This window comes from Adiantum capillus-veneris, chromosome 17 (assembly GCF_014529385.1).
Source record: "Adiantum capillus-veneris isolate H3 chromosome 17, ASM1452938v2, whole genome shotgun sequence".
NCBI classification, from domain to species: domain Eukaryota; kingdom Viridiplantae; phylum Streptophyta; class Polypodiopsida; order Polypodiales; family Pteridaceae; genus Adiantum; species Adiantum capillus-veneris.
This window is the reverse complement of record NC_140947.1, coordinates 52,947,437-53,019,525: the sequence shown is the minus strand read 5'-3', so window position 1 is coordinate 53,019,525 and position 72,089 is coordinate 52,947,437.

The window sequence follows — 72,089 nt, the reverse complement described above, 5'->3', positions numbered from 1 at the left end:
ATCTTCACAATGTGAAATGAATAAACAAAAGAGATGACATTTCTATCATGAATGCTTAAAAATAGGCCTAAAATAAATCCCATGAGTGTCACGGATTCTCCTATTGTAGAGTTTATTGCCCTCCCCTATGCCTTGTGAGCAAGGAGGCTCTAGGAGGGGAAATGCTCGGGGAAATGTGTAGGGGCATCCCTAGGTTGAGTTGGCAAGATGTGGGGGCATGGTGGGAATGTGTTAGCACAAGAAAGTGATGACCCTACGTTGGGGCTCCTACCTGCCCAACCTCTATTGCCATTGCAGCTCCATGCTTGATGTCACCTTTTTTGAGCTATCCCCACCTCTATAGTCATTGTGGCACCTTGTCGAATGTCACCTTTTTTTGCGCTAGGTGGTGGGCACCTTTACTGTTCTTGTGGTAAGGATAAAATGGTGCTCCTCACCTTGGTGTTGGAAAGGATCTTCTTGCAGATTCCAATTGTAGTTTGATCCCATGCTCACTTCTATCATCACAAACTCCCATTATATACAGACTTGAAGTTGGGGTTGATGTGGGTATGTGAGGGGGGAGATTCAAGGGTTGATATAGCCTAATGACGACCAACTCCTGGCAAAGCTCTTTGTGGATGGCTCTCTGTTCTTCTTGAAATCGTGCCCTTTTGAGATTGTGCAAACATGTTCCCTAGCCTCGTGTGAAGTGTAATATTGAGAAGTCAAGACTGACTTTCAAAAAATGACTCATTGGACCCATCTGTATGGAAATGAGAGATTGTGGCAAAATGAAAGATATTTTGACACTTGGGAGCTCCCCTAGGATTTTTGACATATTGCACAGAAAATATGCCAATGTGTGGGTAAGGTGCAAGATGCAAAAGTGGGACTATGTGTTGCTTCCCTTCCCAAGCAGGGTTAAGCTAATCAATTTTTCCATGCTTCCATATATGGCCTTCACTGAATTGCTCCTCAAGATAGAAAAATTCTTGAAACCAACAAAAAATATTTTGTGAAAAAATAGCACCAAAGACTCAATGCCCTAGTAGTGGGCCAAAGGGGAGTCTCTCGCTAGGCCAATAAAACAAGGTGGTATCGAGATACTTAACCTCAATGTTCATACAAAATCCTAGCATGGAAAATTTGTGGTTTCAATTACAAAGCAAGACTAAGCATGGGTGATTTTTGTGGGACAGGTGTCTAACCTCACTCCTATCTTATTGCAGACATAGCAAGAACCACAAAGATAATTGTCAACCCATGGGACAAAGCTGACTCCTCTAGTGCATAGAGGCTACAAGAGGTTGTCAATCTCTTGGAAAACAACAAAAAACTTGCATCTAACTCAGGCTACACTTAAATGACAGAAATCACCAAAAGCTAATCGCTCATCGACAAACAAATCACATTTGTTACAGCATCAAACGACATCCAATCATCAGGAAACTTCTAGGACATGTTTATAAGACCTAAACACACATGCTTATGGTCTCAAATATCACTTTAGGTCCAGTGAAAAAATCATGATTATTAACAGAACAGTGAGTTTTTGACCTAGTCGTTTTTGACCAGAATGCATCTAAATGCTTAGAAATGATGCCCCAATACCCCACCTATACTTAGTTTTTTATTTTAAAGCTTAAATTCCTACTTATGATGAAATTAGCCGTGGGTCGGCGACGCCAAAAGCGAAGAAATACCGTGAAATGCTTACGTCAATGCGTAGAGCTCTTACCTGTGGTTGCAACGCAGCAGACACAACTACAATGTGACAACTGGGGAGGGAGTAGGAAGCACGAGAAGGAGAAAAGTGAGCGTCGTTAGCTCACGTTGTGTTTCTATTATCCAAAACTTATGAAAAAATTACAAAAATTGGCTTTTATACCTTAGCCAAGGTTTTTGGTGGTCAAAACTAATAATCTGGGAGCTCTAACTAAAGACAAGTGGATACAATCTGGAAGCTTGTAGCCCCGGCTTATCAATTATGAAGTTTATCTGGAAAGTAGGAGTTACAATATTCTCGAATCATCAAAATAAAAATTGTTTTTAAAATGAAAGCTCCGAAAAATGGTATCCGAGTTAGCTTGCTGCTAACATTCCCCCCTTCTCGATTGTGTCGTACCTTGACACAGCTTCATGGGCTGAAGTAATCTTCGGGTTGACGGCTGGCAAGGCGGTCTTTAAGCGCGTGGAGTGCCTTCTCATATTTGAGTCTTCTTTCTTTGTCAGGAACTTGCAAGAACTGCATGGTGACCCTGTTTTTGAGCTCAATGGCTGAGTAGCCAACAAATCTGGAGGTTAGGTTGCTTATTCACTGGCCCAAATATCTTCATTCGCCAAGTGAAGAACCCTGTATAAAATGCTTCCTGAAACGCCAACATATTGCTAGATGGCAAGAACATGCATCGGGCGTAGAAGCCATAAAAGGACTTCTTCGAAAGGTTGGCTGCTTAGGTCGTAGCAAAGACCCCGATTACCTTCAAGGAATGATGTCCTTGGTGCTCCTGCTTGCTCTGGCTCATGAAAAAACACCATATTGGAGAGTTTGATACTTTAGAGCTAATTTGGGAATCACCAAAGTCTTGAAGATTTGTCCATATGGACAAATCTCAAATTGTTTTTTAAGACCAAAGCATTCCACAAGGTACTCCTTGAAATGTCTTACGGGCCCTGCTCTCAAAACTTTGGCTAATATTTGGCCATGTGGTCAAATCTTAAGATTGTTCTAAAAATGAGAATTGGAAAATTCCCAAATTCACTAATAAAGTGTTAAAAGCTTCAATACATGTGAGCAGCATTGGGAAAATTTGGTAGAGCATGGTAGATGAGAGGTCAAGGAGACTTTTGAAGAAAGCCATGGCACCCATTAGGGTTTTCACCATGTATTCCTTTGTCGGTGTTCCCTGTTTTGGAGCTGGCAATCTTGGATAGTTCAGCCATGTAGGCCGCTTCTTAGTCAATGCTTCATGTGCTTGCCATGTCCTTACCCGTGGTACATGACAAAAGGTTGGGTCTTTCTGAAGGGTTGCAGTTGCTCTTGTCAACAGAATTAGATATCTGGGATTCTTGCTCAACCAACTCTTTCTCCACTTGGGGTGGACGTCCTCTATGCCTTCTGTCTGCATATCTTTGTATAATCTTTCCTTGACCTGTAGTAGCTCTACCTTGATCAAAGGATATGGAAAAGATTGTTGATGCCATTGTGCATTGATTTGGTTGGGAGTGAGTTGAGTGACGTTGACTGAATAGAGAACCCTCAACTCTCAATCCATCGCTGCTTTCCATTCTGCATCTGTCTCTTGGGAAATCTGCACCTTGAGTGCATCTTCTTCAGCTTTAGATAGTTGGACCATGGGCACTTGCTCAACATCTGTGAGTGGTTCTCGAAAGTATTCCTCTCCTCGTAGCCCTTCTTCCGGTTGTGTTTCCATCTCAAAAAAAGAGACTGATGGAATTTGGTTGCTCTGAGATACCAGCTTCTTCTTGTGTCTCTGGCTGTCCCTCTTGCAGCAGCAGCTGATTGACTCTCTTTAGCTCGGCTATCTCCTTGAGCAGTTGTTCTTCTCTTTGTACCCGCATCAGCGCAAGGTCTCTTCTTTGGGATTGCTCTAGCTTTAGCTCGTGTTCAAGATTTTCTTTTTCTTTTCCAAAGCTTTATATACTTCATCTGTACCTTTGATCGAGGAAACTGCAGGATTTTTCCTTATCTGTCTCAAGAAAGCTGCCTGATCATTGATCCTTTGCTCTGAATATTGTAGAGGAGCGTTTGCTGCATTGAGCTGCACTTGGATCTTTTGTACTGATAGAGTTGTGGTTAAGAGTTCATTTGTTACCTCTATGAACTGTTGGTCTTTGATCTTGCAGGCATTTGTTAACTTGGTGAGAAGTTCCCCTAGATCCTTCATTTCTTTTTGTTGCTTCTCTTCGGCTAGCTGGTGTTGTTCAGCTTCGGCTCTCAGCTCTTGGATTTGTCTCTGTAGATCTGAGATGACATTCATTCTGTCATCTAATTCTTCTTGTAGAGCATTGATGACCATCTCTAGCTCTCTAGCCTTAGCACTGCGGCTAAGTGCTAGTGTTTGCATTTCTCGATCATCACCTGCATCTGCTTGGCATATTCATTCACCTATATGATGACTTCATCATTTTTCTGCCAATCTTCAGGCTCCATAGGATGTCTGGATGTTTCAGCTGTTTCAACTTTTAGCTCTTTGGTTGGTTCTGTGGTAGTTGCTTGCGATTGCGGTGGGGGTTCTACCTCTCCTTGAGGATATGCGATTACCTTTGCTGCTTCGGTTGCTTGAGGTCTTATGGTTGCATCTGTGGTTTCCTATTGGGTGGTTGTAGAAGGTGTGCCTCTCTTTGTTCAATTGGCGTTGGTTGTTCAAAACTGGTTGTTGCCGGTTGTTCAAAACTTGCTGCTTCCCACGGTTCAGGCTCTTTGTCTTTGACTTCCTCGCCCTCATTGAGTCTAACCGTTGGTGAAGGGGGGGGGGGGCTTGGCATCGGGTGGTCTGCCTATTTTTTAGTGGGTGAGGTAGGTTGTGGAGACATTCCTTCTTGTTCATGATGTGTATCGCTTTCTTCGTAGCCTCCGTTTGTTTTTGTTGCTCTGCTGGATCTTCTCTTGCTTTTCTTTCAGCTTCTTGAACTTCTTTTAACTTGAGGGCTTCTGTCTCTGTATACATGCGCTCAAGGAAGTGTGTGGGGTCCTCTGCTTCTTTCCTTGCAGGGTTCTTAGTTCTGGGACCCCTTATCTCTTTGGTAACCCACCTTTCTGGTCCTCACCTGTAGCTTGGCGGCTTCTTTCGTAAGTTTGTTTTTGTCTTTCAAACCTCGCCTTTTTCTACTGAGGTTCCTCTTGGTTTGCAGCTACTGCTTTCTTCTTCATTTCTTCAATCCTGGCTTGCCTTTCCTTGTTGTCTGGGGTCTCACTGCTATGAGCTTCATGGGAGCTTTCAACAGATTCTTTATCAGATTTATAAATTGTCTTTGATGACCGTGTGGTTCCGGGAGAAGGCTGTGCAGACATAATCCATGTGTTTTGATATGGGGCACGCAAAAAATTGTCATCCATGCCAATAGCATGGTATGATATTCTTGTTAGTATCTCAGGCGCGCCGAGATAGGTGATCTTACCTTCTTTCTGGGTGCCCTTTAGCATTGTTAGCACATACTGCGCATGATCAATCGGTTACCTTGTTGTCGACTTCAACACTTGGGCGAATGTAGTCGCAACTTCATGATTTGGTGTGGTGTACCGTGACAATCTCTTTGCTAGAAAATGGAAGTGCTGGTGGTACATACGTGCTAGTTCTTCTACTTGCCTTTGGATGAGGTCGGCAAAAGTTGCAGCAAGAGTCTCCTTGGTGAAGGTGCCTGTTGTCTTTCTGTCTTGGGCCCTCATTGTCATCCCTTCAGTTGGAAACTTCAGTGCCTCGACCACAATTTCCTTTGTGATAACCACTTTGACTTTCTACCCTTGTTGGTTAGTAATTTGGATTGATCCATCCTCTTTAATTGTAGACAACAGCTCATAGGCTTTTTGGAAATCTATGCCACATGGTTCTTGGTTTTAGAATTCCCTAAGGCCCAGCCTTCTATTTGCTTCCTTTGTATCTAGCTTTGCAGAGACATCATAGATCTCTTTTGGTAGCAGTTGCAGCTCTACTTGGTGTCCTTCTTCACTCTTGAACCTGCCTGTGAAAATTGTTGTATTGTTTTCCTCAAGCTGTTCTCTGGACAAGTATGTTTCCTTGGCCTTCTTTACTGAACTTGGTTCCAGTTGGTAGGGTGGCAGCTCTTGCAGCTTCTCTTTTTGGGACACCCTCTTTTTGGCCTTCTTTGCAGCTTGGATTGCTCTTGTTAAGTGAATATAGTGCCAAAGTTAGAAAATTTCTGCAATTTTCGCTCTGAAATGCCCATGAGTCTGAATTGCTGACAAATTGAGTCCAATTTGGTTCAAATCAATTTTGAAACATGCATACATGCATAAAAACATGTAAAGATCAAAATCATAAAGTTCAAGCAAAAATTTTCAACAAACGTAAATAATCACAATTATTTACAACTGAGGAATTTTTCCAACTTTTTGCATTTTTGGCATGATAGGCTTGAAATATATAGCAAATAGATACTCTGAATGAAGTGTGGGCTTATTTGAGTGCACATGGTGGAAATGGTGCCAGATTTAGGCTTTCAGTCTCTGAAAGAATAGATATAAAGGGATTTTGAGATTTATCCAAATTTTCTCAAACTTTGTCAATGGGCTTGGGACATCATGTGCTTTGGTCCCATAAGGTCAAAGTTACAATTTTCTCCCATTTTGGCAAGAAAGTAAATAATCACGATTATCAAATTTTCATCAAAATGAACATTTTTTTGGTGTGACTTGGTTCTAGGCATGATGTAGACTCTCTGTATGAGAGATGATTTGGATCAAAAAATGTGACAGAGAACTCAAAATTTGGATTGGAAGGACTTCTTTGTGTTTTTTTTTTAACAATTTTCCAAGTTATCATTCATCATTTTGGCTCATACTTGAAATGTGGCATGTAATAGGTGTGTACAAATGACAGGTGAAGTGAAGGTACCATTTTCAAGCCAAAAAAGTGCAAAAGTAAATAATCGCAATTATTTACAGCAGGTCAATTTTTTTTTGCTAAACTTGACAATTTTTAACCTAAACATATTCAATACACCTACAACAAGTTCTAAAGTGAATTTGGTAGAGTTTTGTCTTGTCGGCATCACTTTGTGCTTTGTCTACTCTGAATTCACCGCTTTTTGTGACCACATGGCCTGTGGAGTTTGTTAATCACTTCTGAATCTATGGAATTGTCCACTACATAGTCCTGAAGCTACCCATCTAGTTTTGACCCATTTGGAGTCAGATTGGCTTCATATGTCAAATTTGATGCTTTATAGCCTTCGAGTTGTTTTTTTCTTTTTGAGAGCTTGCCTTGACTATTTTCATGAAACCAACCATATACATTGTGTATAGACCCAGTCTATAAGTTGTCTGTGGAGTTAGAATCCAACTCTGGCATCTGCCAAAAACCTAGCTTTTCTACTTGGGACCCCCCTCGACCCCTATCAAATGGCCATCTGGTGATATAGAAGTGTTCTATTATATAGGGGTATGCTACAATTCAAGTCTCGTCCAATTTGGTTGAGCTCACAAGCCGCTATGGTCAATTTTTGGTCATAGGACTTCGTGCACTGCTCGGATTCTAGGGTTTTTTCCTTGGGCCTAGACTAGCTATCGGCCATAAAGAATGAATCATTGATAAGTATTGAACTTACCCGTCCTATCTTGTGTGAGACGGCGTTGTAAGCGGGCAACTGTGGACTCTGAAAATTTTTGCACGAAGAAGGTCGAAAGCTCTCTCTCCAAGGGCAACAAGTGGAAATGAAGTGATTTAAGACTACTTTGGATATCTATACTCGGACTTCCAGAATCATTTTTCTCCAAATTCCCCTGTTAGTCCTACTAGGCCGTGAAATCTATATTAGACTCAATAAATTTCTCAATCGGATTCCGGTAGCTCATTCTGCAAGAATTTACGAAAGTAGGCCTTAGAAGCCTAATTTAGACTTCCCGCTTCCATCTGTCGATTCGGCTGAAATTTTTTATGCCTGTCTGCCTTGTCCTTCTGATCATCAGTGTATCTTCCGTTTTTCCATCTGAGCTCATTTGCTATTTATTATTAATTTTTGACATGTTTATTGAAAAAATCAAAGAAAATAGCAAAATACGCTAGAAAAGAAAAGTAAAAATCCAATAATTAAGAAAATCCATTGAAAAACACAGCTTTATTGTTTTTTTGGTGGATTTCTCCATTTTTAAGTCCCAATATCAAGAAAAATGATGAAAAATAACCATGATTTTTCATAGTATATACACGATTTACACTCATTGGGAAGATGTTATCAGTTAAATTTTCCCTGTTGATGATTTGTAAGGGCATTATTAGGTAATTTTGCAAAAAATCACACGTTAATATCAAAATTTTTCCTCTCTCTTCAAACATTGCCCTTTATTACTTAGTTCCCTTCCACCCCTCCTAGATGTCGTACTCCGGGACGACTGTGTGCATGGGTTGAACAATCGTGTCTATGCATAGCCTTGGTTGGCTCTACCATGCTTTGGAGATCAATGCCGTTAAAACCATTATGCTGTGCAAGACTTGGGTCTTGAGTAATTAACTCAAGGGTTTTTGATGTCGAGGTTTTATTTTGCTATCTTCTAAAGAGAAAATCTTGTAGCTTGTGTGCTCTTTGCTTGATTGTACCATCAGGATACTTTGGCACGCTAATTTCTTGAGCTGTCGGTATCACTAATGATTGTTGTCGAGCTTTTACCCACCATTGGTAACTTGGTTTGTCTTGGTCAGAATGTTGTGGTTGAGTCTTTTGAGACTTAACTCTCCATTGCTTGATCGGTTTTACAGTTTGCGGAGAAGATAAGTGCTGCTTTTTCTTTCAAATCCATTTCATGTTAGGTTCCTTGTTCGGAGATAATCTTCTTTGTGTTTTGAACTTTGGAACCGTCTTTGGTAAACTAGATGATGTTTTGGGCACCCAAATTTGAATCGGCTTGTCCTTAAGCTATGCTTTTGGTACCCAGATATGCCTGACTCCTTGCATGCTACTTGTAGCATTTGCTTGTCTATAGGATGGAGAATATTGATTGCTTTGTGGTTTGCTTTGCTTGTAACCTCCTTTCCATTCCTCCTTGCTTTGGTGCAATTGGAACAATGAGTTGTCAGCCTTTAGGTGATAGCTTGAGCTGATTGGTATCCTAATCTGGTACTGCCTTGTACATCTGCATCCATGAGATTCCAATAAGCATTGTTTCATTCATGTGTTCATTTGGTAAGCATACAAACTGATGAGGGCATGTACATCCTTGTACTATCACATTTAAGTTGACTACCCCCAATGTCGGTGTTGGGTTCTTGTTGCATCCTTTAATAGTCGCTATTCCTGCTGTCAAAGATTGACTTGTTTCTTTCTTGTACGTGGAATAAGTGATTGGATTTACTCAAGCTCCTGTATCGACCAATGCATTTGTGCTATGATTGTTTAACTGTACTTTGATGTGAAGGTCCATTCCATCTAACCATTCATTATCTGTTGACACTGCATCTAATTTTTGTAATTCCCATAGTCGGTCATCTAGTTCCAGAGTGTTGATGGGAATAAATATTTGATTTTTGAGAGCAGCTTTCCTTTTGAGTACTTGAAGCCGAGCTTCCTCTTGGGCTTCATCAGTAACTTGCTGTCGTTTTATCTTTCTTTGCTTTGCTGCATGCATCTTTTCTAGCAATCCATTGGTTAGTGGCAGATTGTACTTCTTTAAACGACATCCACTAATCCAATTAGCCATTGGTTCACCATCTAGGGTGGACAACTTAACTACCCCACTTGGGGATACATCTTCAATGATAAATACTCCGTTTTCCTTTTTCTTAAACTTGAGAATGTGTTGCTTAAGGGAATAGACTAAAACTAGGTCCCCTTTTTTGACGTTTTTTGTAATTAGATGGGAATCAAAAAACTATTTTTGTTTCCGCTTTTGTGCGTATATGTGAGCTACAACAGTTAGCCTTTGATCATCAATCTTTGTAAATCTTCAAGCCTTTTTGACAATTCATGTCCAGTCCACTCAAGATCCTTAGCTACCCTTAGAGTCGGCAATAGAAATTCTATTGGCAGTATGACATCAAGACCATAAACAAGGTTAAAGGGTGTAGCATTTAAAGCTGTTTTGAATGAAACTCTACAAGCCCATAGAGCAGCATGGAGATTCATTTTCCAATTTGTCCTCCCTAAACTAACCACTTCAGTCAATAACGAGTTAAGAATTTTATTCGTATTCTCAGCTTGTCCATTTGCTTATGGGTGATAGGGAGCCGATTTGTTATGGATGAGCATAAATTCATTAAGCAGATACTCAATTACCTTATTGAGGAAATGAGTTCCCCTATCACTGACAATATCTATTGGCAGTTCATATCTTGTGAACACATACTCATACAAGAATATGGTGTTAGGAAATAAGACGTAGCTAAATAGATAATTGAGTAGATTACTTAATGGAGAGAGATAGATTTATATACACGAGATTATAGAGTAGAGAGAGAGAGAGAGAGAGAGAGTACACACGATACGTGGTTCACCCAATGTGGGCTACATCCACGGGAAAGCAGCCACTCAATGGCTTTAGTACTTCAAAACAAGAAGTAGTTTACAAAGGGATTATACCCTTAATGGAGCTCCCGCCTTGCTTCACTCTCACCACCTCACACTCACCTTGTTGCATCAACTTCACACACTATGAAATGTGTGTAGAAATGGCCTCCTTTTATAGGCCAAAAGGGCTGCCCTCTCTTATGAGAGACAGCCATGTGTAGCCGCCCTTGTGCGAATAAGTTTAAATCGGACCCTCCAATCCGCCCATGTGTGGCCGCCCTTGAGAAGACAAGTCCGCTTTTGAATTCGGCCACCGGCCACCGGCCATTGACTTCCGACCACCGGCAACCGGCCATTGACTACTGGCCACCGGCCAACTGACCGTTTGTTTTCCGATCACTTTCCGGCCGCCGTCCGGCCATAATATTCAGGCCTTTAAAGTTGCCCTTGATTCTTGTCCGTGAAAATTTTGGTTTCCGGTGAGTGATTTTCCTTCACGCACGATGGCTTCTCCTCATAATGGGGGCCTTATAGATGTGCGCTTTTACCACAGAAAATTACAAGGGTAAATCACGCTCCATACTTAACAATCTCCCACTTGGAGAGTGATCTCCAAACCAAACCTGTGACTGCTTTCCATTCTGGCTTCTTATCCTTGAATGCCGATTGAAGATGAGCAAAAGCTCAACTTCTCCTTGTTGACCACCTTTGTAAACATGTCTGCAGGATTTTCACTTGTATGCACCTTTCCTAGCTTTAGTTGTCCCTCTTCCAAAAGAGTGCGTATGAAGTGATATCTCACCTCAATGTGCTTTGTCCTTGAATGAAAGGCTGAGTTCTTCGTAAGATGGATAGCGCTTTGGCTATCACTGTACAAGACACAATTGTCTTGTTTGAATCCAAGCTCTTCTAAGGATCTATGAAGCCACATAATTTCTTTGCTTGCCTCCTTCATTGCTACATACTCTGCTTCTGTGGTAGAAAGTGAAACCACTTTTTGCAGCTTTGAAGCCCAGCTTATTGTTGTGCCTCCAACCGTGAACACATAGCCAGTAGTGCTCCTTCGAGTATCTTTGTCACCTGCCATATCTGCATCAGCATACCCTTCTAGAAAAATATTAGTTCCTCCAAAATACAAAGCATTTGTTGTTGTCCCTTTTAGATACCTAAGTATCCACTTCACAGCTTGCCAATGCTCTTTACTTGGGTTGTCCATGAACCTACTCACAACTCCCACTGCATGTGCAATGTCTGGCCTTGTCCAGACCATAGCATACATTAGAGAACCTACCGCTGCAGCATATGGAACTTTAGACATATAGGCTATCTCCTCTTGTGTCTTTGGACACATATCCTTCGTTAGTTTAAAATGAACAGCCAAAGGTGTAGAAACTGATTTTGCATTTTGCATTGCAAACCTTTCTAGTACCTTCTTGATGTAATCTTCTTGAGATAGCTTTATTGTCTTCTTCGTCCTGTCCCTTGATATTTTCATACCAAGTATCCTCTTTGCAGCACCTAAATCTTTCATTGAAAAAGATTTGGACAGCTCCTCTTTTATGTCTTTGATGTCCTGCATGTTAGCACTTGCAATCAACATGTCATCAACATACAACATTAGAATGATGAATTTACCATCTCCCAAATTCTCCATGTAGACGCAGTGATCCGAGTTGCATCTTGTGAATCCATGATCCAACATCCATCGATCAAACTTCAAGTACCATTGTCTTGATGCTTGCTTTAAACATACAAGCTCTTCTTTAATCTGCAAACCATTTTCTCCTTACCTTTTACTTCATACCCCTTTGGTTGAAGCATGTAGATTTCCTCCTCTAAGTCACCATGAGGGAATGCCGTATTTACATCCATTTGCTCGAGATTTAGATCATGAGCAGCCACAAGGCTTAAGACAAGCCTAATTGAGTTCATTTTTACAATAGGAGAAAATATTTCATTGAAGTCAATACCTTTCTTTTGAGAAAAACCTTTTACCACAAGCCTAGACTTGTACCTTTTCTTCCCACCTTCTTCTTCCTTTAGCTTGTACACCCATTTGTTTTGAAGTGCCCGCTTACATTTAGGCAGCTCAACCAACTCACATGTTTGGTTGCGATGTAGTGAGTCCATCTCCACTTGCATGCTCTTCGTCCATTCTTCTTTGGATTCATGTTGCATAGCTTCTTCATCTGATTCCGGCTCTCCAGAATCTGAGATCAAGAGATGGTTGAAGGAAGGAACAAACCTTTCTGGAGGTCTACTTGCTCTTGTAGATCTTCGGGGAATAGGTTGAGGCTCCTCATTTGGTTGACGTTGTTGCACATTGTCACCGTTTGCAGTCCTTGAGTCTTCACCGTCCTCAAGCTCCATGTACTCATCACCTATTTCTTTTGTTTGTTTTCTTTCCAAGTAATCTTTGTACATATTTTGTTCGTTAAAAATTACATCCCTACTCCTTAAGATTTTACCATCTTCAGGATTCCATAGGCGATACCCAAAGTCTCCTTCTCCATAGCCAATGAAGAAACACTTTTTGGACTTTGCATCTAACTTTGATCTTAGGCTTCTATCTACGTGCATGAAAGCCTCACACCCAAACACTTTGAGAAATGCATAATTCACCGGTTTACCTGTCCATACCTCTTCTGGAACTCCCCCATCCAATGCCGTTGAGGGTGACCGATTGATTAAGTACATAGACGTACTTACAGCTTCTGCCCAAAGCTCAAGCGGTAGGCCTGCATGTAGCCGCATGCTTCGTGCTCATTCCATGATTTTCCTGTTCATCCTTTCCGAAATCCCATTTTGTTGAGGTGTCCTTGGGGTTGTCCTTTGCCTCCGAATGCCATTGCTAGCACAAAAGCTTTCAAAAGCTTGGCTGCAATATTCGCCTCCATTGTCGGATCTGATGCATTTAACCTTGGTACCTGTTTCATTCTCCACAAAGGCTTTCCACCTTTGAAATATGGAAAATACATCGGATTTATTCTTCATGACATAAACCCATGTTTTTCTAGTCGCATCGTCTATGAAGGTTACATAGTACAATGAGCCACCAAGTGATGGTGTACTTGCAGGACCCCAAACATCAGAATGAACCAACTCAAGTTTTTTATTTTTTCTTTCATTTCCTGATTTTTGAAATTTTACCCTTTTTTGTTTACCATAAACACAATCTTCAGAGAACTCTAAATCCACTTCTTTCAAACCTGGTAGAAGCTTCTTTGTTTGAAGGATTTGCATTCCTTTGGCACTCATATGCCCAAGTCGGTAGTGCCACACCGCACTGTCAACTTCTGTAGTTGCTGCACAAGTTGAAGGTTGCGTGCTAATAGTACACAAGTAAAGTGTACCGACTTTTTCACCCTTGGCAACCACCAAAGATCCCTTTGAGATCTTCCACCGTTTGTTTCCGAATGCAATGTTGTGACCTTCATCATCCAATTGTCCTGTAGAGATCAAATTTTTGCGAAGAGAAGGAACATGCCTAACATCTTTAAGCTTCCATTCATTTCCGTTAGCAGTTTTGACAGAAACTGTACCTTTGTCGACAATCTCACAAGCTTCATCATCTCCCAAGTACACATACCCAAAATTACCTTTGGTGTAGTCTTGGAAATGTTGCTTGTGTGGTGTCGCATGGAATGAAGCCCCGGAATCTACTCTCCAGGAATTAGACACATTGTCTAATGAGAGAATTAGAGCATCTTGCTCTACTTTACCTGCCACATTGGCCTCCGATGTTGGCTTGTTGTCTCGAGACTCTGTCTCCTTCTTCTTCTTGGACCAGCAATCCTTCTTGACGTGGCCCTTCGTGACTTTGTGCGTGACTTGCTCCGCCTTGAGCGATCACGACCCTTTTGGTTTTTGAACCTCTCCTTAAGCCTTCCTCTTGTTTCCACTAATAGTGCAGCACTTGATGATTCTCCTGTGCTTCTCCTTCGCATTTCCTCGCTTAGGAGAACACCCACAACATCATCAAACTTAAGAGTATTTGTGCCATAGATAGAATTACTTACAGCCATCACAAGGATGTTCCAACTATCCGGTAGAGATGATAGTATAAGGAGAGCTCGCACTTCGTCATCGAAATTGATTTTCACTGATCGAAGTTGACTTATGTTTGTGTTAACGTCATTTAGGTGTTCTGCAACTGAACCATTCTCTGCCATCTTTAGATTGAACAAGTGCTTCATAAGAAATACCTTATTTGATGCCGATGGTTTCTCGTAGAAGTCGTCAAGTGACTTCATCAAGTCCTCTGTGGTCTTCATCTCCGAAACATTGAAGGCCACCGTTGACACCAAGCTTAACCGGATTGTTTCCAGTGCCTTTCGATCAAGGACAATCCATGCTTCATCTGCCATTGTTGCGAGCTTCTTCGCAAGACCGCCTAGTGGCAAATAGAGGTCCTTCTGGTAGAGATAGTCTTCAATCTGCATCTTCCAATGTTGGTAGTTTTTGCCGTTGAACTTCTCAATCTTGAGCTTCCCTTCCTCCGCCATAACTCCCACTCAATTTAAGGAATCCTTTCCTTGAGATAATTTAGCTACTAGCAAACCTTGCTCTGATACCAGTTGTTAGGAAATAAGACGTAGCTAAATAGATAATTGAGTAGATTACTTAATGGAGAGAGATAGATTTATATACACGAGATTATAGAGTAGAGAGAGAGAGAGAGTACACACGATATACGTGGTTCACTCAATGTGGGCTACATCCACGGGAAAGCAGCCACTCAATGGCTTTAGTACTTCAAAACAAGAAGTAGTTTACAAAGGGATTATACCCTTAATGGAGCTCCCGCCTTGCTTCACTCTCACCACCTCACACTCACCTTGTTGCATCAACTTCACACACTATGAAATGTGTGTTGAAATGGCCTCCTTTTATAGGCCAAAAGGGCTGCCCTCTCTTATGAGAGACAGCCATGTGTAGCCGCCCTTGTGCGAATAAGTTTAAATCGGACCCTCCAATCCGCCCATGTGTGGCCGCCCTTGAGAAGACAAGTCCGCTTTTGAATTCGGCCACCGGCCACCGGCCACCGGCCATTGACTTCCGACCACCGGCAACCGGCCATTGACTTCCGACCACCGGCCATCGGCCATTGACTACTGGCCACCGGCCAACCGACCGGTTGTTTTCTGATCACTTTCCGGCCGCCGTCCGGCCATAATATTCAGGCGAAAAAAAAGTCTCGGGGGCCTCCGCCCCCGAGGCCTTTAAAGTTGCCCCTGATTCTTGTCCGTGAAAATTTTGGTTTCCAGTGAGTGATTTTCTTTCACGCACGATGGCTTCTCCTCATAATGGGGGCCTTACAAATGTGCGCTTTTACCACAGAAAATTACAAGGGTAAATCAGGCTCCATACTTAACATATGGCTGTGGTTCTGGCATCATTCTTTTGAGTTTCTTTAGACTTGGCCCACTTGGTCAAATAGTCCATAGCCACAATGAGATATTGAGCTTGGGTTCTATAAGCAGGTGGCTATATTGGCCCAACAAAGTCTATACCCCATTTTGCGAAAGCTCCTGCCCCCATCATTGGTCTTAAGGGCATGCTATCTACACGGGTTGGCATTTTAGCTCATTGACATGCATCACACCTTTGAACATATTCCTTGGCATCTGCAAAAAGTTTTGGCCACCATATGTCTGCCATAAAAATTGCTCTTGCAGTGGTCTCAGTAGAAAATTGACCTCCAGCTAATCTAGCATGTGCTTGTTCTATAATGGGAATATATTTTTATTTATTTGCACAAAGACGTAGATGTTGATCTTTTCCTCTCCGATACAATTGGTTTCCAATAAGAGCATAATATGTTGCTTCTGTTTCAATTGCTCTTTGATGGTCATATCCTCAGGAAATGTTTGGCTTGATAAGTAAGTAACTAGATAGTTACCCCACTTAGGAACAAGTGATATTTGGAACAATGTCATATGAGATATGGATGCTTGTGTCTAACATTGAGGACAATTATTCACAAAAAATGAACATCACTCCTCATAGTTGGCCAAAATACTCCAAGTTTCAAGATCCGTCGCATAGTTTGATCTTCCGCAAAGTGAAGTCCTACTATGGTAATATGTGCTTGAATTAGGTATTGGGTTTTCTCCTCAGGATTAATTCATAGAAGCAATATTCTATCTCGATTTCTTTTGTATAGCCTGCCAGCAAGTATTTGATACATAGCCGATTGCTCAATTAATCCAATTGTAATAGGAAGTGGTATTTGCAAATCCACTTGAGCTATGGTCATCAACGATACCATGTTTTCCAACCATTGAGGTACTATTTCAACGGAGAACAAATATGCATATGGTAGATCATCGTCTACTCCCTTAGGTGGTTCTCCTGAAACAATCCTTGACAAATGATCTGCTCTTTGATGAGTGGTGCCCTTTTTCACAACTACAGTGAAATCAAATTCTAAAATAATGATGAACCATCTCACTATTCTTCTTGTGTTGCATGGCTTGTTGACCAAGTACAATAAGACTTGGTGGTCCACAAAGAACACAAATTTGTTAGCTGTAATATCTATACTTTTTCACGGCATAGATCCTTCCTAATCCTTCTCTTTTAGTGGTTGTATAGTTTTTCTCTGCCATATTCAACTATCGGCTAGCATAAGAAATAGAAAAATCAAATTTTCCGTCTCCTGGTTGAGCTAGTATACACCCAATGGAAAAATTGGAAGATCTATATGTATGCGGAATATCTTATTCCAACCTGGTGCTTTCAATATCGGAGTTGAAGTGAGAGCTTGCTTAAGCTTCATGAAGGATTCTTCACACTTATTAGTCCATTCAAAGTGTGTAATCATCTGTACATGGGTTTTGCAATTATAGCGTACATGTAAATGAATCGTCTGTAATATCCACAATGTCCCATGAAGGCTTGAACCCCTTTGACTGTTGTCGATCTAGGCAAATCAGCAATAACATGAAATTTATCCATATCAGTAGTTATGCCATTTTTAAACACTATGTCCAAGAAGTTTTCCTTGTCTACCCATAAATGTGCACTTTTCAAGATTTAAGCAAATCCTATAAAGTCTACATTTTTTGAATAACTTTTTGAGGTGTTCAAAATGATCAGCCCGGATAGATGAATGTACACATAGATAATCCATATATTTTCCAAGAAGTTCCAAAGATATTCCTTAAAAGGATGGCTCATCAATCTTTGAAAGGTGGCAGGAGCATTAGTTAACCCAAAAGGCATTACCCGATAGGCAAAAATACCCCATTCATTTGCAAAGGCAATCTTTAAAAGGTGGCAGGAGCATTAGTCAACCAAAAGTTGATTGTATCCCAAAAAGCCATCTAAAAAGCTGTAAGCTTCTTTTCCTACAACTCGTTCTAAAACCTGATTAGTGAGATTGGAAGAGGAAAGTTATCTCTAATGGTAGCTGCATTCACTTTCTTGAGATTGACACATACTCTTAATTTTCCATTTTTCTTGGGTACTACCACAATTGGAGAAACCCAATCTGTGTGTTCAATTTTATAAATGAATTCGACATCTTTTAGCTTTTCTATCTCTTCTTTGATCTTTCTGGCAAATGTTTCATTATATGTGTATGGCCTGTGTCTTCTTGGTTTAGCATCATCTCTCATCGGTATGGTATATTGATCCAGTCTCTATGGTATATTGACAGACTTTTGGATCAACACCCTTGAGATCCTTATAAGACCAAGCAAAGATATCTCGGTATTCTTTTAGTAAGCTTAACAAAAGCTCCTCTTCTTCTTCCATAAGGTCATTTGCAATGTATGCAGGTCTAAGCTCTTCTCCCGGTTCGGCCAAATCTATCTTTTTTGCGTTTTCACGTCCTTCGTAGGACTTGTCTTGTTTTTGTAGTTCCCTAACAGGTTGTTCAACTATGATTTTTTCGGTCTTGGAGAGTATATTTCTTGTAATGGGATGGAACACTCATTACACCTTTACCGTCCTCCTCAGTGGTTTCCATTTCAACTGTATATATATCCTTTAGAGCTTTTTTCAACTCTTGATATATTTCTTTCTTCGTTCAACTCGTGTCATGGTTGAATCCTTGTCTTGGTTTTTAGGTTTTGCTTGAGTTTCATTTCTCGTTTTCCTCAAATTATTTGATATTTTTTTCTTTTTGTTTAAAGGATATCTACCAGTGATTTTGTCCTTGACACAATCATGTGCATCTATCTGCATCAGGAACTGTGTTCTACTGGAGATTGATGGCATAGGTCTACCTTTCAAGTTTCTGGTGTCTCTTTTTTGTCTATACCATTTTTTTCTTCTTGGTTTCTGGTTTGGAAAGTCAAAAAACTTTTTCTCCCCTCCTTCCATGAGTAGTTTAGCTCTCACATGTTCTTTTTCCAACCCCAAATCATCTGAGGAAGCTGAATGTTCTTCTAACTCATCTGTTGCATCATAGTAGAGGTTTGAAAAGACTTGTTGAGCCTTCATTAAGTCCTTGAATTCTTGAATTTTGTCTTCAATGTGAAGGGTTGAGATCATTTGTATGGGAATTATGTCATAGGCGTCCTCATTGCAAAATTAAGTAGGCATAGACGTATTTACACATACATCCATTGTTGCTAAAATTTGAGTCCACTCAAATGGCTCAAACAAATGCTCTGGAAAGGGTTCAGGTACATAGGCTTCGTTTGTGCAATCCCTTTCTAAGATACATTCTTCTCGTTTTAAGCTCCCATTTTCTGAGGCTCCACACATCCAAATAGGCATGTCTTTGTTCAACCAAAATAGAAGCTTAGTTTCAGCCAAAGAGACTGAATTGAATTCTTGTATGGGTGTTTTCATGACATCTCTATAAGTGTGATCTTTTAGATTAACCCTTGTTATTGATCCCACTTGCTTTAAGTACAAATAATTGTTTCCCCAATCTTGGATGAGCTATACTTGTCGCATGAAAGGTCTTCCCAAGATAATTTTGTAATTGAGTTTCTTTCCAAAGTCTATTATGGCAAAAGTGTGTTGATACTCAATCCCACAAGAATTAACTATCACTTTTTCAAGCAGTCCTAAGGGCCAATTGCAATTTAATTTGAGTTTTTCTAATGGCTGGTTGCTCCCATGATTCCCATATTGCTTTCATGGCTATGGTTATGCCTGCCCCACTATCCAGTATTGCCATGGTTTCTATGTCATTATCTCATGGGAAGGGTTGTGTTTCCTTCTTCCCCTTCATAGTATTCTCCGACTTTGTTCATTGGAATAGACCTAATCTCTTTGTTATCCAACTCGTGTTTCAATTTTCCCAAATTTTTTGCGATTAGCCCTGTTATCCCCACCTTCTCTGGAGTTTTTTGTAGATCATTCCATAAATATGGTCTGATTTTTAACAGTTCTTCTAAAGTAAGAGTGCATTGGATCGGTGTAAACATGATTGAATGGATGTTGTCTACTTCTACGGTCTGTTTTGCTCTTTTTATCTGAGTGGTTTTACACACTATGGATTCATCTTTGTTATCTCCCAAGTAAGAGGGTATGTTTTCAAAGTCAATGGTTTAGACATTCCTGAAGCTTCAAAACCACAATCCCCATACAAGGATTGTACATCCATGTCCATATCAGGAGGTAGATTGTGTAACCAAACTTCCTCTATAGGAGCTGACTTCAGAGTTAGGCTCCCATCGTTAATTTCTCTAAAGTTTTCCCATAAGTGCCTTGGCAAGTCTTCTTCTACGAACGGAATTTCTTATAAGGCATCTTCGCTGTTCGGCACTATAAGTTCGGCTCTTTTGTTTCAAGGTGGGGTTCTACCACCACTTTGGATTTCTCTTTACTTGTTCCTAACACAAGCTCCTCAGGTTTTACCATACTCTCGAGCTTGGGTTTTTGTTTTTCTAGCATCTCTTGAGTAATTCTTACCAAATTTTGATAAGCTTCAACCTTAGCTACTTCCATTTGTTTTTCATGTTTTGTCCTGCTTTAAGTCTCGCTTGGTAAGCTTCCAAGGCTGTGTTGATTGGCTCAAAAATTTTGTTTACCAAAAATTGATCCTCCAGATTTCACGGTGGTTTCCTTGATTTCGTTTCCAATTTCTTTCAACTTTTCCTGGAATAATTTCTTTGCTTTCTCCTCGATTTCAGCCCTTTGTTTTCGTTTTCTCATCTCATATCTTTTGTTTCTGCTTATTTTGGTCTTTTGAGAGGAAATTGTAGTATTCTCCGAATCATTAGAGGAGTTATGTTTCTTTTTCTTAGCATGAGCTTTGGTGATTACCTTGATTGGAACAATCGGTTCACTCTCAGATGAGCTACTAGGTAGTATCACTTGGACTACGTTCACTACTGTTTTACCCTTGTTTAAAGGATTTTTTAGACAATCTTCAGGGAAGTGTCCTCCCTTTTTGCAACATTGTATGCAATAAGCTTCAACTATCGTAAGGTTCTTGTCAGGCTCTGGGCATTCATTTTTCCAATGATCATCTGCACCACAGTTATGACAGTTCCTAGTTCTTGGCCTAATCATGGGTCTTACCATTGGAAGTCTAACACCTTGATTAGCTACATAGTACATCGGTGCAAGCTCTAGTGTAGTATAAAGCATAGGTTCTTCCATTAGTGGTGGATGTGAATTATATCAGTCTCCATGTACCATTATTGTACATGCACTAGGCTCAGCATAGGGAGTAACAGGCACTAGTGCTTGTTCATCTATGATTCCCTCTGAATGCATATACTTTACAGGCACTACATTATGTCCAAGATATGAAGGTTGTTGACCCAACACAGGTTGAGGTCTTTCCATACCCAACGGTGGTCTTTGAACTGGGCCATATTAGGCTAATATCTGTACATGGGTTGTCCTTGTGGCCTCATAGGCACGTACTGAAAATTCCTATCATAATTTGGTCGATAATAACACTCGTTGGTCTCATGGTTGGTTCATTTACCCTCGATTTCACACCATTTTAGCGGCCTAATTGGTTGTCCCTATTGAGGTATCCCTTGCCCTGGTCCCCTCATAGGTGCTTTTTCTATGTTATTCATCATGTCATTTATCTTTTTGAGCATGTCTTCTATGGCTGAAAGCAGTGCTGCAGCAGCCGTTCCCACTTGTGCTGGTTTGGTTGAAGCTATTTTCTCGCTTTGGTTATCCTTTGGGACATCTTCTTCATTGAAAATATCACAGTTGTCTCCTAAGTCAATAGCATCTGACACACACTCTTCTAGGGTCATATGCTTCTTGCTATACAATATAGAATGAAGTTCCTTGTTTAGTAATCCCATTAGAAACAATGATAGTAATCTTTCTTCTGCAGGTATCTCTAGCTCTGGACATCTTGCAATGTAATGCTTCATTCTATTTGCACAATCCCCAATAGACTCACCTTGTTTCTGTTTGAAGCTATAGATTTGAGCTACCGTATTGTGTTTGATCCCCATTTTGGAACATGCAGCTACAAATCCTTGAGCTAATGTAGCTAAGTCCATGATTGACCTTGGTGGAATGTTTTGGAACCATGTCAATGCTTTTCCTTCTAATGTCATTCCAAATCCTTTGAATTGGGTATGGAAATCAAATATGCGTTCTGCTCTTAGCACTTGCTTAAAGCTTGCTAAGTGGTCATATGGATCCCTAGATCCACTTTATTTTTTGATCCATTTCTAAAAATCAACTGGTCTGACACGTCTATTTGGTTCAAATCCTAGTTTCTTGTTAGTTGGTCCTGTTCCGAGTCCTTCAAACCAATCTTTGAAAATAGTGACTCATGTAGCCCTGGACTGGCTTTAGTGTCACCCGGTTTTCTTTGTGATGAGGTGGTTTCTGATTTTTTAACATTACTCTCAAAAGATCTCTCGCGGAGTTTATCTCTTGGAATAGTTTCTGGTCCTTGGCCCAATATCCAATCCTTTATGGAGTACCCTCGGTATTTGGTTGTTCCACCTCTTTAGGAGTCATCATAACAAAGTTATTGTTATAACGATCCCTAGACAGGTAGGTTGGCAGATCTGTTGAACCCTTGTCTTTGATTTTGAAGATATAAATGATCCTCATGCAGGGCGTTAATTGTCCTGATTTGGCATGAGAAGTCCATAGAAGATCTTTGACGTTTCTATCCTCCCAAAAATAGACTCCGATCCTAGGATTATCCGTACTAAGCCATTTCAAAGGCTTCAAATCAACTTGATCTTATCCCTCAAATTCTAAAGTTGGTGTTACTTCTTTTGCTGCCGTATCTAGAATTATGGTATTTACTTCTAACCCCCATTTGTCTATCACATCAGGGTTTTCAACTTGTAAATACTGAGTTCCGTTTTTATCCATGTACATTTTTCCTTGTTTATTTGCCCTGATTTCCTCTTCAAAATCTATGTCATGGACATCAATACAAATGGCATACTCTTCATTAGGATCCATGTAAACCTGAGCTCCATGGTGATTAGTCTTATAAAAAGAGCGTATGTGCTTATTGAAGAGCGCGTGCGAGAGCATGTGTGTGTGTGCAACAATGGAGAAGAGAGGAGACACAGGTTTGGGTGGAATCCAAACACAATAGTGTTAGGGTTATGCGTCCTTATTCTTTTATGTAGAATGAATCATCTACCCAATGCCCATGAGTGCCCAACAATGTGCAAACCGCTCTGAAGGTAAGCTCTTTGTTAGAAGATCAGCAAGCTGCAATCACTTGTCCTCAAGCACATCACGAATGAAGTGATACTTCATATCGACATGCTTTGTCTTTGCATGAAACATTTGATTCTTTGCCAATTGTATAACACTTTGGCTATCACAATGTACCACGGGCATCTCAACATTGATTCCCAAGTCTCCCACCAGTTGACCAAGCCATATAGCTTCCTTGCAAGCTTCTGAAGCTACAATATATTCAGCCTCTGTAGTAGACAAGGTAACACAATCTTGCAAACAAGATCGCCATGAAACTACACCTCCAATGAATTAAAAAACATAGCCTGAAGTGGACCTTCTTTTGTCCAAGTCTCTTGCACAATCTGCATCCGTGTAGCCAATTACACATGATTCCTTTCTTCCAAAGCAAATGCACATGTCTTTTGTACCATTCAAATATCGCATAACCCCTTTCACTACCTCTCAATGTTTCTTGCCTGGATTTGGCATATACCTGCTAACAACTCCCACTGCAAAAGCAATATCAGGACGTGTAGCAATCATAGCATACATCAAACTCCCAACTGCAGATGAATAAGGAACTTGTGCCATTTTATCCTTTTCCTCTTCAGACTTAGGGAGATCATTTTTAGAGATTTTCACATATGGAGGCAATGGAGTACTCAATGCCTTCCCCTTCTCCATATTGAAATGATTGAGCACTTTAGCAATGTACTCAAATTGAGTCAAATAGACCAATTTCTTGCATCTGTCTCGCTTAATGCACATGCCAAGGATATGGCTTGCTTCACCCATGTCTTTCATTTCAAAGTTTGCATGTAACTCTGACTTCAAGGCTGAAATCTCATCCCTACATTTCCCGAGATTTAACATATCATCCACATAAAGGACCAAAATCAGCAAACTACCATCGTTAGCTTGCTTAATGTAGAGGCAATGGTCCATATTTCTTCATTTGTAGCCTTGAGAGAGCATGAATGAGTATAATTTACGATACCACTCCCTTGATGACTGTTTTAGACCATAAAGAGTCTTTTCTAACTGACACACCAAGTCTTCATTGCCCTTCTCAACAAAACCTTCTAGCTGCTGCATATAAACTTCTTCTTGAAGATCACCATGCAAGAACACCGTCTTGACATCCATCTAGTCAAGTTCCATGTTGTCTTTAGCAACCAACACAAGTACACACCACAGAGTAGTCATCTTGACAACCGGACAAAAAGATTTCATCAAAGTCAATACCCTGCTGCTGCTTAAATCCTTTAGCAACAAGTCGTGCCTTGTACTTGGGTTTATAATCATGAGGTGTAATTTTTTGCTTGTACACCCATTTGCATGGTAATGCCTTTTTACCTTTAGGCAACTGAACCAACTTCCAAGTTTGATTCTTATGCAACGAGTCCATTTCTGATTGCATAGCTTTCTCCCACTTTGCCTTGTCATCCATTGACATGGCTTCCTTATAGCATGAAGGCTCTCCGCAATCTGTCAACATAATGTAGTCCAATGAGGGAGTAAATCTATCAGGAGGCCTTGAAACTCTTGTAGACCTTCTAATAACTGCTTGAGCCGGTTGTCCCTCAACAACATCTTGTACTGCAGGAGGACATTAGGAACTTGTTGTTTGACATTAGGAACTTCAGACCTATTGTGGACAATTCCATCTTCTTGGAAGATAACTCTCTTGACCTCCACTGTATGCACAGGCTTCTTATGCATCTTTTCTTCATTGAAGTATGCGTCATTACTGCGAACTATCTTTATAGCTTCAGGATCCCATAACCAAAATCCCATCTCGCCAGGATTGCCATAGCCAAGAAATATGCATTTCTTTGACTTAGGAGCCAACTTGCTTCAAAACTCCTTTGGAACATGGCAATACGCTTCACAGCCAAGACTCTAAGATGCTTGTAAGAAGGTGGCTTCCCAGACCAAAGCTCTTCATGTACCTTCTCATCTAAGCCTTGTTAGGAGATCTATTATTAAGATGGACAGCAGTTGCTAATGTTTTCGCCCAAAATCCATTAGGCAACTCTGCATTAGACGACATGCTATGTAACTTCTCTTGTATGGTACGGTTCATCCTCTCAGCAACACCATTTTTTGGAGGTTTATATGGAGCAGTCAACTCTCTTTTGATGCCTTTGGAATCACAAAATTTTGAAAGGCTTTAGTGACATACTCACCACCATTGTTTGACCTCAAGCACTTTACTTTCTTGCCAGACTGATTCTCCACTAATGCCACAAAATTCTAAAATTTTGAAAGAACTTCATCCTTCTTCCTGAGAGGATATACCCACACTTTCCTTGACTCAATCATCAATGAATGTAACAAAGTACAATGAACCTCCCATGGATACATTAGGCATAGGTCCACAGACATCATTATGCTCTAACTCTAATGGCTCACTTTTTTGAGCGCTTCCCCTTTTGTGCGGTGACTGTGTTTGTTTACCATAAAGACAATGCTCACAAACTGAAAAGTCTGAGAAATTGAAGCCAGGCACATAACCAAAACGAGATAAGATTTTCATTCCCTTTTGAGACATATTTCCTAACCGGCGATGCCAAAAAGAAACACTTGGCTGCTCGGTTACACAAATTACATGGTTTTTAACATTGGATACATGTAGCATGTACAAAGTCCGAGACTTTGAACCATGTGCTACCACTAAATAACCTTTGGTGATCTTCCACGAACTATCACCAAATGTGCAGTAATATCCTGCGTCATCCAATTGTCTTGTACTAATCAAGCTTTTGGTAAGCTTGGGCACATGTCTCACATTCTTGAGCATGAATGAAGAAACATTCTGAAATTTCAGCTCCACATCGCCGACACCAACTATGTCGCAAGCAAAATCATTGCCAAAACAAACACGACCTTTACGGATTGCATCATATGTACTAAACCACTCTCTATGAGGAGTCACATGAAACGATGCACCCGAGTCAATAACCCAATCCTATAAAGCATAGTCATCAGTGGCAACCAAAAATGCTGAATCCATGGCAGATGTGAGATAAATATCTCCATCAGAATCTTCAACAAAACCATTGTTGATCTCTTCAATCTTTATACTGCTTTCCTTAGTCTTGCCTTCTTCCGACTTCTTGTCTTTACCTTTCTCTTGTTTCCACTTTCGACAGTCTTTCTTCATATGACCCTTTTTGTGACAATGATAGCATTCAATGTCTTTTCAGCCACGTGAATTTTCTACGAGATTTTCATCTTTGATTTTGTTTGCCCTTTTCTTGTGATCGACTACAAACAACGAGAGCATTTCTAGTACCACGAGAAGTATCAAGATTCTTTCTGCTAACCTCTTCAGTAAGCAAACTTCCCTCAACATCAGCACATGTTAAACCATCAGGAGGTGCTGAGTTACTTATGGTTGTGCGAAAAGTATCCCAAATTTTTGGCAGCGTAACTAGCAAGAACATTGCTTTGACCGAATTGTCAAAATTGACTCCCTGTGCAGAAAGCTAATTCAAAATTGTGTTGAACTCATTGAGATGGCTGCACATGGGTGTGCCCTCATCCATCTTCAAATCAACTAACTTTTTCAGCTAATAAACTGTGATGTTGCACTTTGCTTCTCATACAGGTCACATAACTTCTTCCACAGCTCATAACTAGTCTTTTCCATGTTCACATTGAAGTACACATTCTTTGACAAAGTCAGCATGATGGTGGACCTGGCAAGCTCATACAACTCCTGCCAATCATACTAATCCATATCCTCAGGCTTTATCCCTTTCATCTTTATCGGCGGCGAGATCTGCTTCTTTTGTACTAAGACATTGTAAATTTGTTCCTTCCAAAATGGGAAGTTAGTGCCATCTAACTTCTCAATGTTGAACAAAGTTTTTTCTGATGATGGAGCCATCACTCGGAAAGGAACAAAAGTGATAGATCCGCTCCACTAAAGAAGATAATAGAAAACCTGAAAATTTTTGGTAGAGTCTCCCCTACAAAACTGACTTCTGAACCCAAAACAATGTGTACAATGACTGAAATCCTGATCAAAGTGGCTAAACCGGCAAGATAAAATCTCAAAGAACTGTCACTGTCAATGTATCCAACTCTAGAAGAGTGTCTCTGACCAATTGAACACTGTCAAAGGCATACGCATAAAGATGACAACAATGCCAACAATGGCGGGTTAGTAGATGCGCACCAATACTGCACTAACCGCATAAACATACATCCTATGTTGATGCAAAAACTATGGGGATGTCGAGGGCTCACTCCAAAACCTGTATCATCGAAAGGATCTCCACATTTGGGAATCCCCCAGCTCAATAAAACCTTACCACGACCCTCAACAATAGGCTTTTCATATTTCCATCACAATACATAAACCACATAAGATCTTACATCAACCACAAAAACCCTTTTTTGTAACCGCTGTGGCGGTTTGTTTGATATCACAAACCCTCAAGAAATTACATCAAATATGCATGTGACAGACATCGCAAAACGAGTCTGCAATGAAAACCTGTACGCAGAAGAACCGACGAGGGTAGACCACCCTGCTGGTCTGAACTGAATATCTCTCAAAGTTGTGCAAAATTTGTAGAAACTTCCTTTGGCAAAGTTGTAACCACGTGAAAACGGTTGGGGATTTTAGGAATGGAGCTATTTTTACAGTCAAAATAGATCTGTAAAAATCTGCAGCTTCTACTTCACGACCTACAGGCAGTCTGAGTGACGTATCTCAAAATTAGTGAAGATTTTGAGAAAATTTTCTTATGCAAAGTTGAAGATGACAAAAAACCAGTCGAGAATACTGGGAATTGGCTTAATTGAAGACGTTTTGGTAGGCCAAAATAGATCTGCAAAAATGTGCTGCATTTTTGTTGCTTCTCCGTCTGCCTCCCCGCTAAGCTCCAATGGTGCTCCCAATCCCTAAGCTCTGATACCAGTTGAAGAGCGCGTGCGAGAGAGTGTGTGTGTGTGCAACAATGGAGAAGAGAGGAGACATAGGTTTGGGTGGACTCCAAACACAATAGTGTTAGGGTTATGAGTCCTTATTCTTTTATGTAGAATGAATGGTCAATGTTAGTTCCCAATAGTCTCCGGCCGCCCAACACTTAGGCGCGGCACATTGGGCTTTACCACCCCAACACTTATATCACACTGTCATTCCGGTTTCTGAATGAGTCGAATAGGAAGAAATTTTAGATGTTGATTCTAAAAAAGTGTCTGAGACTTGTTCAAAGATAGTGTCCAAGTGATCGCCTTGGTTCACACTCTCTTCAGTGGATACTCTACTAGTGGTCTCTCCAAATATGCCTTGGTTTGCTAGTATATGACTAGATGTAGGGTTGATATAGACTTGTGAAGCCCTGGATAGAACCGTCGGATTGACTTGATTGCAACTTCTGTCAAGCTTTCAATTCCTTGTTTGCAACTTGATTCCTGTATCAATTTTAATCAAGTTAGCTATTCTTTCACAAAGACTGTACAATTCTTGCTAACTATAAATGAGTCAGCATTTGAGACTTTCAGATTCCACTTTTGCAAAAAGCCAAAGGGCTAATATGCAACCTGGAAATGTACTAATTTGGATCCGATTGAACCCAAAATTTCCCGGTGGCCTTGTATTATGTTGGTCTAACATTGTACAAGTTCAAAAGTCAAAACGTTTGTCTCTGTGTATCAGTAGTAAATAATCATAATTATTTACTTTTCTCAAATTTTTGCACTTTCTGGCTTGTTTTGCCAAGTATGCTACCTATTAATGTCTCTGGACAAGTTTCACTAAGTTTGAACAAAATTTGTTCAAGTTATCAACTGTTTTGTATCCGCAGACTCAGCTTTCAAGAATCTGGCTTAAGTCTGACTTTTGTGATCCAAATTTCACCAAAATTGATTTGTGTGGTCTACTTGATATGTTTGACCTTGTGGTATACTCAATTGTGAAAAAATGTCCAATTTTGTACCAGATGTAAATATTTACTCCTGCTATATTTGTGCACTTTTTTGCAACAATCTTCACACAGATCTGTTAAGCAACTTAACTTAAGATCCCTAGCCAAGTTTCATCAAGTTTGGATAATTTTTGTTCAATGGTCATCAGTTTTGTATCTGCAGACTTTGCAAATGTGGCCACAATTTTCAATCCAATGATCCCAAAATTTGATTTATGGGCTTAATACAACATGCTAAAACTAGCGGTATGTTGACTTGGTCAAAAAAGTTGAAAAATGGGATAAAACTAAATAATTGTGATTATTTACTTCTGGCAAATTTTTGTATCTTTTTGGTCAACTGAGCATGTACACTTGTCTATCACATCAATATAAGCCTATAAGTCAAGTTTCACTTGGTTTGAACAGAAGTTTTCCAATTTTACACTCAAGTTCTCGAAAGTCAGTATAGAATTCAGTTTTTACCCAGTTTTTGGTCAGTTTGGTGATCCAAATTCTATGGGCCTTTACATTAGTTGTTTGTACATATGCATAGAGCCTATGGTATCAACCTTGGTCACTTTTGAGCTGAAAGTAAATAATCGTGATTATTTACTTTAAGCCTAAAATGAGCACTTTTTTGAACTTTTTCACTGGACAATCTTTTCATGAGCTATTTTAAGCCTCTGAGTCATGTCAAAACTTAATTTGGCCTAAAATGTCAAGAAAAAGTAAATAATCTAAGTTTTTGCAAACTCTTGAAATTTTTACCTCAATGTGTTCTTGAGCTTACCCACTGGTTCATACAACTTCTAAAGCATACTCTCCAGTCGGATTCAATGGTTGGCAGCCTTTTGGTGCTATTTCTAGTTGTAGGCCCAAAATTCTGTAGCTTCACATAAACAACTCACAATTGATTCTTTTGGAGAGAGCAATGTTCTGAAATGCACCTCGGATTCTACTTACCCTACTCCTAGGTTCTATTGCAATGGGGTTGTGGAAAGTGTCTACAAACACTCGTTTTCTTGTTTTTTTATTTATAATGGTTTGCTAAACCTTGATCTTAAGACGTCTCATCCGTCAATCATTCTGAAAATCCTAATCTAATCCTACAATCCTAAAATTACTTAGCAAGTACGACTTACTTCCAAGCTACCTCTATACAGCAAAAGACGACAATCTTAAGCTATGCGGTTTTAAAAAGAAAGTTTTTACTCTAGGTGATCCTAGAGGAAGTTAAAGGATAAATCATTAGGCAAAATTTGGACTCACAAAGGGGCCCTTTAAGGAGTTTGACTTTACCTCTCTCTACCAAAACGGGCGCATGGATAAATTTTTGCAAACAAACTCCAAAGTTGGCGGAGGTTTGACAGTTAAAATGTCCTCTTCAAGCTCTATCTACTGATATATAGCACGCCATGAGATTCCTCATATTTTAGAAGATTCTTTTTTTGATTCACATATAATGTGACAACTCTGTCAAAATCTAAGTGAATCAAAAAAAGAATCTTCTAAAATATGAGGAATGTCATGGCGTGCTATATATCAGTAGATAGAGCTTGAAGAGTACATTCTAACTGTCAAACCTCCGCCAACTTTGTAGTTTGTTTGCAAAAATTTATCCATGCGCCCGTTTTGGTAGAGAGAGGTAAAGTCAAACTCCTTAAAGGGCCCCTTTGTGAGTCCAAATTTTGCCTAATGTCACAAGATGCTCATGTTTTTCCCTACTTTAGGTCTCTTCGATCCCTGACAACGGCGCCAAATGTGGGACGGCTGTCTAACCTTACTCCTATCTTATTGCAGACATAGCGAGAACCATGAATATAATTGTCAACCATGGGACGAAGCTGACTCAACTAGTGCATAGAGGCTACAAGAGGTTGTCAATCTCTTTGAAAACAACAAAAAACTCGCATATAACTTAGGCTACACTTAAATGATAGAAATCACCAAAAGCTAATCGCTCATCGGCAAACAAATCACATTCGTTACAACATCAAACGACATCCAAACGTCATGAAACTTCTAGGACATGTTTATAAGATCTAAGCACACATGCTTATGGTCTCAAATCTCACTTTAGGTCAAGTGCAAAAACACAATTATTAACAACAGTGAGTTTTTGACCTAGTCGTTTTCGACCAAGAATGCATCTAAATGCTTAGCAATGATGCCCCAATACGCACCTATACTTAGTTTTTGATTTTAAAGCTTAAATTCATACTTATGATGAAATTAGGCAGCGGGTCGCCGATGCCAAAAGCTACAAAATACCGTGAAATGTTTACGTCAATGCATAGAGCTCTTACCTGCGGTTGCAACACAACAGACATGACTGCAATGTGAAAACTGGGGAGGGAGTAGGAAGCACGAGAAGGAGAGTAGTGAGCGCCGTTAGCTCACGCTGTGTTTCTATTATCCAAAACTTACAAAAATTGACTTTTATACCTTAGCCAAGGTTTTTGGTGGTCAAAACTAATAATCTGGGAGCTCTAACTAAAGACAGGTTGATACAATCTGGAAGCTTGTAGCCCCAGCTTATCAATTACAAACTTTATCTAGAAAGTAGGAGTTACAATATTCTCGATTCCTCAAAATAATAAATGTTTTTACAATGAAAGCTCCGAAAAATGGTATCGGAGCTAGCTTGCTGCTAACAATTTTATGACAAAGGATATGATGGACAAGGCTAAGCTTTTTTCCCAAGGTGGATAGTCGAAAGAGATAGAAGTGCATGACAAGCTAGTGTATCCTCGATGCTCCAAAGTCAGACTAGGTGGCTGCCACACACTAATGTTCAAGATTGATTAGTTCTCCCCCTCAACAAACAGTAGGGTATTCAATTGCCAAAATCAAGATGGGTGACAATACCAAATAACATCTAGAATCCATAGTGTCCACCATGGATGAAGATAGTTTTGTAGAAGATGCTGAGAGCGGTGCTTAGCATGCAAAAAAGCATTAGAAGAGCCCTCTCACTTATTCAAGGAGTGCCCAATTATTAGTGGCCTAGCAGGTAAGGTATGCAAATGGGTTCCAAGGACCTAGAAGATAGGGTTTTGTAGAATGATTTGTTCTTTGGGGGGAAGGTGATGAAAAGCCAAGCGTTGTTAATCTGCACACAAATTGTTAGACTCTGCTACTTTCAACAAGTTTGGAAGGCCACAAACCATCAAGTATTCAAAATGACCATTCAATAGATATCTTCACAAAGATCATCCAAGAAAGCAAGGAAATGATTATTGCCCTTGAAAAAGGAAGAACTCAAACGAGTGAAATTGGACAATTCTCACCACCTTGATTGTTAATGGTGGGGGGTAAGTGATCATGGATATTGGCTAGTCTATGGCTAACACTTTGTAGCATCTAGAGAGGTCAAGTGATACCTCAAATCTTGGCACAAGCTTGAGGTTACTTTGTATATTTCTTCCTAGAGATTTTAATATATACATCCACTCAGAATTGTGAGTTTGAAAAGAAGCAGAAAAACTTTCTCCAGCTCATTGGTTAGCATGGATGACTTGACATTTCTTTCTGATCATTAAAATTTTCAACCTTGAGGATATCATTGGTCTATAATTAGTTTATTGTGTGTGTATGCCAGTACAAGGTAGTACCTTTGGTTCACAAAGTCACCTTTGGTTTCTTTGTAGAGTATGATGTTTTTTTTCAGACTCACAATAGTGAGTGTATGTATCAAGTATTCACCAAAATAGTGTACAAAGGAACCTCAAGGTCGTAACAAGCATTGAGGGAAAGCATATTACATTGGATAGCAACCGAGCTTCTCAAAGAGGCAACCAACCATCCCTCAATAGGTCAATTCTATCCCGTCAACATTGAGTTGATGGACCAATACTATTCTTCCAAGGTCTTCCTTTTACCAATGGAGACAATCAGTTCCTTGATTTCAAGTTTTATTTCAATGAAGCTAGCAGTTACTAGAGCCTTTTAAACACCTTATGGCTCCTGGCCTTCCAAATTTCTTTAAAGTAGCAAAACTTAACAATCTGCATGCAAACCAAGAGTGCTTGGCTTTTCACCCTCGTCCCTCCTAGGGGTAGGTCATTCTTGAAGAAACCTATCCTCCATGTCCTTTGAGCCCACTTGCATATTTTACTTGATAGGCCTCTGATAGCCAGGAAATGTTTGAAGACGTGGGGAAGATCCTCACAATTCAATTTCACACATATCAACAGAGCCCCTAGTAAAAAATTCCATATAAAGCACTTCATTTCCATGGGCCATTGTGGGGTCCAAATGTTCTTCACGACCACTCCCCATCTTGCCTCCGGCTTTGTTTCCCCCATTGCTTGTTGAGGGGAGAGAGCCAATCAACCGAGCCCATAAGAGAAAAATAACGTCCTTGTTTTTCATTTCCTAAATTGCATGCACTTGGGACACTGTCAGGATTTCCACTCAAACTCAAATTCACACACTAGCATAAAACAATATAGTCTAGCCCTTCAAGAACTTTGATTACCAGTAGACGTTTTTCTCCCAATAAGATTGAACCGAGAAGCCCCTTGATCAATATCTTTCCATCTTCTGTTATTGCAGTCCCAAAAATGGGCCAGATGACTTAGACCTTTTTTATTCATCTTTCTGGTAGTGTCCCTCCAAAGAGAGTTCAATGGTATGTTACCGGCTTTAGAGAGCCAAGGGGACCAGTGAGTAATGGAGTTTTGGAAGTATCTAGTTAAATCTCTGTTAGACCAGTGGGTAGACAGACATGCGAATAACCTCCCAACCATCCTATATATAGGCCCCTGGCCCTCTTCCATATATAGACCCCTTTACTGCATGTGTGCCTGGTACATTGATTGCCCGTGCCGTGCCCGTATAGTCCTACCCTTGGCATGAAATTACTCCCCCCTTGGAGAAGCGTTTTTGTCCTCGAAAACACAAGTGGTGGTATCTTCATAAAACACGAATGTTTTCCACCATGGCATCCCTCATGGATCCAACGGTTTGTTGAATCGGAACCCGGTTCATTGGGAGGTTCAATGAAATCAAGAGTAACATCTTGATTTGCTACATTGTTGTCCTTGTGCAACCATCTTGGTTAACTGACTCATAATCAAAAGAGCGTGAAGGCTCCATTTAGAACTCACTTGAGAATGCTAAACGAGTTATCACAACTAAGAGGTTTTTAAATGCATACCCAAGTTTCAGACTTTTTGAAGGTACTGGAATGTGCAATATAACCTCGGCTCATCTTTCCATGAAAGTACTATGCTGACATACTCATCAGCAGCAACCAAGTCCTTGACTTACGGTGGTTTCTTGCCAATAGTCAATCTCATCCAAACTAATGATTAAAGTTGATAACTTGAGGCAGAGACTAGAACTAGCCGTATCATTCCTTTCATCATATGAAGCAAACTCCAAACCAGAAAGGTAACCGATCTAGTTGTTTCACTTCTTGCTAACGTATGCACTTAGCATATCCTTTAGCATGCTTTACTAGCGTATGCACTTTGCATATCCTTTAGTACTAAATAGAATTCTTTTAAGCTGCCCACCCTACACGGGATGAATAGCAATAGTAAAAGTGAGGTGCTTTCCCCCAACCACTTACAGACAATCGCCCACGATTGACGACAAACTATGACTCAATCATTGAGTATCTAGCCATATACTCGATATGGAATGGAGACAACCAACTAGGTTGAGAGCAGATTGGAATTTCAAGCATCCAATCACAAACACCCATACTTAGCCATCACCTTGTATGGCAGGGTACATACTAAATCTGCAAGAGAAATTGCACTGACAGTGCAAAAAATTACAGAAACAATAAAGTTCATGAATTTGCATGCCGCTCCGAATAAATTTGTGTTAGACACTAGGGCCCATAACACCTAGTGTGCATGCATTTAACACAAACATATTCGAACCGCAATTCCATGACGAGACTTTCCACTATACTTACGTGAAAATCTTGCAGCAAAAGTTGGACCATAATAGAAGGTGACAACCCGGTCACACCTAGGAACCAACCATGAGACCCTCTCATGAACGTAGCATACTTTGTAGCAAAAGTTGGACCATAATAGAATGTGAAAACCCGGTCACACCTAGGTACCAACCATGAGACATTCTCATGAATGTAGCAGACTTTTCTATATGTAGAAACAACCATCCGTTCAGGTGGTTTCACAGCACTTGTAATCACAAGAAGTCTGTACTTAGTACCCGACAATTTTTGGCCACTGAAATTGTATCGGATATTGTGTGCTTCGAATGGTCTAATGAACGGATGCGACCAACACCTAGGGACTTTGTTGCGACACATCATGAAGAACTGGGTGCCACTGTCAGTCCCAAAGACTCATATTCTCCACATGTGGAATATGTCTCAAGTAAGGATGTCAAGAAAAGTGGCATCCATCAAGTACGAGCTGTACTTGTGTGTGGAGGTAACTGATAACACTCTGCGACAAGAGTGAGGGGGACCCTCATTATCATGCTCCACACTGGCTAAACCGAACTCCTTGAGTTCCTAGACCATGTTGTATCCCATGTGACAACATGTGCCAAATCAAACCCTACAAGTAGGTTCGTAACATTATAAGGCAGAAAGGTAGATTGAACACTTGGTCCAAAATACTTTGTGTCGACATGCCCTTGGCATGGCTCTATAACATTCAAGCGTGCTGATACGTCTTGAAAAAAAAAACCAAGCAAAGCATACAAAAATTGGAATAACACCAAATCAATAGATGCGTACCTATAGATTTGAACGTAATGTTCACTTACTCGTCTGCAAATGGGGAGGAGCACGTCTCCAACCTGAAAAAACAAATAGCAGTGCACTAGGAACCATGGGTGTTGCCCTCGCAATCCAACCCCTTTGGTTAAAATCTACATAGTCAAACCCTTTGGTAAGACCCTTTGTAGAAACTACTCAACTAGCAGGCAACGGTAACCAATATAGTTAACCGTGTACATAATGATTGGAATAAACTCAAAAAGTTGAATTTGTCCGCTACCGTGTGGTAGATTGCGGAATTCTTTCCTTGAAATTTTAAATGGGAGAGATCAAACTGTGATCCTCAATGCCTATGGGGTGATTTAGCAGTCACCCTCCGGGTCGTACCCCAAACAATATGTCCATAGACACTCCGTAGTGCTATAGAGAGCGCAAGAAATCTACACAAGTGAATTGCCTAGCTCTTGTGGACAACCATGCTGTCTCAATTGATTGTTGCATCTATACTTCCTTGTAGAGATCAGCTCTTGTGAGTTGAAGATTTATCAAAAACTCAACTTGAGTGTCGCACTGAAAACATGTAGTGCAAAAATGACACTGTAAACATCCTGAATGACAAGACCCTTGCTTGTCCATTAACATCGACGTATACTTCCCTGGGTAGATCTGTTCACTCTTGAAAACAATCACCCAAAGAATGCCAATAGTTGGGTCTTACCCTTGGCCTGACAATGGCTCTTAGCCTGTGTGGCTCATAGCCCTTGTGCAAATTAGTGTTCAATGGACGAACCGATGAAGACTAATTTGAGTAGCATCATAGCCATGTGCTAGCTGAGAGTTAGAGCACCTTGGCTCAGGCTGACTCACGAGCAAAACACGTATCAAAAGCTTCGTAGAAGATTTTCATTAGCTATGCCGTGCATACATAATCTTAAGCCCTTGGCAAAAGTGATGGCCTCAAACGTGAGAGCCCAAACCATAAGTGCCTTGCACAATCTAAACCCATAGGAATTCTGTGAGGTGATATTCCCTATTTTGCCAGTTTTTTCAAACTTGTGTGCCACGGCCCTTGATGACAAGTCATTGGGCAGTTCCTTGGCACAAGGGAGAAGCCTTGCTTCATGTAAAATCGTCAAAGCACTTTGCTTTGCACAAAGGAGTAGTTTTCCAATCAAAGGTGTAAACATGGAAAAATAAAAAGAACATAAAATTGGCTAACCTGGTCGTTGTTGTAACCAGTTGGCCCGAGATTCTGTGGAAGAAACAAAAACTCGCGTAAAAATGGCTCATAGCCATATCTGCTACACGGGTGGGAGCTGTCGTATGTACATATATGTCCCTTGTATCATATACGCCCTTCTGTCACGTAATAAAATAACCTGCAAGCATATTGCCAAATCCTTCCCAAGTTTGTATGCTCATAGCATATGCCGAACGTGGGGAATCTCAATGCAAGATGCGTAAATTGAAGCTCTGCTTCACATAAATTGAAGCCTTGCTGATAGCCAATTGATGTTGCTGGTGAGATACAGATAGCATGACGGAAAGAATCGACCTTGTCGAGCGATTACAACTGAAATTAGCCATGCCTATCTCCTTGAGATACTGAAAAATTGGCCCTTGGCCTTGCCTTTGAAGCAAAATGTAACCTTTCACGAGCGTGACTATCAAGGTACTTAGGAGAAGCCATGCTTCAGATAACTATGTCCGGTACATTGCCAATAAATGCTATTGACGATAGATGTCATAGCGAATAGAGTGAACAGTGTCGACCATGCACAAAGAATGGACCTTGTCCAATTGTACCTTTTATTGAAAAGTAGAAAAATACTTATATGCATACCTGCGTAACTTGATTACGGAAAGCAAAGAGACTCCTATCTGTTTTGTAGGTTGTGATAAATGGTCGGCCATGCCGAGCACTTTGGCCTGATGTGCCAATGAAAGATAGGCGAGAAAGAAATTTTCATGACAAACTATAGGCCTTGCCTACACTTTCCGTACTGTAACTAGAAGTCGTCCTATGCACCCCCATGAAATGGTCATACCATACAATTGTAAAAATTTCCCCAATGTATATTCTCCTAGCATACTCCAAATGCTAGCAAGACAAAAATGAAACCCTTGCTTCGGACATTGCCCTTGTAATTATATACATGCCATGCATGATAAAAATTCGGAAGGGTTAACTCTTGAGTGGTGTACTCAACACCACAGTGGTGTATGCACTTAATGAGCCTTGCTCAATGATCAGAATAATAGGTTGAAGACCAAGTGAGCCGTGTTTGAGCATACATTTAACAGCTGCACACTGAGAATGAATCAAACAAGAAATGTGCAACAAATCATCATACCTTGCCTTTGAAGGTCAGCGATGAATATTATTTATGTCGTCATCATCGTAGCTTCTTGAACGCGGGAGCTACATCACCATTGATGCTAACTCGAAAAAACCATAGAAAAATTCCTAGAAAACACGACCTTGCCATGCATGATACTGATTTGCATGTCCTTACATGCCACAATGATGGCGATCGTGCTTACCCTTGTAAGTTGGATTGGCTACATGGCTAGTGCTTTACTCAAGCTGCTGCCAGTCTACCTTCTGAAATTTTGCAACCCGAATTACCTTCCTTGTCCAACTGAGTATTGTAGATATCGTGTTTCTCGCCATGCATGCTTTGACAAGTCGATGTCTTGTCAAAATTGCGGCTAGTGTGTCGAATCCATGGTAATGATGTCGGAAGAACCAGAAAATTTGCTGAAGGGAGGCTCGTGCAATATGAAGCCCCTCCTCCTAACAGCTCGAAAATAGTTAGGCTTGGCTTTGCTGTGGGTGAACGGCCTCTTCAACACCTAAGTCCTTGGCCCTTGGCCAAGTGTGAAGGTCAACCAAATTAAGCCAGCGATGGCAGCGGCCGCCTGCGTAGGAAAAAAAACAGAGAAGACAGCGCGCTATGCCGACTTTGTCTACTGACGATGCTGCAACGGGATGTGTTCCCCATGAGGAGGAGCTCCCGTTGAACCCATCCATGCAGGATTTTTTGCAGATCGACACCCTGCCCTGTTGTGTGAAAGGGACAGTTCTCGCGATGGTTGGAGCCCCTATTCGGTGCAGCCCTTAGGGACCTTGCCCACGCCATGGTAGCCTAGCTCCAAGCAGATCGAGAGAGAGAGAGACCCTTAAAGAGACAGAGAGAGAAAGGGAACATGCAAGAAGCAAGCCCCTTCTTCTTCCCTCCTCCATGGCCTTCCCCTCCCCTAGCTCTGATACCAATGCTAGACCAGCGGGTAGACAGACATGCGAATAACCTCCCAACCATCCTATCTATAGGCCCCTGGCCCTCTTCCATATATAGACCCCTTTACTGCATGTGTGTCCGGTACATTGATTGCCCGGGATGTGCCCGTATAGTCCTACCCTTGGCATGACAATCTCCCCACTCTAGTGCCTTTGTTTCTCTATTGCACTTCTGTACTAGCTCCCTCATTACTCTTCCAGTTTATTGTTGGACCACGAAGGGACGGTCAACTTGTTGTGCATCTCTAGGCCTTTCCACTAGCCACCCTAAAAGCAGAGGTTAGCATTCCCAATCATGATTCTTATCATCCTAGCCCATGCTTGATCCTACTCAAAGATTTTTTGTAAGAAATTTGGCACACTAGGCCACTGCATGGGTAAGAGGGTTGATAATCCCTAACCCTCCTTGCTCCACAGGTCTTGCAAACGAATCCCCACCATGCCCATTGTCGAGGTGTCACATCTTTGGTGTTGTTTTTACATAGGAATCATTTCATTGGTTTTAGGAACTCCTTCCAATGGAACTTAGCTATCTTGGGAATTGGGCTAGTGAAGGATATGTTTGGGTTCATAGGTCTTTCAATTTGACTCTCACATACTTAGGGATTAATTTGTACATAAACCTCCGATGGGATTAGTTGAAGCTTGTAACTTTTTCATAGTTTTGAATCTCATACATCGATATGAGATACATGATTTAGGTTATCTCACGTGGTTTATCTTTTGGGTAAGGCTTTTCTCTGGGAGGAAATGTGTTAAAATTTCTTAAAAAGAAGTGGATAAATTGATCTTTCCGGCAAAGCGATAGTATTTTGGGTAGTGAATTACATCACTTTTGGAGCAAATTGATGAAAATTTCATGTTGTCTCAAGGACGTATTGTAGAAAGTGCTTTAAAAGCCCTTTCATTGAAATGCACTTATAATCTTTGGTCTAGAGCTTTTGAACTAATCAAACACACCCCCAAGAGCTTGTTGAATGGGCTATGACAAGTAAAAAGAACACTTGTTATTAACAGATTAAACCCTAAATAAAAGCTCATTCTTCCAAGAAGAAGCCACAAAAGGAAAGGATATCAACTTTTGGGTGGCCCAGGAGCATCACCTTGCTGCATCAAGTAAAAGAAAGAAAGAAGTAGGAAAGAAGCTTGTCTTCTATGGAGAGGGTGTTGATGGGTATAGTGGGGTCCTCTCCATGGTGGACAGGGATTTAGAGCCAAAAGTGGTCCTTTATCATCCTTCAAGTAGAGCTCTTGGATTCAAGTTCAAGTGGGTAGATCAACATATGACCATCTTCAACATGTATGGACCTTACTCGGAAAAAGGAAAGTGATAGACAATGGGAGCATCTTAAAGATATTCATGTGGAAGGGGAATGGCTATTGGCGAGAGACTTCAATATGGTGGAGAAAAGAAAGGACAAAATTGGGTCCTCTAACATGTTAGCCAGATCCAAAAGGACCAAATGGTGATCCTTTGTGAGAAATGGGCATTAACGGACTTGTGGGAAGTGGCCCTTGGAATAGTATGCCAGGGTTGACATACACAAGACTACAATATGCTAGTATGGCCTTTCAACTTGATCGATCACTACTACTCTCACCAAGCCTATTGGCTGCCCTCATGGCTGGAAATGATGGTGTTAACTTCTCAATGTCTTTTGAATCACCTACCTCTTTGCATGAAATTTAAACAAAAAAGGGAGAAGGACATTGTCCCTAAGGGTCTAAGAATCTTCTTATGTGACAGAAGCTCACCTTTTTAAAGACCCTCTTTCCAAAGCCTAGCCTGAAAGTCATGTGCAAGCTTTGTAAGGATGTGAATTTGGCAAACTCTAGGGCCTGGGATATATTTGATATAAATATTAAAAAAGAAATAAAATTCAGGCCCTTGAAGGAAGAAAGACCACAAGGAGTGCCTGAAGCAGCTCACCGTCCAAGTCAAATTGTTAACAACAAGTAAAAAACTCATAGGGGTTGCCTCTGAACGTGAGCATCAAAAGTGGCTTGAAGCTAAGTGTGAATTGTCAGAATAGATTCTCAAGGAGGGGAGGAAGGCTAGAATCTTATCCAAAGAAACTCTCCTCCCGGGTGAGGAGGGTAATCAAGATCACTTTTTCAAGGCACTCAAAGTCAAGAGAAATTGGGTCCTTGTCCACTGATGATAAGAAAATGATATCAATGACCCAGATAAAATGGCCCTTTTAATGCTTGATCACCTGTGAAAAATCATAGGCCAACTTGAAGATGTCATGAAAGTAGTGGGCTTTGGGTTACAAATGAGTCACTTGGTCATTACCCTTGGTGTCAAGAGCCAATTTGAGTTCCTCTTCAATGAAAGAGTTGTGGGTGCATTCAAGGTCAAAAGATCCATTAAGCAAGGCTGCCCCTTAGCCGCGCTACTATTCTCCATTAGGTCTCATCCTTTGGTGACAATGCTTGAAGGTAGTGCTACTAGAGGGGAGATTCAAGGGTTGTCTCTTCGTAACGACGACCAACATATTGCAAAGATTTTTGCAGACGATTCCCTTATTTTCCTCAAAGGGTTCCCTCAAGTGATCAAGAAGGCTTTGGAGATTATATAAACATATGTCATTGCATTAGGGTCAAAGTGTAGTATTGAAAAATCTAGATGGATTTCTCTTTTGAAAAACAGATTGGTTGATCCAACCTTGTGGACTGGGGAGATTGTATCAAAAGGGAAGGTTCTTGGGAACCTGATGGGGCCCCCATTGGGGTAGAAGCTACCTAAAAGAAAATATTCCTTTGGGTTTTGGATAAGGTTAGGAGCAAGATTCGTAGATGGGAGTATGTTCTTCTTCCTTTTTCGAGTAGGGCGAAGGTGGTCAATTCAATTATGCTCGCTTACATAGCCTTCAATGGGAATTTGCTTAAGCTAGCCATATGCAATTGGAAAGAGCTCTTAAAACCGGTGAAAAGATTCTTGTGGAAATACAATACTAAAGACTAGATGCTCTAGCAATGGGCAGGTTGGAATTCCATGGCAAGAATTCTTGAGAAAAGCAATATTGGGATACTTAACCCTTGCATTCATGCGGAGGCCTAGTGTGCCAAGTTTATGGCAGGATTTACAAAGCAAGACTAGGCATGGTCAATGATGATGAAATCCATATAGACAATGCCAAATTGTGTTTGAATGGAAGACAATGGAAAGGGCTAGAGGTACACGACAAGTTTTTTTCCCCTCAGAGGGCTACCCTAAAGCTTGGTGGCACAATAGACAAACTAGTTTGTAAATGTAATAGAGTGACAAAGACCTTGAAATGGGGGGCATTAACTACTGGTACTTTCACAACTCTATTACTCACTGGTCCCCTTGTCTTTCTAAGATGGGTAGCATGATGTTGAATCCATTTTGGAGGGAAATTGTTAAAAAGATCAATTACAAAGGACTTCGATGACTCAAAAAAAATTGGGATAGAAAACATGGAAGGTGGGTAGAAACGGATCATTTAGACTCCCAATTCCACCTCTGTATGACTCAAATTCTACTTGCTAGTACAAATTTGAAATGGCTAGATAGAGGTGGGTTGTCCTCTTATGAATCTAATTTCAAGTGGAAGACATGGCAATGATCCAAGGACAGACATTTCTAGAAGCCACAGACTAAGGTTGTGTACAACACCCTCATGATATTGGCGGATTGGATTTCCCCCTTGAATAAGCAATGGGGCAAGCAATGGCAAGAATCAAGATTGGTGTCAATCACTAAGACCATATGATGCCCCCTTTTGCCTCTTGAGATGAAGATGTTTCTATGTAAAGTTCTTTGGGGGGCCTTACCTACGGGTGTGAAGATTCATGCCAGAGGTATTGGTCCTGTAGATGCTCGCATTGCAAAATGGATAGAGTGGACCCTCCCCACTTATTCAAGGAGTGCCGATTATTGGCCTGACATGAAATATTTTCAAATGCATGCGAAAGACCTGGAAGATTGGTTTCTTCAAGAATGACCTCCTACTACTGGATGGGATGTTTTTCAAGAACCATGCACTACATAAAGGCACTCAAGTTGTGAGATTTTATTACTTCAAACATGTGTGGAAGGCAAGGAAATATTGAGTGTTCAAGAGCACCCTAGAAACTGCTAGATTTTCTCTGCGAACATACAAAAAAATAGGGAAGCATTTGTTGCCATAGGGAAATGCATGTACTCTAACGAGTGGAATAGGGCTTTTGTTGCCACAATGGATACTCATTGCTAAAGTAGAGGTCTCTTACTATGTGTCACACGGTGGCTCCCCTCTTAGCCAATTTACCTATGGTTACTGAGGATATGTCATGGCTAGGCTCAACCATGAGTTGAATTTTCAATTTTTTTGCTATAGTAATATAATTCACTCACAATTGTGAGTTTTGCACAAAAAAATCGCAATCATTTGAACTATTTCTCCCCAAGTTCATTTTATTCTACATGTATAAAATTGTCAATCTTTGTCCAAGAATCTTGAGGTTTGAGAAGTATCTATGTGCATAAGGTCCATGCCGTGTAGCTCTATGCACTTGCTCACGGGTTGGGGGACCCTTTGGAGTATGTTGCACGGATATGTGCTTTGCTCTCCTTGTGTGTGCCGATGCAGGAGTCGGAGGGTTGGCCGGTGAGGATCCACCTTGGGGGGGCGGTGATTTTTTGGTTCCTGGCCTTATCTCCTCCCTCCCTTGCCTTCATTTGTTGGCCTTGTTTTGGAGTTAAAGTTGCAGGGCAGCCCCCAGCCATCTCGATGGAAAAGGAAAGGTTTTAGGCTAGTGGCTTATAGGTGATCAAGCTTTGTGAAGCTTGAGGGAAGGGTATCATGGCTTGCAAGGTGTGTGGATAGATCTTTTAATTCTAGTATAGTCGCCACACATGAGGCCCTTCCCATGGAGGTGCAAAGATGAGAGATTCAAATGTGCATAGGCCTATGGATACCAGGTGTGTGAACCTACTCGTGAAGGTCGTGTGAAGGTTTGGATTTATCTGTTGTGGTTCCCCTCCTATTTTCTAGTTCTATTTACTCAGTTGGTGTCCTGGTCAATTAAGTGTTCTACGGTAGGGCTCACTTTGTTGGTGGTAACCAAGATGTGTTGTTGTTTGTGGGTTAAGCCACCATGTGAGTGTGGGTGTGGGTGAGGAAGGAGATGAGTGCACACAATGTTGGTGGAGCTCAGTGTGAGTATTAACCCCTCGCCTCTCCTTATTGATCTTTACTACTAAAGAATAGATAAACTTAGTATGGTCAGTGTGATGGGTGTCCCGTTCAATACCGTAAAATGAAATTCAAAAACTATCCTACAAACTGAATTAAAAAAGGGTATATTTTATTTGTAAAAAAAACACAGATAAGGAGTTTAATAAATAGTCCTTGAACGCACATGATATACACAATTTATACATAGTGACCGACCCCCCCCCCCCCCCCCCCCCCCTCCTCTCTTCTGAGAATCTTAGAGACATGATCTCCATGGCATGGATACTCCAACAAATAGAAATATATAGCCAGATGTGGATCTTCAACTATCCCACAACACGCATAATCTACATCCATTACACCACAAGGGATACATTACTAGTCCCAAATCATAAAATACTATATTAGGTAAAAGGGGAAAATCCCAATTCCCAAGTTGGACAACTTTCAACATATCATGGGGGATAAAGTAATGATATTTCTGTCAAAGACGTCAATTTGCTTAAGGTCTCATTCCAATTTATGCATGTACATTACATGATGAGACCAAAGTTGTACATGAAATTCCATGGTTTTAGTAAATTGAGCAATAAAGAGACTAGTACATTCCATCCATTATTATTGTGTATGCTCTATTGTCCTACCTATAATTATCTCAAGGTCAAGATCTTGGTTTCAAGGCCACCATTTATCCAAGCTAAGTTCAAAGTGAGTACCTAAAACTATTCAAGGTTCACCACTTGTCCAAGCTAGGACCCAATTTGAGAAAAATAACCCACTTTTCTATGACATTCAAGCAAGGGCCACCGCTAATCTAGGACTTCTTCATTTGTGGCATGAAGCATACATAAAACATGTATTATATGCTTGGTTTCATCATAGAAGTGTTGGTTTCATGGTACACTTATATAAGCTAGACTCCCTTGAATTATGGAGGAACATAAATCCATTAGGTGAAATTTGGACTCACAAAGGGTCCCTTTAAGCAGTTTGACTTTACCTCTCTGTACCAAAACGGACGCATGGATAAATTTTTGCAAACAAACTCCAAAGTTGGCGGAGGTTTGACATTAGAATGTCCTCTTCAAGCTCTATCTACTGATATATAGCACGCCATGAGATTCCTCATATTTTAGAAGATTTTTTTTTTTGATTCACTTAGATTCCAACAGAGTCGTCACATCATAGGTGAATCAAAAAAATAATATTCTAAAATATGAGGAATCTCATAGCGTGCTATATATCAGTAGATAGAGCTTGAAGAAGACATTCTAACTGTCAAACCTCCACCAACTTTGGAGTTTGTTTGCAAAAATTTATCCATGCATCCATTTTGGTAGAGAGAGGTAAAGTCAAACTCCTCTTAAAGGGCCCCTTTGTGAGTCGTGGAGAGTACTAAAGACCAAATAAAGCTTAAAACAAGGCTTTTGAGTTTTGCAAATCAGCATGATGTCAAAAAATGGGCAAAACTTTAAAGTGATCAATTAGGTCAGCCCATTGATGACCCTAGAGTATCAAATACGACAGAAGCATCGACAAGTGAGAAACCCATATCAGTTTACGGACTTTTTGAATCTTGAAGCAAATATGAGCTAAGCTTCTATACCCACTTGTCATGTAATTAAGCTATTTATTTGGAAATAAGTTTACTATCTTTTTTTCAACATGTAATGATATTTTCATCATTAATATTGTCAATTATATCAATCATTGATTTAAAACTTTGAATTTATTTTTTCTCAAAAGTATCATGTAGTGAACTTATTTTTAATAGTATAAAATCGTAGGAAAGATAAATCATTACTCATTATATCAATATTTTGAAGTAGCATATCTACTAAAAAAAATTTCAATTTAAATTGGCATACAAAAAATTGATTCTTTATTAATGTTGAATTGATACTTCATGACATACAAAATTTAACTAAAACATATAGTCTACAACATTTAACATGTTATTAACCGAAATAGACATTTTTGTATTGTAGACTCAAAAATGATAAGAGATGATCATCTTGGTATATAAAATTTTCCCATTCCAAAGGCCCTAGAGTCTTTGAGATACGCGGTGTCATCTTTGAAGTACGATCTTCAAATATATGAGCTTTACCAAACACCGAGCAAGATTTTTTGAGCAAAGAAAAAACTGAGCGATTATGACATAAATTAAATGCAAAAAGAGAAACATAGAATTTCACACTAAAAATCCATAGCAACATAAAAAAGGAATATAACTGAATATCAATAATATAGAGGACCATAAGGCACAACATTGATGTGCTTGGAAGAGGCTATCTACACATGAAGTGATAAGTCTCTCCTATGATGCCACCCAAAACACAGCACTATGTGAGGATATATATTGTTAAAGAACATGTAGTAGACATTCAATGCACACATGTGAACTATGTTTATAGATGCCATGATAGATATAGAGGTAGAGCTATTAGGTGGTGAATATGCCACTATTGTGGGCTACTGTGAGGATATATATTGTTAAAGAACATGTAGTAGACATTGAATGCACACATGTGAACTATGTTTATAGATTCCATGATAGATATAGAGGTAGAGCTATTAGGTGGTGAATATGCTTCCTTAAAAGATGCAAAAAAAAACATCCTTTGCTGTAGACTTGTGTACTGTTGGAATTAGGGTTGCAGAGAAATGTACACAACTTGGAGAAGACGAAGGAAGCTCAAGGCACACAATAGAAATTGTGTTACTTAGTGTGTAATGGAAAGATAGATAGCCCTAGAGTGATGGGCGTATATACAATGCACGGGGGAAAAATCCTCCTAAAGAGGGAAAAATGCCCCGGCGGTCCTAGTGTGTTCACACACATCACTACCACATGTGTATGGTAATAAATCCCCCCTGGAGTGATGCGGTGAACGAGAGATGGCACATGAGTAAAGGGATGTGCCATGCCCCGAGGACATGATCAGTCCACAAAGGGGAGTAAGCCCAAAGCTTTGTTGAAAGCTTTGAGCTTCTCATGAGACAATGCCTTTGTGAAAAGATCTGCAAGGTTGTCCTGTGTTGGCACATAAGCCAAGCTCATCTAACTTGCTAAGAGCCTCTCCTTAACATAGTGGTAATGCACCTCAATGTGCTTTGTGCAAGCATGAAAAACTGGGTTCCTCGCGACTACCAATGCGCTCTGACTGTCAGTGTAGATAGTGTTGGCATTGTCCTGTCCAACACCCAAATCAACCATAAGGTGTCTGAGCCGTACACACTCAACTGTTGCTATGAAGACCGCCCTCTACTCAGCCTCACAACTCAAAGTGGCCATAGTAGGTTGCTTCTTGCTCAACCATGATATACATGAACTGCCAAGCATGAAACAAAAACCACTTGTGGACACTCACGTGTCAAAACAACCAACCCAATCTGAGTTCGAAAAAGCATGTAAGTCTAGGGGAAATGATAGCCCCTTGGGATAAATCAAGCCAAGATGTAAAGTGACACTAAGGTAGCGGAAAATCCTCTTGACAGCCTGCCAATGCTTAGACCCTAGGCTATGCATAAATTTGTTGACCTATGAGACTGCAAATTGAATATCCGGCCTTGTGTTGCATACATAAATGAGGCATCCAACAACAGCTTGATAAAGAGTGACATCTGCAGGATCACCAGCGTCATGAAGACTCAATTTCAAACCTATTTCCATGGGAGTGGCAATAGGTTTTCAATCCTCAAGTCCAAACTTACATAGCAATGTCTCTATGTAACTTTTATGAAACAAGGAAATACCACCATCACACTACTTAAACTGTATACCGAAGTAGGGATGCAATAGCCCCAAATCTTTCATATTGAAAGTAGCATTCAAATCAGCCTTAAATTCAGCAATATGTCTCTCATTTGGTCTAGTGATCAACAAATCATCGACATAAAGAACCACAATGAGAAGTATATCACCCTCACGCTTTACATACAATGTGCTTTCCGTTGGACTGTTACGAAAGCCTTGTTTGACCAAATGAGTGTTAACTTTCTCATACCAAGCACGAGGAGATTGCTTCAACCCATACAAAGCCTTCTTACATCTGCACACTTTGTCCTCTTGTCCTTTCTTGACAAAACCAGGAGGCTGCGTTACATAAACATCCTCAAATATGTCACCATTCAAGAAAGCAATAACAATGTTTGATTGATGTACATCCCAACCAAAACAAGCTGCCAATGCACATAGAAAATGCATAGTAGTCATACGAAAAGGAGGAGAAAAAGTCTCTTCATAATCTATGCCTTTTTGCTCTGCATAACCCTTTGCAACAAGTCGAGCCTTATGGCAATCAATCTCACCATGCGGATTGTGTTTCAACTTGTAAACCCACTTTGTACCAGTGGCCTCTTACCAGAAGGCAAATCACATAAAGTCCATGTGTCATTTTCTATAAGTGCATCATATTCTGATTGCATGGCAGACATCCAATTTTTTGAATTTTGTGCTGCATCAAAAGATAGAGGTTTCTCAACATCATGTAAGCTAGACACAGCCAAAGCATAACAATCGATGCATAAGATGCATGAACGAGTACGACTAGACAAAGGTACATCCAATTTACTGTCACGCAATGTATGCACCAACGATTTTGGCATACCTCTAGCCTGCTCATTTTCAGCCCTTTCCTCATCAAGTACATCATGTACATCTGCATTAGTAATAGGCTGATCTGTAACATTTTCAGAAACCCCCATAGGCTGTACATTTGCCTCATTGGAACTTACGTTCGTATTTCCACCCCCACTGAAAAGAGGCAACAAAGTGTCATAAATGTCTTGTGAGCTTACATTCCTGTCTCTAGTACATGACAAGAAGGACTGTCTCTAGTACATTCCTGTCTCTAGTACATGACAACAAGGACTGAATAGAATCTTCCACAAACACTACATCCCATGAAACCAAAATATGCTTTAACCAACAAAAATACATTTGACAGACTTATCATCCAGTTTTCTGCGCTGGGTTTGTGGCACCAAAGCATATGCCAAACAGTCAAAAACACGCATGTGCTCAATAGAAGGCTTTCTATCACGCCATGATTCATATGGAGTAATAGACTGCAAAGCTTTTGTAGGACACCTATTTAGTACATAAGTGGAACACATGATGGTCTCAAGCCAAAAAGAATGCGGCAAAGCTTGACTTTTGACCATACATCCTGCCATTTTCGTAAGTGACCTATTTTTCCTTTCAGCAACACCATTTTTCTGAGGTGTATAAGGCAATGTACATTGGTGTTTTATCCCATGACTAGCCAAAAATGCATTAAATTCATGAGACATATACTCCCCCCCTTGATCGGAATGGAGGGTGCCCATAGTACATTTTGAGACATTTTCAGCCATAGCCAGAAATTGTTTGAAGCACATAAAAACTTTGGACTTTGCTTTAAGCGGAAATACCCATGCACGTCTGGAGTAATCATCAATGAAAGTCATGAAGTACAGGTAATTTCCTAAGGACAGAGTTTGCATGGGCCCACAAACATCACTATGCACAAGCTGCAACCTACATGTGGCCCTAACTGAACCATCCTTTGGAGACTTAGAATGCTACATTTTACCCAGAATACATCCTTCATAAACATGTTTGATAGGTGCTTCAAGAGTCGGCAAAGAAGCAACCATATCATATTTCTGCAAACGCAACAAACTGGCAAAATTCAGATGACCAAAACGTGCATGCCAAAGTTTTGCATCTGAAATAGCTTGAAATAGCTCTTGAATCTGCAACTACATTTGCAAAATTTGGTCCACACTTGTCATACAAAGTGAGCTTATACACCCCACGACACAAAAGCCCAGATGCAACAATTTCATCACCAAAACTAAGATCATGACTGTACATCTGTCATCCACAAATTTGACTACAAGTCCAAGTCTAGCAAGTACAGATACAGATAAAAGATTCTTCTTGATCCCAGGTACATAAAGTGCATCAACAAGTGTGAAAGAATTTCCATTTGTAGCAGTAAGCACAATCTTTCCAACTCCCTGAACCGAGGCATTGTTGGCACAAGTGATTGAATTCCCATGAGGGATAGACTCAAGAGAGGTAAACAATTCATGATGTGAGGTAATGTGCTTTGTAGCACCATTGTCGAAATACCACACATGTGAATCTGTAGCAACTGACATGCTTGCATCATGGACATCAGGATTGTAAGTGCACTCTGCACTAAAGGCCATTCTGCATCAACATGAGCATCACAGTCTCATTTCACAGAAGACTCAACAAAGGATGCATTTGTAGTGGAACCAACATTTGCAGTGGAACCACCCTCTTTCTTCTTAGCCTCTTTGGCCTTTAACTTAGGACACTACTTGATCAAGTGATCATTAGCTTTACAATAATGGCAACGCATCTTCTTTTTGCCCTTATCACCAAAATTTCCAGACGAATTGCTGCCAGTAGAAGCATTAGGAACAAATTTTTTGCCACTCGCAGCAGAACCATAAGAAGTGGTTGCATTGCTCACCCGAATTTTTTTCTGACCTGCGAACACTCACCAAAGCTCACTAAAATGACATGCCATATGGGGTGGCCTCTACACCACAGATAGCCTGAACATCCCCAAGCATCATCTCAAGGTATGACTTAGACTAAAACTATAAGGGGCACCACCTAGCATAAGTGCAGCTAGGACGCAGACATAGATGACATAGGGTAGCAAAAGTGGGATTCCATCTAGGTAGCCAACATGAAATGATGATGTAGCAAACGTCCAGATATAAAAAATGCCTAGTCAATAGTCAGGAGTGTGTACGAGAGAGGTATGTGACAAGGGCGGAATGGATCATATTGACTGAGTGGTGATGGTGCACGTGATGAAGCACAAACAGAGTGATATACAAGAGATGAAACATCTTGCAAACGTAGGGAAAACAAAGCTAAGGAGAAAAGATAATGGACTCAAAGATTAGGTTAGCATTGCACACTTTTATTGATGATGATGATACTTATAAACGGTGGCCTTGACTATTACCAACCTTGCTCTTGGCACTACCCATGCTTGCAACAAAACATGATACCAGGAGCTCCCTAGCTTGGGAGATGCATTATGTGCTTAGTGGTTCATGGAATGTAGAATGCATGGAGCCTGGGTGGTGCCTCTAGTGTGTTCTCTACTTGTTTTCTTTGTGCTTAGCAGTGAGTTGTTGGGCCATTCAAGAACATCATCTTCATCTCTCTCAGTTTTCACCATGCCCTCTCTTATTTCAAGTTTAAAGGGTTAATTATTAAGGAACTAACCCTAATATGCTTATGTAGCCTTTCAAAAACTGCTACTCCCTCAAGGTTAAGGAAGGGAAATGTTGAGACATTAAACTCAAATATAGCCAATGTACTTGGCCTAGCTCTCATTCTATGGAAAACATCAAGCATGACATGTCCACATGACATCATAGCTTAAGTCATCTTAATCTACATAAGTAGTTATGTAGTTCCTCCACTCACATGTATAAATATCCCCTCTTTCATATGAAATTGATCTAGTTGTGGTCAATGTGTGTAGTCCTTGAGTTCTATCCGACTTTTCTCTAATTGATACTATTTATCAACAAAAAAGACACCTCAATAACTAGATTTTTTTAATATTCCAAGTATATTTTTTGGCATGTGTGTGCATACATGTGTGTGTGTGTGTGTGTGTGTGTGTGTGTGTGTGTGTGTGAGAGAGAGAGAGAGAGAGAGAGAGAGAGAGAGAAGCAAAGGGGAAATTCCTCTTTTATCTTAAAATTTGAGTGCCCACCTCCATAGATTCATCATTCCACAAAGGCTCTCATTAGTATATTAGACATCAATACTAGTAAACTTCGATATCATGGTGTCAGGAAAACTACTATTTCTTTAAATACATTTTTTTAGCAATTTGAAGGAGCTCCATTTCTATTTTTTTAATCTGATTAAACATTTTTGGAGTTGTGAATGGAAAATTTCAAAGCTACGATACGTTGTTCATAAGGCAAAGAAATAGATCTTGCATTAGTGTTTAGGCAGTTTGCCTATGATATTCATTAATTTCTTTTTTTCCAATGAAAATAAAGGAAGGAGAGGAGGAGATATGAAAACATATTGTATTTTTTGTATCATGCATGATAATTATTTGCAAAGTTATCATGTGTAATACAAAAGATACTATAAATTTATGAGAAAAGTAAACAATACATCTATGCCTAGTTTTTGACATGAAGAAGGCCATAGGGGGGTGGTAGAGAAATGGAGCCATTGATGTAGAGGTTGCCAATGGTGGATATGTGTCCTCTTGGGTTGAAAAGAAATTTTTTTTAAATATTATATTTCTTTTTTAAATTATACATAAATTCTTTTCATCATTGCAATTTGGTCCTTCACTTAAAGCTGTTTTGACTTCTTCTATTTTTTTGACTTTGTTTATTTGGACTGCTTAAAAAAGAATTGCATTCATGGAAGTTTGATCCATGATGTGAAATAGTGCATATTTTGATTTGTGAAAGAATATTTTTATGTAAGTACGTCCTAAAACGACATTTCATGAAATTGTTTTCTTATTTTTTATGCTTATTAACACTTATCTTTTTTTATGACAACATGTCGATACGAGCTATCTTAATTGATTGAACATTCGATCTCTATGACCTGCGTTATGGGTTCCATTGTGGCTGAGTGATGCTTGAAGGTGCACCTTTGTATCTGATTGAGTGGGAATGCTTGAATTACTACCAAAAAACATTACCGACTTGTTAAAAAATTCCTTGAAAAACAAGAGATTACGGAGGGCATTTATAGAATTTTGATCCCATGATGTGAGATATCCCAATATCTCAATTTTGAAAGAATATTTTTATTTAAGAATCTCTTTAAAAAAATGATTTTATTATTATCTATGCTTAGTAAATCTACTGTTTAGTTTGTAATGGTTTGTTTTATTTTGTTGTTTCTATTTTACTTCTTTTTTATTTTATTGTTTTTATTTTACTTTTCTCTATTTTATTTTAGAATGCCAATGTGATCTTTTTACCTTGTTGTTTAAGTGGCCCATCATAAGGGACAAGGCATCTCTAGGGTAAAAGCCCCCATTTAAGGACGATGAAAATGCCAACCTAAATCTCATAGTGTGGTGCGAGATTTTCATGTTCTAATGGCACTGCATGTATCTTAGAAGTTTTCTAAGATAGAAAATAATTGTTGAACGCATTTTCTTAGTGTGCAAAAAGGGTGATAGGTGTTTGTGCCTCGCCGTGTTAAAAAAAGGGTCCCTATTTTAGGACTCACCATGCACCAAAAGAAGTACAAATCGGAAATAGCATCCGAACTCTTGACCTGACCTATGGGATAACCCCACCCCTTACCTTCTGCATGCCATCGTGATTTCTCACCTTGTTTTCATTCTTTAAACAAAGTATCTAGTTCACATGCACTAGGTTAACAAAACGATGCACAGGAAAAGTGTGCCTCAGCTTAGCCTTGAGCCGGCTGCAAAATCAAAGTAGCGAGTTGAGGGGAGGGCAAGAAGGAGAAAATTCCGCTTAAACTACATGGAAAATAGTGTAATTTTACAAAAATACTAGCTAGTATTGTAAAATTTCCTATTCAGATTTGTCTTGGAGGGATTTTTGTATGTTTGTGAAAATGGTTTTTCCCGAAGCATGAGCCTTGGTCGCTCAACAAATTTGTACATGTTTTAGGGAAAAAGGATGGAGAATCTTAGAAGGTGTCAACACTTGCCATGTGCCCAAGTCTTTTTCTCATCAATCGAAAAGACAAAGGACCAAGTCTTTAAAAGATATTTTGAACCCTCATTAAATCTTTTTAAGAATATTTTAAATTCCTTGTGATTCAAATAACATGTAAGAGCTCAATAACTTATTGTGACCTTGCTCTTTGTGATTGTTTAGCTCACCTTTTGGTTTGCTCTTTTCATGTCCTTTAACATGCCTGTCAATCTCAACCTTTTGTTTCTTGGATTAATCAATTCTTGTATCACAAGTGCTGTACATTCAACAAGCATAAAATTCCAAAGTTTGAGTGGGTAATTTTTGGGGAAAAAAAAAAAGGTGAAAGTTCACTATGGCTTACGTAAGGCTTCTTGTTGTTGAGAGAGAAACCAAGATGTTGTTCACTCAATAAGCATAAAATTTTGAAGTTTCCACTCACAATTTTGAGGCACAAAGGCTTGCTAAGTTAAGGGGAGATGGGGAGCTAAGTTAAGGGGAGATGGGGAAGAGTAAGTTCAAATATGTGTTTACAACCACATGGAATTTTAATTATGTTTCAATATAAAATTGTATTATCTATTATATATATATAATTACAAATGTTTTATATATTCCACAAGTCTCACTTAAATAATATGAAAGATACACATTGCACATCAAAATTATGAAACAAAAAAAATGAGAAAGAAGTAAAGTAAAAAATTAAAAAATTAAAATTTTTTATTAATTGATTGTTTTTCATAAGATTTTTTTTAATAAATATAAAAATAATAAAACAAATCAATGCATAAATCGTTATGAAGCCCTTAAATCAAAGGACCCTTTGTCAATACTCTACATCATTGGATCGAACATCTATGAAGACACTTTTTAATCCAAAAATGTGAATGTAACGTTAAAAAAAAGCATTTGAAAGATCACGATATCTATTCATTCACAGGACACTTGGGACACTTGTCAAGCAATGAAAATTGAACGACCTTCACCCATAGTGCACTAAATCTTTTAGCATGCAAAAAAACATCCAAAGTTTACAATTGTTCTAAAGCTTGAGTATTCCAAAGCTTGAGTGAGTATTTTCCAAAAAACAAAAAGAAGAAGGTGAAAGTTTCACTATGTCTTACATAAGGCTATTGAAAGGAATTTAGTAATAAGAAGCTTCTTTGTGAGAGAGAAAACAAGAAAGTGACACTAATATTTAAAACATTTGTTATCACAATAAAATACTATGTTTTTGGAAAACAAGTGTGGCAATGAACTATTTCATTATAATATATTTTAGCATAAAAAATAATAATTGAAAAACACTTGGAAGCATTGTAACAAATTGAGAAAAAAAGGTGAAAAAGAATGAGAAAGATTGTGCATCAACCTAGCTGATAGAACTACAACGTGCAAAAGTAAGCACAATCTTTTTTTTTTCTTTTGCAAAACTCACAATTGTGAGTGGATAGTATTAAGAAAATCAGAAAAATACACCAACCTCAAGCTCAGACCGAGCCTTGAGGGTCAAAAAATTACAAGTTTTTTGCTTGACAGAGAGACCACAACTACTCCAAAGTTTTACTTATTACAAGTTGTCATCATGACATGTATGGTTCTATACCAATCCTCTTAGGCTTGTTTGCCTCCAATCATGTGGATCGTCACTTTGCTCTCTTGTATGATTTCACAAAAGCTTGCCACAACCAGATCCCTCTCAAACATGCGGCGGTTCCTTGCTTGCCAAATATGGTGAAAGAAGTAGTATCTGATTATTTGAGTGCAAACAAGAAGAGTAGTACTACCCATCCTATTACTACCAAAGAGAAATCAGTCTTGAAGAACTTAATTTTCCATGTCCTTTGAATCCACTTGCATATTTTCCCAGCCATGCCACTGATAGCTTGGCATCCCATGAAAAGGTGGGCTAGGTCTTCACTAGCTATTCTACACCCCGAGTAGCGATCGGACCTGATGCCTCTTTCTTGTATCTTTACGCCCGTAAGAAGAATTGCTGACACCTCTAATAGTACTCCCATTATGGATAGTCTCAATAGAAAAGAACTTCTCATGGAAGGGGCTAGCTTGGTTGGTTGAGCATTTGACCATCGTAACGTGGGTCATGGGTTCGCATGCAGACAAGTGACTAGGATGGTTCCCTTGGACGTCCTTTGTATGTGAACAAGTAGGAATACTTGTACTGCTACAAAAAAAAATTCATGAAAAATAAAATCAGAATGTGCGAACAAGGGGTGTGATCAAGTGGGAGAATTAAGAAAACAATATTATTCCTCTATTGCATTTTCTCTTGAGATGATCCTATCGTGAAAAACTTTCTCAGATGCATATGTGTAAGGATGAACTCAATTGCCCATGCACACTTGGAGCCTAGACATCCACAAAAAGGCTAAAGGAGTTTATAGCTTGATTCTCTCCTATGTCAAATTGACACCCACAATGAATCTGTCTCACACATCACTAGCAAACTTTGGAGCAACAGGCTAACATCCTTGCAACATGTTTCTCTCATGAATGATTCTAGATATCTATCCTCTTGCAAGAGCATGTTTCCTCCTACAACGTCATTTGAATGTTGAAATTTTATTTCTTCTCCTTGGTGTACTTTGATCCATCTTATAATCTCTCTCTCTCTCTCTCTCTCTCTCTCTCTCTCTCTCTCTCTCTCTCTCTCTCTCTCTCTCTCTCTCTCTCTCTCTCTCACACACACACACACACACACACACACACATATCAAAGTATGGCTCTTAGACCGCATTATAAGAGGCATCATGGGATGATACTGAGAGGATTTTTTCTATCCTTAGTAGAATCAAATGATTTTTGGCATTTAGTTTTAGGTGTTATTTTAAATAATTTGATAGATTTTTTATAAAATAAATTCATTTATCTTCGATGAGATGATAACAAACATGGATGTAATTTGGAATTTGTCTAATATGCAAAACTGATCTTTGGTTAGTTTTGAAAGAAACTATTTGATGTGCAAGCTATCCAACAAAAAACTTTGTTAAGCTTGAGGAGGTGTCTTTGCATAAGATCAATATGTTCATATCCCAAGTTTACTTGTGTATGATGATGAGGCATGGTCTTGCACTACTTACACCGCCTCAAATAAGGAAGCACCATGTAAAAGCTTGATATGCCATTAGGCAAATACTATCATAGGCTAACCATTCACTCACCCTAATCTCATTATTCATTACTGATAATATAGAACAATGAGGATCTTGCACATAGTGTGAGAAGAAGCTCCACCAAACTCTCTCTCTCTCTCTCTCTCTCTCTCTCTCTCTCTCTCTCTCTCTCTCTCGGCAAAGAATGCAGTTTAGGGTTCTTATTGACAATATAGAACAATAAGGAGCTCACACATAGTGTGAGAAGAAGCTCCACCAAACTCTCTCTCTCTCTCTCTCTCTCTCTCTCTCTCTCTCTCTCTCTCTCTCTCTCTCTATGACTCCAACTTTTATGCTCGCTTGAATATGGATAGAGATCAGCCCTTTGTTGAACTAGAGGAAGACATTGCTTATTACAAGGATCAAGGTGAAGTCATTGTTTTTGGAGACATGAATGCTCGCACAAATATGTTACAACACGACACACAACAAGTCGACATGCCGCATGTATCAAGAAGAGTGGATGACTCATACATGTATAATCGAAGTTCTAATGATGCAAAAGAAGTGGATCACTATGGAAAGTCACTTCTACATATGTGCAATAGTATCGGAATGCTCATTGCAAATGGTGTATCTCTATGGCAAGGCACCAATGACTTTACATGTAGAAAGCACAATGGTGCTAGCGTGATTGACTATATGTTGTTCTCAGAAGCCACTCTAGAATGCATACAAAGCTTTACACTTGGTGAATGGAATCCGGAATCGGATCATAGGATGTTATGTATTGACCTCAAGTGTGGTAAACGGCCCGAGCATGTAGCCTCCAATCATGATGTGAATCATTTGTACCTACGTCTAGACTTCAAACGAGCACTTATATATGCTGATATGGTGGACCAAATGTTAAGCATGATAGAGCATCAAGGGAGCCCAACATTAGAATGCAAGTGGAAAGTTTTCAAAGAAGTAATTTTCTCTTGTGCGAAGGAATGCTTTTCGGCGAAACACATGTCTTGCAAAAGGTCTAAGAAGGGTAGCACCAAGAAGAAATGGTTTGACATGGAATGTAGTCAAGCCCGAAAACACTTGCTAAGATTGGATGCAATCAAAGACAAGGAAGTTTACTTGGAATGTTCACACACATACAAAGCACTTGTTCAAAAGAAGAGGAGAAGGTGGGAAGTCGAAAAACAACTTCTTTTAGCACAAGAGAAAGCACATGCATGTGGCAAGTTTTGGCAAAATCTAAAAGGCAAGCGCGTTGAGAGCTTTGGTGACTTGACTCTTGAGGATATGTATATGCATTGTAAGAACCTCTATGAGCAACCTAATGTTGATAAGATGGAGGGTTGTAGCTCCCTTCCATTTATGTCTCCCTTCTTTACCATTGAAGATGTATGCCGTGCGCTTGAGAAACTTGCTACTCGCAAGGCAGGTGACCTTCAAGGTGTCAAGGCTGAAATGATTAAATGGACAAGCAAGAAAACACGATATTGGATATGCGATATGTTTAACCTTGCACTTCAGTATGGCATGCCTCATGATTGGAGTGCAAATTGGATCAAACCTTTGCACAAAGGAGGAGATGTAAACAATGTGAACAACTATCGCACTATAATGGTTGGTTCTTTGATGGCAAAGTTATTTGGATGTATCATGGAGATGAAGATAAGTGAATGGGCTGAAAAGAATGGCAAACGTGCGCTTGGCCAAGCAGGTTTTCGAAAGCATCATAGCACTATTGATCACCTTGTCACTCTTCGAGTTCTTATGGAAGCGTCTCGATTGAAAGGAAAAAAGTTGTATTGTTGCTTTGTGGATCTCAAGAAAGCTTTTGACATGGTACCGCGAGGAAATCTTTGGAGACGTATGCAAAGCCTTCAAGTGCCGAGAGAATTTATGCATGCAGTCTTTCGCATCTACCAAAAAGTGATATGTCGATTACGTATGGGAGATGGAATTTCAGAATTTTTTGCAAGCACTATTGGTGTCAAACAAGGATGCCCACTTTCCCCAACCCTCTTTGGGCTACTCATTGATGAATTGGAATACATGGTTCTTGATTTTATGCAGCAAGAAGGCATAGAAGAGGTTAAGATTGGAAATGCGGTGATCATGCTTTTGCTTTATGCCGATGATGTAGTGCTCTTGGCACATACCTTAGAAGATGCACAAAAGCTTATGAGTGTCTTGGAACGCTTTTGCCTACATAGCGGGCTGATCGTGAATGGATCCAAAACCAAGGTTATGCTTGTAAAGACCCTCAATGACGAAAATCCATGCATTGTATACAACAATGAGAAACTTGAAGTGGTAGATCACTTCAAGTACCTTGGCCTTGAGGTTCCATCCAATCATAAATGGAAGGATTGTGCAATGCGTCGCTTGGAAGCCGGAAAGAGGGCTTATTATGCATTTGAGAACATGTGCAATGCAGGAGAGATCAAGTGTTGGGCTCTCAAAAAGTACCTCTTTGACACATTGGTGACACCGGTGCTTCTTTATGGAGTGGAGGTGTGGGGTGGAAGCATCGGGAAGTCTACTTGGAAAGAGTTTGAGAATGTCCAAAAGCGTTTTCTCACCAACTTTCTCCAAGTCAAGACACAAACACCCTACATGCTCTTACTTCTTGAGTCCGGATCGCTTCCCATTGAGGTCTTGGGCATGGAAAGGGTTGTGGAGTACATGCGTAAGACACAACGTAGCCCTTTGCATCGACTTCCTAGAATCGCATATGAAGCAAGTCAAAAGGTTCAAAAGACATGCAAGAGCAAAATACTAAGTTCGGGGTGGATGCTTGATATCAAGAAATGGTTTGGAAGATGGGATGCATGTCACTTGGTCAAGGATGCATCGATCGACTCCCAAGTTAATGAGGCCTTCTTACAACGCCAATGTATCATGGCTTGGGAGAAATCTAGAGGTTCTCGCTTCAGCCATTACACCACACATGTTGCCCCAAACTACAAATCTCTCTTCTTCTCGGAACGAGGTAACCGAACCCGTTCCTACATCCTTGAGCCCATCCCGTTGAGTGCGATCCGCACCATTGCCTCCATTCGTCTTAGCTCCCATTCTCTACGCTGCGAGACAGGACGTTGGGGCACTGGCGAGGAGTGTCATCGACTTTGCACCTTATGCCCTCGTCAAGTGCGAGAGGGTGAGTACCACACACTACTTGAGTGCTCAGATTTTGACCACATTAGGTCCTCTTTTCCCCATATATTCAGCCATGAGCTCTCCCTACATACCTTCCTCTCCCAACCACGATGTGGACTCTCTATTGCGACGCTCATTTCAGCCATTTTTGAGCATCGAGAGTCACTTATGAACTCCACTCACACCACGTGACATGTTCATTTGGTCCCATAGGTCATATTTGACCTCCCAGGACGATAATAGAACTATCTATCTATCTATCTATCTATCTCTCTCTCTCTCTCTCTCTCTCTCTCTCTCTCTCTCTCTCTCTCTCTCTCTCTCTCTCTCTCTCTCTCTCTCTCTCTCTCTCTCTCTCTCTCTCTCTCTCTCTCGGCAAAGAATGTGGTGAAGTTGCAAAATTTTCAGAATTATTTTTTAGTAGAGATTTGACTGAGTAAACATCATTTTTCAGCTTGGTTCCCATCAATCTAATTGGAAACACCGTGGTCTACAACTTTCCAGTTGAAAGTTTTTCCAACTTCTACACCGATTTTGCTAAACATTTGGCAGATTGCATGTAGGTCAAGGATAGATAGCTGCAATTTTTTACAGATCTATTTTGACTTGTAAAAACAAAACTCTTTTCATGCCCATTCCCTACACACTTTACCATTTTTGCAATCCACAACTTTGCAGAAGGAAGTTTCTACACATTCTTGATTATTTGAGAGATATCAACTTACCAATTGTAGGGTGTTTTGAAAGTTGTAGATGCTTTTATGAAGAGTTTTTGGAAGTGGATGCTTATCCCGTACTTCATTTTTGGAATGCATGGCTGATTTTATCGGGATTTTGAGCAGACATAATAGAAATTTATATGTGTCTTATGAAGGAAACAAATGCACTCAGTTATGCTTATTGAGTAGATCTATGGTTGATAGTGAATTTTTGCCAAAATTTTCCCATGAATTTCATGGCTATAATTTCTTGAACATCTCTTTATTTTGACTTTCATTCTCTTGGCTTCTATTGGGTTTGTTGATTGAGATTCTACTCAATTTACATCTAAAACTCTGCCAAACTTTTGTCAAGATTATTAGTGGCATTATGGATTCTTCTTATTTGGATAGTACTTAGCTTAACATTGAAAAGTTTGATGGAAACAACTTTTCTTATCGGAAGAAGAAAATCATGAATGTCTTGGTTCAAAAGAAGTAGGTTAAACCCATAAAGTTTCAAGGTGTCACCAAACTTGAGAACATGGATGTGGAAGAATGGGAAGATCTGATGAGGTAGCTAAGTCTACCATTTAGTTATCATTGTCTAAATTTGTTTACTACAATGTGGAAGATGTTGAAGGAGGTGCTTACACATTATGCAAATGCTTGTGCAATCTTTATGATCAAACTAGTGTTACATCACAAGTCTATTGGTTAAAGAATCTTGTTGGTTGTTGCATGAAAGAAGGGATTTGATTGTCAGATCACTTGAATGAGTTTAGTGTAATTTTTAGCCAATTGATTGCACAGAAGGTTCCATTTAATGATAGCCTAAAATCTATGTTCCTATTGACCACTTTGCAAAAAAGATAAGATACTTTTCGTACGACAATTAGTAGCAATCTTATATTGAATGAAAGCACCATGAAGAAGATTGATAATTCTTTGTTGACTGGAGAGATGAACAAGAAGAACAATGACAATGGGAAAGGTTCTACTGCTCTTAATGTTTGTGGTAGAGCACAATCAAGAAAGGAATTTGTAGGAAGGGGATAATCAAGAAGAAAATATTGTTCTCATCATGAGTTAAAGTGCTACCATTTCAATAAGCCGAGTCATATACAAAAGGATTTCTTTAGATGGAAGAGAGAGCAAAGGAAAGCTAAAGTTAAGCAAGTTCAAGAGAAAGGTGAACAAAAATCTTCATCTATGAAGATTGAAGAAGCAAACACAATGAAATCACATGAAGATGTGCTTTTCTTATCATCTCTTATCTATGATGTTTTAGTTGCAAGTTTCACTACTACCTTCACTTTGAAGAATGTGAGACACGTTCCAAAGCTGGCAACAAGATTTATTATAGCACTGGCAACTTGATGATGAGGGTTATCATACCTCGTATAGAGATGCTTCCTAGAATTTGTCAAAGGGTTCTTTGATTGTGGAAAATGGTTTTAAAGATGTAACTCTTTGCACTCTATATGTTGCTAGTGTTAAGAGCAATGCTATATGTATAGCCGAACAACCAAATACCTCTTTGTAGCATTTTTTACTAGGTCATATGAGTGAATAAGGAATGAAAGCATTGTCGCATGTGGGTTATTTACTTGATCTTGAATATTCTGCATTTAAGATGTGTGAGAATTTCTTAGATGATAAATAAACACAAAATCTTCACAAAGCAAGTGGCTATAGAAGAAATGAACGCTTAGAGTTGATAAATAGGACATTTTTCGTCCTATGCCTATTGTCTCATTAGGGAATACTTCCTATTTTTCCACATTCATAGATGACTAGTCTTGCAAAGTTTGGGTTTATCCTCTTAAGTAGAAGGATCAAGTGTGTTGAGGAGAGAGAGAAACACAATGGTTAGATAGAGATGATGCACAAGAGAGAGAGAGAGAGAGTGATACAATAGTTTTCTTGTTCATCAAGATGTCTCATTACAACACACAAGTACTTCTTATATAAATGTCCCATGCCCTTGGTGCCTCCTCCTAGGAAAACCTTGAATGCTCCCACAAATCTTAGTGTGAAGCCTAGGGAATAGTGCCCATAGTTAATATGGTTCAACATTTGGAACACTCAGTGGGAGAAATTTTTCCAAAATTCAGACTCAAAACCCACAAAATCCCTTGTTCACAAAAAATTGAGTGCTCATAGAATACCATGTTGCAAAGTGTAGTGCCTGAGTCTACTCCAAGGCAGACATATACACCCTGATAGATCATGAGACACCACCATTTTTCTTCCCAAGCATTTAGAAATTGAAGAGTGCAGTGTCTGTAACTCAATCCAAGTTGCACAATTACACTTCCTAAAGCTATTTATTGCATTACAGTGACCAACCGAGTATAGTGTGCCTTCCCACCAAAATAATGAATACAATTGCATTGTTTATTGGCAACATGCTAGGGCTAGGAACCCATCAAGTAAATCATCATCCATGGGATCTCATACAAAACAAAATTTCAGAACCATAAAGTAATGAGAAAATCTCCACTCCATTGAGTGGATTCCATCTTTGAACCAATCATTTCAAATGTTTTGCAAACAAGTATCAAAATTCTTCAACAAAAACTCCTTCGCTTTGACACATATTTCTTCAAAAACATTGTGTGCTTTGGCTTTGATTTACAAAGCTATGCTTTCAAAAAGAATCCAAAAACATTATCTCCATGTTTTTTGTGCAAAGAGAAACTTCATTCTTCCTTGCTGCAATTTGGCTTCAAGACACCCCATGTGACAAACAACATCTCCTTTCAGGCTTACATTGAGAATAACCCATAAGATCTTTGCATCATCATGCACAAAAATAAGCATTAGTTTTCTCAAAATCACACCATCGTCACCTTTTCTAGCATGGATAATCATACAAGCCTCAACGTGATTTACATAGGCACCAATTGTGTGGATGAATACACATATCCCATCACACAACATTGCCTCAAGAGAGCATTCATTCAACATACTATCAGTTTGTGAAATAGGTTGCTTCACAAACACCACATTTTTTTGCTCATGTATTGAAATTTCATCAAGAAGAACATCATTTTGGTTAGTCACCATTTCAAATTCATGTGAACCACAAGAGTCTTCTTCTAATGCAAGAGAGCTTACAAAAGCATTGATGACATCATTTTCTCCATCATCAAGAAGTGAGAGATCATTTTCATTTTTCTTCAATGCTTCATCACAAATTTCATCAAAGGATTCATTTACGTAAGAGTTGCAAACGTTAATTTCTTGGTCCATCACATGATAATAAACAAACACATCCATGTCATCATTATTCAAGACATCAAAATTATGCAATTTTCCACCAAAAATAGATGGAATTTGACCCACAATGCTTTGGTTGATGGTGGTGAAGCTAAATAGGGTTGTTTCTTACAAAAACTAGAATTTCAAAATGCTAGCAATAGTGCCAGTTCAATTGTAGGGTCATCAAGAAGGTAGGTAGCGATGGGATGAAAACGCCGTGGGATTCGATAGCTAGCATTTTAAGACGTTAGAGGCAGAGAGGGAGTAGGTAGAATAGGTAATGAGGGAGAGAATACTCTTCACCGCTTCTTCTTCTCAACAAGAGTTGATTATTCCACAAAGACTCTGATACCATGTTGAATTTGATGATGCAAAAGTGTAGAGACCAAGGACAATAAGCACGAGAGAGAGAGAGAGAGAGAGAGAGAGAGAGAGAGAGAGAGAGAGAGAGAGAGAGAGAGAGAGAGAGAGAGAGAGAGTCTCGTGAACCAATCAACCTTGGCAATGAATAATTGATGATGAATAAAATGGATGAAAATGCATATATACCCATCTAAGTAAATTGCCCTACCCAGACTTTGACAAATAAGTAGAATAAATAACTAAAAGACAAAATAAATAATGAGATCACATTGGGAATTTTACTTTAGATGTCATACCTTTAACATGGACCAACTATATAACAACTATTTTCCATTGGAGGCATACATTGTAACGACACTGCTATCATCCTTACAAGATGTGGCACTCATAAACGAGTTCTAGCTAGCCACGTTGCCCTCTTGTAAGAGCATGTGGCCACCTATAAAGTAGTTGGAATGTTGAAACTTAGATTGTTATTTGTTTCTCTTCCATCAATTATAGGACAGCTCGAAGTTAAGACTAAAGAAGTGGAAGAAGCAAGAATTTCACTCCTCAACATTGTCAATAGAATAATTACACCCTAAAAAATAGACATGTTGGAGAAGGCCTTTACCAAAAAATGAATGCTCATTGCCACTTCATTCACTTGGAAAGGAAAAGTCCCTTGGCTGGTACGGAATGACAATAGAGCTTTTCAAGGAGTTCAGGGAGGATCTAAATACCTATTACACATTTGACCGGCAAAGCCTTGGTAAAAGGGGTGCTAGATACAAGTGTGAAAAGAAGTCTCATCAAACCAATCCTAAAGCTTGTGCATTTCACTCATATGAAACACTAGTGACCCATCACAATGATAATAGTATCATATACAATCATTGCCAAAGCTATTGCCCTTAGGCTTTCCCTACTCTTGGATAAAGCTATCACCACCCATCACAACATCTTTATCAAAGGAAGATAGATATATAACAACATATTGGTAGAAATGGTTGGGGTCAAGCATGCAAACTTCACTGATCAAGAATGTATCCTCTTACATCTCAATCTAGACAAAGTATACAACCAGATCCTTTGGCTGTACATTGAATACATCCGAATGAAAGCACTAGGTTTTGGTTCTTGGCTTTGTTAGATCATACACACCCTTGGATCAAGTAACCACTCAAATTTTCTATTTAACAACAAATTTTTGGGTACCTACAAAGTCAAAAGATCAATCAAATAGGGTTTTCCACTAGCCCTACTATTGTTTGCATTTGGATCTCACCCCTTGGTCATTACCATGTTGGAGGCTAGTGCTACAAGAGGAAAAATTCAAGGGCTATCTTTGCCAAAAAAAAAAAAGTAAATTTTGGCCAATATTTTTGTTTATAATGACTCACTTATTTTCTTGAAATATAGCTCTAGGATGTTCAAAAATGCTCTAGAGATTGCCTAGATGTTTTCCATAACCTCTAAATCTAAGAGAAATCTGAAAAAATTAAGAATGCTCCCTCTAGTAGAGAATGACTCATTCGATCCTTCTAAATGGTCATGAGAGATTCTCTCAAAAGGGAAGATCTTTGGCCACCTTGCAGTCCCACTAGGGGTAGGAGTATCTCACAAACAAAGGTTCCAATGGACCATGGACAAAGTTCAAAGCAAGGTGCAAGGTGGGAGAATTTGGGACGGGTGTCTAACCTCACTCATATCTTATTGTAGATTTAGCGAGAACCACAATTCAATTGTCAATCCATGGGACGAAGCTGACTCAACTAGTGCACAGAGGCAACAAGAGGTTGTCAATCTCTTGGAAAACAACAAAACAACTTGCATCTAACTCAAGCTACACTCAAGTGACTGAAATCACCAAAAGCCGTTATAGCATCAATGACATCCAAACATAACTAAACTTCCAGGACATGTTTATAAGACCTAAGCACACATGCTTATGGTCTCAAATCCCACTTTAGTTCAAGTGCCAATATCGTGATTATTAACAGCAGTGGATTTTTGACCTAGTCTTTTTTGACACACAATACACCTAAATGCTTAGCAATGATGCCCCAATACCTCGCCTATGCTTAGTTTTTGATTTTGAAGTGTAAATTCCTACATATGATGAAATTAGGCCGCAGGTCGGCGACGCCAAAAGCTACAAAATATCGTGAAGTGTTTATGTCAATGTGTAGAGCTCTTACCTGTGGTTGCCATGCAACAAAACCGATTGCAATGTGACAACCGAAGAGGGAGTAGGAAGCACGAAAGGAGAGAAGTGAGCGCCGTTAGCTCACGCTGTGTATTTCATTATCCAAAACTTAATAATAACTTACAGAAATTGGATTTTATACCTTAGCCAAGGTTTTTGGTGGTCAAAACTAATAATTTGGGAGCTCTAACTAAAGATAGGTAATGATAGGTTGATACGATCTGTCATAAAATCTAATATTTAACCAACCCAAATGATTTTCTCATATTAAATTGATCACTTAATGTGGGAGAATGAACGGGAACAAGTGTTAAGATATAGATATGTGCTTATAGATCTATCTCAACACGGGGCCAATAGTAAAGGGGCCCAAATGAGAGATGGTCTATCAAAGATCAAGGCTAACCAATGGAGCATAAGACCTTAGGGTTAGCTTCATTGAAGACCTCCAATAATGTGTGTAAAAGTCCTTTGACCTTAGGTAAGCTAGGTCTGAGCTTGAGGTGGGAACCTCGCCCAAGCTTGAGGTGCTTGTCGTGCTTGAGGTGCTTGAGGTACTTGACGTGTTGCATGATTAAGGTGCTTGAGGTGCTTTGACATGCTTGCCTGAGATGCTTGTGGGAACACCCCTAGTCCAAGTTCTTAGTCATGCTTGATGACTAAGGTGCTTGAGCACCAAAGGTCAAAATGATCCCTACAAAGAGGGGGGCAAGCCCTTTTCTTAGGGTCTAGAGAGAGAACACACACACACACTCTCAAGGAAATCCCAAGCTTAAAGAGGCAACAGGGACACATGTCAAGCCCTACCCATGTTACCTCCATGAGGTGCTTGAACTCTATTGGCTAGGAGTAAAAGGGGTCCAATGATAATTTACAACAATTATCTAATTGTTTTTGCATTTATCAAGTCCTCTCTCTTAAACGAGAAAGGGGGGCACTTGTCCCAAGACTACACCTATTGCTAGAAATGGCTCAAGCTTGTGATTGGCTAGGCTTGGCATGAGCCAATGAGCTTCAATGATGAGCTAGAAGAGGGGTCGACCTAGCAAGGAGGGTGGTTGCTTAGGGGGTATACTCACCCACACACACTCTCATTGTGTGCTATGCAAAGTGCAAGAGCTCCCTCTCCTTCTCCAAGCAAGTAGAGGTTGAGAGCCTACACCAACACTCTTGGATATGGAGTGCAAATCCAACCAAGAGCCATGCTTCAATGCTTAAGTTTGCCATCTCCTTCTTCTTAATTACTATGCTATTATGTATGCTAGCAACAAGAGTTATGATAAGTGAGGAACTAATTCTTTCTCCTACGAAATGTTTCTTCTTCCTCTTCCCTACCCTCATTCCCTGCTAGCTCTCTCCACCTTCGAAGGTGTTTGAGGTCTTGGGACTGAGGCTTGGGATAGTTAAAGATTTCTTCAATTTTATGTTATGTTAGTGATTCATGAAGCTTTCCATCTTCATTGCATCACCTAGGTCACAAGGAACACAAAGATTGTATTGTAACAAGTCTCTCTTAATGGGAGAAATCATAATACAAATGCCTATTGGCCGGCTCCACATAAATCCGGTCCTCAACTGTTGTCATGTTCTCTAAATTATCTCTCTTGCAAAAGTATTGTTCATGCCAAGTTAACTAATTGCTATGATTATGTTGCTATCTTCAATTATGTTCACCCGCTATGCTCACAAAGTCATTTCTCAAAAGTACTCTCAATAATTTCCGCTACTCTCAAACTAAATAGGCCAATTCCATTACATTGATATCAGAGCATTTGGTTTCTCTTTTCAAACTTAAGAAGAGAGGTACTTAAGTAGCCTATAAATGGTTGATGTTGTTAATTATATTAGGGTAAGTGGAACTGGGATGTAATATCGGTTTTGTTGAGCCCACTATGTGGGGGATGGTGCACACCTCAGAAGCTTTGGACTTAATAATGGAGTCTTTTTTAGACTTGCCTACGGCTTTACCATTATTGAGCCATAAGAAGTCCGAAAGGAGCTAGCCCTTCGCAACTTTGCTATGTTAGACCTACTCCTCTACTCTCTATAATTAACCAGTTCGAGCCGTGGGTGTAGATACTTAAGAGAAAATTTTCAAAGGCTAAGAGGAGTGGCAACTAAGGTTTTGAATTGCCAAAGCATACACTAAGTACATACATAAATTTTGTTAACATGGCTGACAATAATCAAGAGAGTAGAATGAACATTGATAGCTTTGATTTTGCACATGAAGGTGCTAATGATGATGCTCCCATGTTTGTGAATTATCTCGTTGTGAATCCTCTACTCTCTATAATTAACCACTTCGAGCCGTGGGTGTAGATACAGAAGAGCCGATTTTCAAAGGCTAAGAGGAGTGGCAACTAAGGTTTTGAATTTCCAAAGCATACACTAAGTATATACATAAATTTTGTTAACATGGCTGACAATAACCAAGAGAGTAGAATGAACATTGATAGCTTTGATTTTGCACATGAAGGTGCTAATGATGATGCTCCCATGTTTGTGAATTATCTCGTTACTAGGTTGCAGCAAGCTATGGGCAACCCTGCTTTGCAAGCCGAAGTTACTCAACAACTTCGTGCTTATGGAATTTCCCTTCCTCCCCAAGAGGAGAGAGAGCTTAGGAGGCCTCTTGAAGAGACCCCCAAAAGAAGACTCTCTCCCATTCGAGAGGAGGAATCCAAAGAGCAAGAAAACAATGAAAGTTTAAGTTCCTCTGAAGATGTGGCTCCAGGAAGACGACGGTCTAAACAATCGCCCACTCCTCCCAAGAGGAAAAGATCAACACATAGTCCTTCTCCTCATCACTCTGAAAGGCAAGAGAGGAAAAAACGGAAGAAAAGGGCTAGGAAGAGGTCACCCTCTTCTCTTTCTTCTTCACCTTCCTCCTCTTCCGACAAAAGCTATGGCTATTCGCCTATAGAATACAAGAGGGGAGGACATCACAAATCATTTCCTGCATGGCAAAGGTCACAAAAGATAAAGAAGTTCAAGGAGGGAGGAAAGAGTATCTCTTTCCTCACCTATGATGGCACCTTCGGTGCTACCGACAAAGTGTTGGCCTTCATCCAGCAATTTGATGCGGCCTTTGGAGATGAGGGATTCACAGAGTCCTCTAAGCTACGCCATGTAGCTATGCACTTCCAAAAATCAGCTCATCAATGGTGGGCTAGCCTTCGTGGAAATGGTGAAGCCCCAAAGACATGGAAAAATCTATGAGTTTCCATCATGAAGCAATTCCTTGCAAGCGATGCAAAGGAGAAAGTGCTTACCGCATGGCGCAGCTTGAAGCTCCTCTCCCATGAGTCTATCCACAAATATGTAGACAAGTTTTGGGATTTACATCTCAAGGCTACTGTCTTTCAAAAGATAGACTTTGCCGAGCAAAGGCAGCAATTCTGTGCGGGATTACCTGAAGATATGGCCGAATACATCAACTCTCAAAGGCTTGGTACTATTAGCGAAGTAATCCATCACACCATGGTTGCTTCACGCATCAATTTCCATCAAGGGGCTAGACGTAATGTCAAGCCCATGGAAAACAAAGACAAAAGTGATGCAAAGGGGAAAACCAATGTTCAAAATACTTCCCAAGTCAATTCCAACAACAACAACAATCGGTCCAAGGAGAAGGGAGTTTACAAAGGTAAAAACAAACTCTCTCCTGGAAGAGCTTGAAGCTTTTCGCAAGGACCATAAGTGTCAAGTGTGGGAGCAAGGACATGGCTATCGTTCTTGCCCCAAGAAGAATACTCGCAATGAGACTCCTAGGGCTTCCACCATCGAAGCTCCAAAAGAGGATGCTCATTGCAAAGGATCATCACTTTCCTATGCTTGGGGAAAGGTAAGAGAGCATGATGCCTTCATCTTGTTTGACCCTGGCTCTACTCTTAACTTCATATCAATGGAGTTGGCCACCAAGTTGGGCATTCAAGCTTTTGAGATGGGAGATATAGTAGTGGCTGATGTAGCTTTCAAGGGACAACAAGCCTCCATTACTCCCTTGATTGGGAAGTTGAGGCTTCATGTCCAAAGCTATGTCGACAAGGAAGACTTCTTCATCTCTCCTCTCCAACATGAGGATGTTATCCTAGGGGCACCATGGTTTGATCGCATGGCTGCCAACATGAAGTTCCCTGAAAGGAGAATCTACTTCACCTCTACAGGGAAAAGAACATGTATATAGATTCTACTGAGCGTGGTCGCACTATTCCACTTGTAAATCCTCTTGCTTTTGATAAGTCAATGAAGAGCTCAGTTTCTGCGTACATGATTTTTGTCAAAGAGTCTCTAAAAGATACTAATGTTTCATCAAATGTAAATGGTAGGAATCAAGAAGAGTTAGATTTGTCTAATTTTCTAAAAGCATTCCAAGATGTGTTCATCGATGATATCCCTATGGACTTACCTCCAAAACGAGGGGATGATGACCATCATATTGAGCTCCTTCCTGGAAGCTCACCACCTAACAAGCCTCCTTATCGAGTCTCACAAGCTCAACAAGAGGAGATCATGAGGCAAGTACAAGAGCTGGTAGAAAAAGGGATGGTGAGACCTAGTTCCTCTCCCTTTTGTTCTCCATTCCTTTTAGTGAAAAAGAAAGATGGTACATACCGTATGTGTGTGGACTATCAAGCACTAAACCATATCACTATCAAAAACAGTTTTCCCGTACCTCGGGTAGAAGATCTGTTTGATAAGCTACAAGGCTCGACCTACTTCAGTAGGATTGACCTTAAGAGTGGCTATCATCAAATAAGGATAGTGGATGAAGATATCTTAAAGACCGCGTTTCGCACAACGTTTGGTCTTTATGAATATCTAGTCATGCCTTTTGGCTTAACCAATGCACCAGCTTCGTTCAATCGTTTGATGGAGAAAATTTTTAGACCATACCGCAAATTCACTGGAGTGTTCTTTGATGATATCATCATCTACTCCAAGTCTTTGGAGGAACATAAACAACATCTCCAAGTGTTTTTTCAAGCATTGAGGGAGAATAAGCTTTTTCTCAACCAAAAGAAAAGCGAATTCTTCCTACAAGATATTCAATACCTAGGTCATATTATCTCTAAAGATGGTATCCAAATGGATCCATCAAAGCTAGAGGTAATAAAATCATGGCCTAACCCAAGAAATCTACATGAGCTAAGAAGCTTTGTTGGTGTGTGCGCATACCAACAAAGACTATATGTGCGCATACTATAGACGCTTCATAGCAAAATTCTCTCAAGTAGCAGGACCACTACACGACCTAACTAAGAAGAATGTTAAGTTTGTGTGGACTGCTAAGGAGCAAAATTCTTTTGAAAAGCTCAAAGAGAAGCTTACTTTCCAACCAGTCCTCGTGCTTCCAGATCTCTCAAAGCCATTTGAGGTCCAATGTGATGCTTGTGGTGATTGCCTTGGAGCAGTTTTGCTTCAAGAAGGGCATGCCATAGCATATGAGAGCCGAAGGCTCAATATTGATGAATGAGTCTTGGGCATTTATGAGAAAGAGCTTTTAGCTGTTCTACATGCCCTAGACACATGGAAGCAGTACCTATTGGGGACTCCATTTATCCTACGAACCGACCACCAAAGTCTCAAGTATTTCATGACGCAAACCAAGCTTTTCGACAAACAAATGAGGTGGGCAAATTTTCTTTCACAATTTAATTTCCATATTGC